This window comes from Lynx canadensis, chromosome B3 (assembly GCF_007474595.2).
Source record: "Lynx canadensis isolate LIC74 chromosome B3, mLynCan4.pri.v2, whole genome shotgun sequence".
NCBI classification, from domain to species: Eukaryota; Metazoa; Chordata; class Mammalia; order Carnivora; family Felidae; genus Lynx; species Lynx canadensis.
In genome coordinates, this window is record NC_044308.2 from 88,247,434 (window position 1) to 88,319,522 (window position 72,089).

Genomic DNA, 72,089 nt, shown 5'->3' on the forward strand with positions numbered 1-72,089 from the left:
TAGTTACAGTTTTTTGGGATTTAAAAATTTGTATGTCCACTTCTTTCCTCGGAATTGGGAAATTTTGGGTCATTATTTTTTCACATACACTATTTCTCTTTCTTTCTTTTTTCTCTTTCAGAGATTTCCATAATGTATATATTTATCTGCCTGTTAGTGTTCTATAAGTTTGTAAGGCTCTCTTCCCCCACCTCCTCCTTTTTTTAAGGCTCTCTTCACTTGTGTTTTCATTCTTTATTCTTTTTGTTTCTTGGAATTGATTTGAAATGGTTTCTTTGCTGTCTCTGATTCTTTTACCTGATCAAGTATGCTGTTGAAGTCCTCTAATGAAATTTTCAGTTCATTTATTGTATTTTTCAGCTCTAGAATTTGTGTTTGGTTCTTTTTTTAATAGTTTGTTTCTTTGTTTATATTCTTAATTTGTTCATGCATTATTTTCTTGATTTTATTTAGTTGTATGTGTTCTTTTTTAGTTGATTGAATATCTTTTTTGATATTTAAAATTCTGTCAGGCAACTCTTGATCTGCATTTCTTTAGGATTGGTTTCTGGCATATTATTTTGTACCTTTGATTGGGCTATGATTTTCTGTTTCTTTGTAGGCCTTGTAATTTCTTACTAGATTTGGGCATTTGAAAAAACAACCACCTCTCTCAGTCTTTATATGCTGGCTTTGTGCAGGGGAAGGCCTTTGCCAATCATCCTGGTTAGATGTTTTAGGATGTTTGAAACTTTTTCTGATCTCTTCCTCTCCCTGGCATATTCCTGTGGAACTGTAGCTTGAATATTTTCAGCAGCTTCTGAACTCTGGTCTTCTCCTTTCAGCACTCATAGTTAGCTAAGACAGACACCAGGACAGAAGCCTTTATACAAGACAGAATTTTGGATGTATAGTCTACTTCTTATTTCTATGCTGAGGAAGGAGCTCTGGTATGGAGTTTCCTCCTAAACGCTCTATGCTACATAGGGTGAGGGAATGGTGTGCCAAATGGTACAGGTTTTCCTGCTCCTTTCACTGGAATCTCTTCTTGGTTTTACAATGGCCTGGGTGCTTTATCTTTTCTCCTGGTCTCTAGAGTTCTTTGGTACATGTATTGTTAACTCAGTGTCTCTGTGAAAGAAGAAGAGCCAGTAGCTTTATAGTTCACCATATTTTTAGAAGTAACATTGTAAAGCAAAATAATTGCTTAGGATATAGGATTTATTATCTATAAATAATGATCTCTTATTCTATTGTACTATGAAATGACATGTTTTGAAATTTATTTATTTTCATGTTTAGTTTATCCTGACCTGCACTTTTGCTGTATCAGTTTATTTTAGGGGAAGACCAGTCAACTATTTCCCTATGCAGCACAAACATCATATTTTTTGTATACTTAAAATTTTTTTTAAAAAGAGATTATTTGTGTTCAGACAATAGGCTACCAAGATTTCTTGTGCATGTGTGTGTATGTATGCATGCATGTGTATATGGAAATAGAAGGCCAAGGAAGAGTAGGATCTTTCTTCCAGACTTATTAGAAGCAGGATACCTGTATTTGAGGCTAGGGAGAAACAGGATGTTTATGTTAGTGCCTCATTTATGGATACACTGAAAGCAGGGAAAAGTTCAGATTATAGAGAATGGTCTTTTGGAATTAGTAAACTAATGAGTAGTTATTGATTGCTACTGTTTCTCACTGTCAGAGTCATTGTATGGTTATGCTAATAAAGGTGTATTTATTACTTGCCTTAGGGTACTTTTATGGGTTGAATTGTGTCATTCCCAAAAAAGCTACATTGGAGTCCTAGCCCCAAGTACCTTTGACTGTGACCTTATGTGGAGATAGTGTATTTACAGAGGTAATTAAGTTAGAACGATGTTATTATGGTAGGTTTTAATCCAATATGACTGGTATCCTTATGAAAAGGGGAAATTTAGACATACAGATAGACATGCACACAGTGACATAATGTGAACATTAAGGCAGACATTGGAGTGATGTTGTACAAGCCAGCGGATACCAAAGATTGCCAGGAAATCACCAGAAGCTATGAGACAGGCATGAAACACATTCTTCCTTACAGGCTTCATATGGCAACAACCCTATTGATATCTTGAACTGAACTTCCAGCCACCAGACTTTGAGACCACAAATTTCTGTTGTTTAAGCCACTCAACTTGTGGTATTTCATTATAGGAGTCTCAGGAAACTAATACAGTAACCTCTTATGTTGCATAATTTAAAAACAAATCTTTATAAATGATTATCAAAGATGTGCTATATCCATCAGCGTAAACGCATCCTGGGGTAATGTAGGTGTATGTTATCACTTGTCAATGCTTGAGAGTCTTCCTTTCAATCCAAAAATTTTCTACTCTTACCTCACTCAAATGTTTTAATAGTCATACTGTTGGCATGCAGATACACAAGTTTCTTTTATGATCTTGGGGACAATATTTGGTAGAATAAATTGATAGTTTTGTGTGAAATCTTTTAGAGTCACCATCATCTCTGTCTTTCTTTCTCCTTTCTTTAAGGGATTAACACACCCTTGTAATATGTTTTTAAAGATTTTTAAGGTTTAAAAAGTGTTTAAACTTTATAATTTCTAATAGGAAAACATCATCTGAATGAAAACCCTAAGAGCAAACCACTGTAAAATGTCTCAGTTGCATGTGGGGCAGAGGGGTAGGGATTATCTTCACAGCACCCCAGCTTTCTCCATGAGGTCAGAGGTACAGTGGTTTGTATTATTGTGACATCCAATAGGTGATCGAAGTTGCTTTTCCTTCAGCAAGGGCTTTATTTGTCAGAAGGGCATTATGCCTGACCTCCAAATTTGGCTGACAATTTACTGATGAGATTCATAACCTTTGGGTTACTCTGATATTTTGACATATTTGCTGGGTTCTGGGCCACATCCTGGAAGGCCACCATAACTTCTGGATCCTGCATGGCTGCGAGAACCTCTGGGTCACTAAGAATTTCATTGAACCCAGGCATTCCTGCCATTCCAGGCATTCCCCCCCCCCCCCCCCCCCGCCATTCCAGGCATGCCTCCAGGAAAATTACCAGGCATTCCCCCAGGAAAGCCACCTGGAAAAGAGCCATACTGAGCTCCTGAGTGTCTCTGGCTCCTTCCTCCCTCTGGGCTCTCTCATGTTCTTCCCGAGCCTTCTCAACCCTTTCTATTCTTTCTTGATCTCTCGCTCTTCATGTTTTCGCTTATACTTTCTCCGATGTTCAGCAATTTTCTGGGTCCTCGGTTGAACTTCTTTCAACATTGCACTAGCATCTTCATCATAATCCAGTTTACAAGCAAAGTCAAGATCATGTGCTGCTTCTTCCCTATGGCCCAGAAGTCAGTGTGCTTTCCCTCGCCACTTGTAAGGCTGAACTGAATCAGGATTTATTTCAATAGCTCTGTCACAGCCTCGGATGGCAGCATTTAGCTTCTGTAATTTGATGAAGACACTGGCTCTCTTGGCATACAGAGTGGCCAAGTGAGCATTCAGCTTGATGGCATCCGTGAACAAGTCAATGGCTTTTTTGTAGTTCACCATCATTTAGGGCATCAATGGCAGACACTTTTTTTTTTTTTTTTTTTTCTCATTTGCCTGATCCATCATTTCCTCGGTTATCTCTACATTTCCATCTCCCATTTCTTGAGGGGCATCAGTATCTGGTTCAATCACACCTTCATTGTCAATTTCTAGATCACTTTCCTCACTTGATGGTTCGTCTATCTTTATGTTTTCCTCCGTCTTCTTACTATCTGTTTTTTCTTCCTTGATATCGTCTTCTGATTTAGTTTTATGAGTAGCAGGTGGTATTTTACACCCGCCCCCCCCCACCATGCTCTCCACCCACTCCCGTAGGAAGCGCATTTCCTCGGTGTGCAGAACGCTCGGATCCTGCTTACACATTTTCATGAAGGCCCGAAGCTTGCTCGCTTTGTGGGGGTCCGTGGTCCAGAGGCGGCGGCGGGCAGTGGACGCACCTAAGGTTGTGGCCCGGTTCCAGGCGCAGGTACTAGCTCAGTGTGACCGTGTGGAAGGGGCTCTGCTTTTTTCTTAAGAGATGTTTGGGTAGGACTCAGACGCTCTCATAATTTTGTAGAGGACAATTGTGGAAGGTGAATTGTTGAGGCCAAGGAAGAAAGACTAGCAATTTTGACGTGTCTAGTTCTATTTTTAGTTTTTTTCTTTCTTACAAGGATTTCACTGGTCAAATCAGACTTTTTCCTTTAGAAATTATTTTGCAGAATGGATTGCTGTCACTTTAACTCACTCTCCTTTGGGCCAAATCAGATTTGCTGAGCAAGATAATACAGTTATTTGTGCGTGCAATAGTAAGGGAAAGAAGAATGAATGGCTTGTAACAGATGCTGTGTTACAAATGTCAGAGCTTTCAATGAGCCCACGACTTTAAAAGGTCATACCATTTTATAGTTATACATTTTAAGCTCAGTAACAAATACAGGGTACGTGCTGTACTTCCTACTTTAAATGGATTGGTTTCCCAATTTTCTGTGTCAAACGATGGCTTTACCATCTGCTGCTGTTTTATTGCATTCCTTCAAACCCAAGCCTTTCCTCTTTCCTAATGTGCTTGTTAACTTGCAGGAGGTGCCATCATCAAGACCTCACACTGTGGAGCTTTATAATATTTGTCCAACAGTGATATGACTGATTGATCTGGAACAGCCCTCAATGCCAGAAATACACTGGGAGAAGAATTATATGAATTCTAAGATCATTGTTAAGATTCTGGTCAGCATGACTTGGTAAGCAGATCATGCTGTAGTCCTTTTCTGCATATCAATTTGTTCAAAACTTGTTTGTTCAAAACAAAGTTCTTTTATTCAAAATTTCTATATCCTTACTTATTTTTGTGTACTTTATTTGTCATGAATTGAGAGAGGAATGTTATAGTTTCCTACTGTGATTATAGATTTACTTTTGCATTTCTATCAGATTTTATATATTTTAAGACTTTACTTAATTTCATGATATATCTTGACTATGTGCTATATCACATGAAGCATCCTAAATACACTGCTCACTTGATATTTTGACCTTTAATTATAATATATCTGATTACTATTACTTTTTACTTTTGTTTTTAAATGTTTTAATTAATTTTTTAATTGAGGTATAATTGATATATTAGTTTTTGGGTACACTTTTTTTTTTGCCTTTGGAATCTTTTATTCAGATCTATTTTCACAATTACACAGCTGCAAGATTGCACTTGTTTTTCTTTTTCTTTTTTTTTTTAAATAAAATCCATTCTTATCCATAAAAATTTCCTGGCTTCCCCTTGTCAATGGTGGAGCCAGCTTAAGCTGGGAGGGAGGTGACGTTTGTGTTCAGAGCATCTGGCCACCTTTCTTTTCCCTTTGGGTAGTTATCCTTTCTGGTTCTAGGATATTTATGAATCCATAATCTCTTTTTAGAATTACACTTTAATTTTTTTTAAATATGCTTTTTTTTTTTTTAATTTTAACATTTATTTATTTTTGAGACAGAGAGACACAGAGCATGAACAGGGGAGGGGCAGAGAGACAGGGAGACACAGAATCTGAAACAGGCTCCAGGCTCTGAGCAGTCAGCACAGAGCCCGATGCGGGGCTCGAACTCACGGACTGTGAGATCATGACCTGAGCCGAAGTCGGATGATTAACCGACCGAGCCACCCAGGTGTCCCTACACTTTAATTTTTTTTTTTTTAATTTTTTTTCAACGTTTATTTATTTTTAAGACAGAGAGAGACAGCATGAACGGGAGAGGGGCAGAGAGAGAGGGAGACACAGAATCGGAAGCAGGCTCCAGGCTCTTGAGCCATCAGCCCAGAGCCCGACGCGGGGCTCGAACTCACGGACCGCGAGATCGTGACCTGGCTGAAGTCGGACGCTTAACCGACTGCGCCACCCAGGCGCCCCTACACTTTAATTTTTAAAAGCATTTAACATCTATGTATTTTTATTCGGAGTCATTTGGTTTGGCGTGTGTCTGGGACAGACAACTTATAGCTGGATTTAATAATGCAATATGACTTTCTACTTTTGATGTTTATTTATTTTTGAGAGAGAGACAGAGTGTGAGCAGGGGAGGGGCAGAGAGAGAGGGAGACAATGAATCCAAAGCAGGCTCCAGACTCTGAGCTATCAGCACAGAGCCCTGTACAGGACTTGAAACCACAAACCACAAGATCATGACCTGAGCCAGAGGTGGACAGTTAACCGACTGAGCCACCCAGGCGCCCTGACTTTCCACTTTTAATAGAGTAATTTACCTAGTTTGCCATGTATTGTCATTGTTGATATGTTTGGGATCATTTTTGCCATGTTACTTTGTAATGTATGTGTTTTATAGTCCAAATTATTTATTTTTTTTAATCTTCCCAATTTTCAGCTCTTGTTTTGATCAAGATATTTGTCTTCTGTTTTTCTCCTCTTATGGTTAGGAAATTATATTCTATTCCTCTGGACTCTAGAGGTTAATTTTTACTTTTTAAGGCATACACTTAAACATACATTTTTTTTATCAGCATATAAAATAAACCAGCAAATATATCCTTTCTGAAGAAAGCAGGGAATACTCTTTGTTTTATCTACCTCCTCCTCCTCCTGGTATCTCCCTCCCATGCTGAGATCATCTGAGATAATAGTTTCAGGCCATTTATTATTTAACATTAAAATTTATTTAGTTAATATTTTATTGATTTCATTGCTGATCTATTTTTTTTGCCATTTCTTAGATTCTTTTTGTTTTTCTGACATTCACATATTGACCCCCACCCCCAGCTTTACTAAGGTATAATTGATAAATAAAAGTTATGTATATTTATGTATTTATTTAATAGTTTAAACTTTTTATTTCAAATAGTTTTAAGTTTACAGAAGATTTCCAAAGAAAATACAAAGATGTCTTGTATTCCCATCACGCTGGTTCCTCTAATGTTCCCTTCATACATAACCCTGGTCCATTTATCAACAATCCACTTATAACGTTGTTACAGTAAAATATATCTATTTAAAGTGTACAATGTGTTGTTTTGCTATACCACATATGTTTATGGAGGGCTTATAGGAGATAACATTTCTTTATCCTTGATAATCTGAAAATAAATTTAACTTTGCCTTCATATTTGAATAATATTTTGCCTGAAGAAAATTTCAGTTTCAAAATAATTTTCACTTAGAACTTTGAAGATATTTATCTAGTATCTTGTTGAATCTAGAGTTGATGTGACATGTGATACCAGCCCGATTCTTTTTTTCAGTGAATAATCCCCCTGCCCTATCTTTCCTTTTACCTTTTTGACTTTATCCTTAAATTATACATAAATGTGGTTTAAACTTATATAAAAATGTATCCAGGTGTGAGACCTTTTTCATTCATCCTCTTTGGTCCTTCAGTTTTAAGGTCAGGATTTTTTTTTCAGCTATAAGAGTGTGTCTTCCATTATTTTCTTGATTTTTTTCTTGGTTCCTTTCTTTCTGGTCATTTCTTATGGAACTTTGGTACATGAAGGCTGGATCTTCTGGAGTTTTCCTCCATGTAGTTTACAATTTTTATATCATTTATTTGTAAATAATTTCAAACTTATAGGAACATTGTAAGAACAGTACAAGGAACTGCTGCATATCCTCCAACCAGATTTAGAAACTGCTAACCTCTCACCACATTTACTTTACCATTCTCTCTCTCTTTATATGTGTATGATTTTTGGTGGGGAACATTTGAGACTAAGTTAGAGTTGGTTCTGTATTACCCCTAAACACTTTAGAGTGAGTTTCCCAAGAGCGAGGATATTATCTTTTATAATCATGTTACAATGAATTAAAATAAGGGTTTTAACATTGATATACTAGTATTATCTAATTAAAAATTTTTATACATTTCATCTTTTTGTTCCTTTTGTGATATTTGGAATCATTAATTTTTAGTTGTGTTGATTCATTTTTTCCCAGCCCGTCTATTTTTTGTTTGTTTGTTTGTTTCTTTTGTTTTTGTTGAAGTATAGTTGACACACAATGTAACATTCGTTTCAGGTATACAACACAGTGATTTAACAGCTCTATACATTATGCTATGCTCACCACAAGTATAGCTACTGTCTGCAGCTCATCTATTGAGTTTTTATTTTGACAATCATTATTTTTCATTTGCAAGATCTGTAATTGGTTCTGTTTCATAGCCTGATCTTGTTTCATGGATAGTGTGTCTTTTCTTATTTCATTAAAATTATTAATTAAATTTCTTTTAAATTTACTTTATGTTCCCTCTAATATTTATTCTTACTGAGTTCATGTGCTCATATTTCTTCTGTTCTTTAGTGCTTCTCTTTTATTGTGTTGTTAATATTTTGAGGATTCTTGGTTGTGTGCTCATCTTTTTGTATTTAAGAGTCCTTGTGGACACCCAGTAAATGCTGCTTCTGTTTACCACAGCTTGCTTCATTTATTGTGGGGAAGGGTGAGCCAGTGGCCATTATTCTGACTGTAATATTCTGTTTCTCATTGATGTTACCAGCTGCCAGATACCTTGACTTTGTTTGGCAAGATTTGCATTCACATTAACTATTCTTGCCAGAGACAGATGATTTTGCTGTGTGTTGCATGGTGAAATAGTAGAAGGGGAGTTTGTGTCAGTTATCTATGGTTGTAGCAACACCAGAAACCTTTCTAAAATGTAGCAACTTGATATAATTGCACAGTTACTTAGTTGACCATTTTGTGGGTGGGCTAGGTAGCTCAACTGGGCTGGCTCTGTTTTTTTCTCTGCTGTTCTAGTTTGTGCATCTGTGGCCAGCAGATAGTTCTGTGATTCTGGTGTTCTGCTGTCAGTTGGTGGGTTGGTTGGAGGCTGGCTGGTCTCAGATGGTCTCACTTACATGTCTGGCAGTTGGTTGAACTCCTTGGTTCTCCTCCATGAAGCTACTTTTTATTTCTTTAGCAAGCCATGCTAAAGAAATATGGTTTTCTCAGTTCTAAGTACAATAAGAGAAAAAGACTTTCAAGCCTTGTCTCCATCATATTTGCTAATGTTCCATTGGCCAAAGCAAGTCAGATGGCCAGCCCAGATTCAAGGAGTGAAATAGAGTTCACTTCTTGATGGAAGGAGTTTGAATATCACATTGCAGGGGTGTGAATGCAGAGAAAGGAAAGATTTGTCACCGTGATAGAGCAACCTGCCCCAGAGTTGCTGACCTATGTGGGTACACTAAATGTGGTTCTTCTAAAGTAACTCGAGTAGTTTCCCAGACTGTCATCTGCCATCAGTGCTTGCCATTACAGAGTTTGGAGTACACTTGGCATCTTTTCATCTTGTTTCAGCTTCTGGTTGTGTGTGTGTGCGTGTGTGTGTGTTGGGACCATGCTTTTCTTCATACTTCCAACTCCACCTGCTTTCTGTCTTTTAGGGCTTCATTGTTATTTCTAATATACTGAGGGTACTTGTTCTTATTCTCTAGACCTCATATGGACTTTTAAAGTTTTTATATTTAATTTATTTTTTAAATTTACATCCAAGTTAGTATATAGTGCAACAATGATTTCAGGAGTAGATTCCTTAATGCCCCTTACTCATTTAGCCCATTCCTCCTCCCATAACCCCCAGTGGACCTTTTAATTTTTTAAAATAAAATATTTAAAAAATCTAGGTGTATTTTAGGCAGGAATAGCACTTGGTAATATTCTTGGTTTGATTTCTTATTTGTATTACTTTTATTAACAGATTAATAAATTCAAAGTATGGAACTGAGTGCTTTTACTGATATATCACCTATTTCTACTGTCTTCTCTGAGATGACCACTTAAAGGGGTTGCCTAAGATGACTGTATTCCACCATGAAAATTTTGTCTTAATTAAAAAATTTTATCTGAATCAGTAGAGTTTTCTTTGGAAGAATAAAAGAGCAAAAATTGACCACTTTGAAAATTACCATATTGGGGCACCTGGGTGGCTCAGTTGGTTAAGCGCCCGACTTCAGCTTAGGTCATGATCTCATGGTTTGTGAGTTTGAGCCCTGTGTTGGGCTTTATGCTGACAGCTCAGAGCCTGAAGCCTGCTTTGGATTCTCTCTCTCTCTCTCTCTCTCTCTCTCTCTCTCTCTCTCCCTCCCCCACTCATGTTCACTTGCTCTCTCTCTCTCTCAAAAATAAACATTAAAAAAATTTTTTTAAATGTCATATTGTGTGGAGTTGAAGAATGATTTGAAAATAATCAGCATTGAAAACCTTTTACATGTAGCAGCTTTTACCCTTGCTACCTAAAGTAAGTATTTTATAGAGGAAACATTTATTATTTTTATTTTTTATTCGTCATGTTAGCTATTGTAGTCTCCTCAGTTCTTAGGCTTAATATTAAAAGTCTCTCTCTTGAACATAGAGCCCTTTCAACATAAAATTGCTCTTTGAGAGTCAGCAAGGATTGAATTTGCCTGGAAAACTGCTATCCTATTGAAGGCTAATGACAAAAAAGTTCAGCTTGTTTATTCACTTCACTGCATTCAAAAAATGGTGCTGTCACATAAATATGTTGGTTATTGAAACTATTTCCCACAGCGTGCACTTTTCCTGAAGAGTGCATGCTGGTCATTTTATTAGTTTCACTTGGTTTCTTAAACCCAGGAGAATGAGTGAATGAATGGATAAGAACAACAGTAGAGAAGTGTCTGAATCTTGAATTCTTCCCCTTTCATCGATACTTAAATATCCTCATGTGCTCATCCTTAAAGAACCTCTCTATATCCACCTCACTCTTCCAGCAGTTCTCTGTCCACAATTATGCTTCTGGACACAACTACACTCTGTCCATTTTCTCACCTCCCATCCTCTGCAATTAGACTTCTTCATCAGAATTCTATTAAGATTGCTGAGGTCACTCATCACCTCTTTGTGACTAAACTCAGTGGGAAAATTTCCATCTTCATTTATTCACCAAACATTTGTAGAGCTCCTATTGTGTTGTGAGCACTGTTCTAGGTGCTGGGATACAGTGTTGAGCAAGACAGATAAAATTCCTGGTGTCATGGAGCTCATGAATAAGAATATCAAGTACTGGTATGTGTTACAATGAAAATAAAATGAAAGGAGGTGGGGAGAGACATAGGAGAGAGAGAATGCTTGGACACTTGAATGATGAAAAGAGCCAGCTTAGCTTCATCTAAACCTAGAAGCAGTGAAAGGAGCCATTGTAGCAACTGCTGTGGTATCTCGTAGGAAGGCCATATGGAAGCTTGCCTGGAGACAGACTGTAGTGTTAGGAGATGAGGAGACAGGGCTGGTGATGCGGCTAGATTCTCCTTGAACAAGATATCCAAGGCCTAGGAGATGGTGAGGCAGAACAAATTTGGAAAGGTACATAAACAGCCCAATTGGGTAGCCATCATAATAGTAACTTATTATGGGTCTAATGCAGCAAAACAACTTGTCTTTTTATTCAATTATACACATTCAATTTTTATTCAATTATAGATATATCATTATAGTGTATTTAATATATATATATTAGCCTTATCAATAGTGTATGAGCTATATTTGATCTGTGGTTTTCACCATCACACCAATAATACCCTTTGCTGGGGGGTTTGAAAGTCTTTGCCATAAAATTTCTAAGGGATTGTGACTGTTTATCAGACATTTAGTTTGTCATGGTGTTAGATTGACCAGGCAGTTGCTCATGTTGGAATTTGTAGGTTATGATTTGATAAATTAGTTGACTGCTGCTACAGAGGGAGCCATTTGTGTTTGCCTTTTCTTTGATAATTCACTGGAAAACTGTGAATAATAATATTGCATATAAAAGAGACAAGGATGGATAAAGGTGTAAGAGAATAAATTTTCTCTGTAAGTAGCAAACAGCCATGAATCTCTTATTAAATTTTCCAGGCAGGGAGCCTGTCACTCTAAGCATGAGTTCTTATTGTAAGGAAAATTTAGACCAGTTATGGACTTACTGTTCTAAAGCACTCAAACAGAGTTGAAATGTTTTATAGCCTAGTCATATTTTTGCGGGGAGGGGATCAAGGGTAAAATAAAAAGCCATTAGTGAAATTTCTAAGCATACTAGTTCCTAGCTATAAGCAAGAAACCAAATTTGGTTGATTTGTGAAGAAAATTATTTATTCAACGGACACTGAGCTAGAGAACCAGCCTTGGGACTATTCAGATAGGAACAACATTCCAAATCATGCCGTGGAACCAGCTCAGTGGAGACATTGCTGTCATTGCTGCTAAGAACTACAGCCTGCACTGTTGACATCCCTAGCAATGGAGTCTGGAAGCTGCCATCAGCTCTGCTATCCCTGCTACCTGAAGAACTTGATTTTTGTGACAGCCACCTCTATTACCATAGATAATTTATTCCTTCTGTGTCTCACCTGACAAAGAGAACGATGCTGCTTTGGTCAGCAAGGGCCTGTTATGGGATTTGGTGGGTTTGGGGTACTTATGACATCCAAATTCATCCATTTTCCTCCATTCCAAATCTCAGTTTTGTTCTATCCTGATCAATGCTTTTACTTACACATAAGTGATCTCAGTGGGCTGACATTATAATTTTAGAAAGCTACAGGATCAAAGTTCGAGTTTGATTTTTAGTTTTCTCAGCCCTGCGGCTGAAAGCGATAAGACATTCTTTAAGCAGTCAGAGAAACTTGGGATTTCACTTCATGCCTCTAGCCATGAATTTGCGATTTCAGCTTGTCATTCTTCCCCTTTAAGCACTGTAGCACTGTTAGAAACAATGTCCACGCCCCACAGTTCTTGAATGCGTCATGCCTGTCATATACTCTTGTGGCTGGGCTATATGGTCCTCATTAACCCTGTCTTCAATGAAGACTTCTTTGAGGTGATGATTTGATAATTTGTGCCATGGGCTTCCATTCACATCTCTTAATACTGACTGGATTTTCATTGTTATTATTTCCTTTTTAAAAATGCTTATTTATTTTGAAGGAGCAAGAGAGAACATATGTGTGACTGGAGGAGGGACAGAGAGGGAGACAGAGAATTCCCAAGCAGTCTCCATGCTGTCAGTGCAGAGCCCAACATGGGGTGTGATCTAAGGAACCGTGAGATCATGACCTGAGCCAATATAAAAAGTTGGATGCTTAAGTGACTGAGCCATCCAAGCACCCCATTTTTTACTAACTAGGCCAGATATCCCATTCCCATTTTTTTCTGAGGGACCATTGCCTACTACTGCAACTGGAAGCAATTTATGTCACTTAGTGTTCCCTTAAATCAACTCTATACATTGTAAGCATAAAACAAATTAATTATTAGGACATTCAGCTGTACAGAATCTTCAGGGCTGCAGAGCTAGGAACAATACTCCAGATCATGCCCCATAAGGACACCATTATTACTGCTGCTGAGACTGGGTACTGTAGTGTGCAAAGCTGACAGCAATAATAATGGACCTGGAATTAGGGTCACTAGAACTGCTGCCATTGCTACCCTAGAGATATTCTCATGCTCCATCTCTTGTCATTGCCAGACTGAATTGCTCACATTCTCCTTGTCTTTGCATTGCTGGTTCACAATTCAGAATTTACGGTGGATGCATCTGACTGGTAGAACTTAGGTCATGGGCTCATGTTTCAATTGTGAAGGCCACTAAGAAGGTGACTATCTGGCATTTTTCCCCCTATAGTTTGTGGCAGGCTCTACCACCTACCAGTACTCATAAGTTGCAAGACCTCTAAAATGTAGGGAGTAATTTTGCTAAATACTATAATAAATTGGCTCTTTCAACACCCATTCCAATCCTCTTCTAGGTAGTCTTTCTAGAAAGTGATGGGTTCCTAGTCTCTGTTGCCATTGTAGAGTACATATACAAGACTTGGATATAAATCCAACTCATGGCTGTGTGAGGGGAAATTGGACCTTCTGCAAGCATGGTTGTGAAGGTGTTTTGTTTTAGAATGGCTCTGGGGGACTTCTGGCATTCAGAACCAAGGGTGCTAATTTGTGATTGGGGTTGTTAATGAAGTTTCTTACAACAGACCCACAGTGGAGCTATGCCTTTTCTCTCACTGTGTTGTCCTTGGCTCACTAACTCTGCCTGTGAGCCCCCAGGTCTTATTCTTTGTCTGTCTCAGGGATTCTATGAGCTGGCTAATAATTCTTCTTACATCCTTTTCTGCTAAAACTAGCTTGATTCAGTGCTATGATTTGCAAGTTAAAGCCCTGAGTAGTAGAAAGTTTAAGGTGACAGGTGGCCCCAAAGAATGATAAATAACCCCTATGTTAAAATATACATGTAAAGATTGGAGGTGTTGATCTTCACTCACTATTTTTTAAAATTATTATTATAATTTTTTAAAAATGTTTATTCACTATTTATAGGAAAACTGACTAGGGTACCTGGATGGCTCAGTCAGTTGAGCATCTGACTTTCGCTTAGTCATGGTCTCACAGTTCATGGGTTCAAGCCCCATGTTGAGTTCTGTACCAACAACTTGGAGCCTGGAGCTTACTTCGGACTCTGTGTCTCCCTCTCTTTCTGCCCCTCCCTACTCATTTTCTGTCTCTCAAAAATAAATAATCATTAATTTTTTTTAAAAAAGTTATTAATATACTTGGATGTGTATGGTTGGTGATTTTGAGAGCAACGTGTTCTATTAGATTAAATCAATTTGTGAATTTCAGGTCTCAATCCATAGAGATTGAAGTATACATCAGAAGCACTGTAGATGCTGTGTCATTGTGATAATACTAATACATAGCATTTGTTGAGTGCTCACCAGGTAATGCTACATGGATTATTTTTGTAGTCTATAGAATAAACTTTTGAAATATTTGCTGTTTCCATCCATATCGTACAGATGAGGAAATTGAAGTTAGGATAGTTAAAATACTTTCCTAAGGTCACTCAGCTAGGTAGTGGATTCCTCATTTATGCCATTAAGTAAAAACTGCCTCTTATTATGAATTTAGATTTACCTGCTCTGCTCAGAATTGCATAGAATTTGATGAGGAAGTTAAGATGGAAGATGCATATTTAACAAAGAATGCCAGAGAAACAACATGAGTGCTCCGTAGGGGAGTTATGGGCTCGAAGCTAATGAGTCTCCTGGATGGATCTCTTCTGTATAGGAATTAGGAAAATTTTCCTTAGGCAGGTGAATTATGCTCATTATGCTTGAAAGCCTTGATACCCCAAGTATGGTCCATGGACCAGCCGCATTGGCATCACTTGGGAGCTGTTAGAAATGACTTTGTTTATGGAAGAATGAAATAGGAATAGCAAATGAAGGGAGTTGAGAGGCTTCCTGGATGAAGTCTTGTGTGTTATTGTATAGGAGAAGTTTTTATGTACTAATGGAGATATTTGTATGTCTAGGAAAGAGTGCAGTATAGACTTGATGTACAGTTAAGGTTTTTTTGTTTTTTTGTTTTTGTTTTTTTGTTTTTTTTTGGTTATTTACTTATTTTGAGAGAGACAGACACAGTGTGAGCAGGGGAGAGGCAGAGAGAGAGAGGGAGAGAGAATCCCAGGCAGGCTCCGTGCTGCCAGTGCAGAGCCTGATGCGGTGCTCAAACTCATGAACCATGAGATCATGTCCTGAGCTGAAATCAAGAGTCAGACACTTAACTGACTGAGCCACCCAGGCACCCCAAGTTTTTTCCTAATATATTTTCCTTTTGTTCTCTCTTTTTAATTATTTTATGTATAATATATGTATACCTATTTACTTAAGTGAAAAGTGAAAGATACTAACAGTTACCAAAGGACCTAGGTATGGGCCCAGGTTTCCTCACTGCTATCTTTTTAGCATTTACCATGCTCTTCCTTTATTCTTCCAAGCTTTGATAGTCCACATGGTATTATACAGCTTGCAAGGCACATGGTGCCTAAGAGATCGTTCAATCATAGGCATCACTGACTTGGAACGATATCTTACCTTCTTTGTTCCTCTTTGTCAAGACTCCAGGCATGGACTTTCCTCTCAAAGATTCCCCCAGATCCCTTAAATTTAGGAGGCACTTGCCTGTCACAGATGCAGTTGTGAGAAAAAACCCAGTAAGGTTTCCTCCTGGAACCAAAAAGCTTTCTGCAGTCCAGGGTTTTTATAGCCCTAACCAGATGTTTGTCCAGACCCATCAAGTCTTGGCACCCCTGTTCTTGGGAAAGGACTAAGGCTATTTCACCAATGAATAAGTTCTGAATGAGGGAAGTTTCCAGCTGTATTTCCAGAAAGAATGTTTAATGAAGACAACTGCTGTTTCTGAATGGCCTATTCTACTAATTGTTCTTAAGGCTATAGCTTCCTGATGTACACTTCTGAGGCACTAAGTATGCAAATAAAGCATTTAAAATGATAAAACCCTTATCATTTATGAGGATATATCCCAATTTCCATGTTTTAATTTATTTTATTAAATTTTTTGGAATGATTCATCAAGATTCATTATTTTAATTACTTTTATTTTCCTCTTTTTCCCAAATCCGTGGGGAAATCTACAGCCCTTTACTTGAGTAGACATGGTTGAGAAGGTTTCTCCAGTCTCATATCTGAAAAGCAAAACAAAATAAAATAAGTATAAAGTTGATGTTGAGCTTAATTGAACCATGTCGTATTGACCATTCCAGGATCTTGCTCCTGCCTCTCCCTCAGCCCCACCTCTCATCCCTTTCTTCCTCATGTCCCATTCTCAGCCCTACTGAAATAGATACCCCTAACATGCCAAATTGTTGTATAGCTCTTCCTCTCACTTCTTTTTCTTCGTAAAATGCCAGTCTTCCTATTGTCCCCATTTTGAATGCCTTCTCATTTTCAAAGATGCATCCCATTTTATTACTGAATATAGCCTTCCTAATTTCCCTATAGAAAACTGACTTTGGTGCCTACCCTGTACCCAAATGGCCCAGAAAACAATTTTTATGTGGATAATGAGTAAATAGTGTCAAAGAATGAAACAATGAAAAGCAAAGAACCAAGAAGATTTCTTAACTCTTAAACCAGTGAGTCAGGACTAGAAAATATGAGGCAAGGATTTTTTTTTCTCGCACATATTTATGTCCTATTTGTGTATTGAAGACTCTTTGGTATGGAATCCATGACTTACTCATGTTTGTATATCCGTTGTACTCTCCAGTGACAATTTTGGTCATCTGTTTGATGATGCTATTTTTAGATCAAATAATGATTTCATTGAAAAAATTTACTTCATTGGCTTAGGACATTCATCATGACCTTAGATTCCTGAACTGTACTGCTTTTATTGAGTGTCTGAGAAGATTTATTTTATATAAAGTTTCTTTATAAATTTTCTTCAAATGTCAGATTAAAAGTGCACATTTGCTCCTGAATGTTTATCTTGTTCTTCACTGATGATCAATTTAGAATGTGTCTGTTCAGGCAAGAATAAACAGAGCAAACGATCTCTTTTTCCCATATGAGCTCTTGAATTTCACTTTTCCCTAGAATGAAAATTGCTTCTTGCCATTAGAGGATTTTTTATACTGTCATCTTAAAAATGGATTTTCTTTTATCAAACCAATAACCTTTGTTTTCACTTATGCGAAACTTTGAGATCAGCTTCCACGGATTCTGTTTTGTGGTGAGTGCTATCAGTGGAAGGATGTAATTTGTCATGTCTTAGACTGAGGAGTACCTTTTCCTTCTTATAGCAAGTAAGAAAAATAAGCTCTTCTCTATCCAAATAAGACAGATATACTTGGGACACTTATTTTTGCCTGTGATTTTCTGATCTTGAATCACTGGTTTAAGAATTTAAGAATCTTCTTGGTTCTTTCCTTCTTATTATTTCACAGCTCTGTCACTGCTTACTCAATACCCATGTAAAGATTGTTTTATGGGCACTGTGAGAACTGAGTAAAATTGGAAAAGTCTGTCTGTAACGTTATCTTTTGTGTTTTCCTTTCTTCTGAGCTTGACCAAAGATTTAAACTCCTTATACCCTGATAACTCAGTTTTCTCCACATCCTGCCTGCCTTCTTGGGCCAGCATCCCAAAGACAAAACCATTCTTCTTTCTTCTGCAACTAAAATGCTCACAAGTTGGCTGTCAAACAGAAAATCTCTCTGATTAACTCCCTCTCTCCAGGGAGCTACTGGTCATTAATGGCCCAATGTCTTAATCTTCTAGAGTGAAAATGAATATGGTAGAACAGGTAAGAACTTCATGACAAATTCATTAATCAAGCAAGTGGCTCTGTAATTGTGGTATTTCAGCAGTCATGAGGTGGGACCCTGGGAAGTTGCATATCCAGGAGGGAAGTTGCATATCCAGGAAGGATGTGTGCACTGCTACCTACCCATCCTGTTCGTAAGACTGCCACTGGTAGTGGTGGAAGCAACCTAAGGATTTCCAGGTCTAAATTGTGCATTTCTGTTCTTCTCCCATGAAGGAATCTAAATGCCATTATGTCATGGTAACTGCATTGTGCTTCATATAATATCATAGAAATTAAAGGTAAAACCGTTTTATTTTTTTTTTTACAATATTACTGGTGGAACATAAGAGACAGCAGAAATATGACTATTAACCTGTCAATAGTTAGTGGATACCATTATTATACATTCTAAATTTGGGTGAAATCTCTGATCAGATTATTTAAACGTATGTGTATTAAAAGGTCTGTGACACAGATCATGTATTCAAAATAGTTTGCTTCAGATTCCCTGGAAACAAATCACTGGAGTAGACAGAATGTGCGTAGTCATCAAAGCATTTCTTATGTTGTGGATATGACTGGTAAATATAGAAGAAAATTGAAGATTTGAAGTGTAAAGGAAACTATAAAAACAGACAGCAGATGTCACTGTTGTTTTTCCATTACTTTACCTTAGCCTCATTTTTTTTTTTTTTGGTTTTGTTCCTAGTTAATGACATTTTTCATTTTATTCGAGAGCTCTAATAGGTAAAACAAGTTCACATATGCTAAACTTCTGTTTTGAATTTTATATTTGTTAAGGTTATGACTGTAAATCTTGCATGCATAGCTTATAAAGAAGATACTTACATTTTATATGCCTAGATTCATTAATTCAATATTATAAGTTGATAGAATAATAACTTCTATAATTATCTCTGGTTAAAAATGAGGTATTATCCATCTTGAATATAAACCTGTCCTGGTTTTATTTCAAATGACCGTTCATATCATTTGTTGTCTTCATGTACACAAGCAGAAATGCACCAAGAAGTAGTGACAGTACAATTAAAATCTCTGGAGATTTTTTTTTTCACAAAGTCTAATCTTATTGTCATCGGTTATTCAGAAAGCTGAAGCTTTACCATTATATTCTTAGGCATGTTGTGCATTGTTTTAAATTTCTAAAATAAGGAACTTGGATAAACTATTCCTAATATGCTTTCCATTGATAAAATTTCATGATTCAATAGGAAGCACTGAAGAAAAATACTTAGAGAATAGTGCTTTTTATTTCAAAAATCTTATTAGGAGGTAATTTTGGTAGCATTTATAGTTTGTATATATGTTTCATGTTTTCATTAAAATGCATCACATTGCTATATTCTGGAACTAAAATGAAAGTATATATTGAGCATGTATTGGGAAATTAAGACTTATAATCCTAGAACAGTAATGAAACTGCGATTCACATATAGAATCTGCTATAACTGATAAACAATTCAGGAATTTAATGACAATCTAAAAATTTCAGAAGCCTGCGAATGTGTATATGATTAGATAAGGACTGTTAGAATAAATGATAAAGAACAGTTTATATTTTGGAATTTATCTTGATTATTTATTGAAGATATGATTAAAGATAGTGTTAACACAAAAGCCTGGAAGAGTAGGAACACTGTTCTTAGTCATAATGTGTCAGCACTTCATACTGGTGCCATGGTCAGGTTAATTATAAGGCCTATATTCAGAACTTCTGAAATAAATAATTTTCATCATGGATAAAGTAGAATATGGTTTTTGGTGCCTGGTTCATGTATTATTTAGCTCAGAAAGCATTCTGAAGAAGAATTTAGAAATAGGGCATTTTATTCACTGGTAGGAACTTAGGTGATTAGAGATACATTATTTCTGTGGCCTGTTCCAGGATAGTATGTTTTGAACACATTGCATTTTCAGATTGGTTTGAAACTTGGCCTTGCTACTTTTAATCTGTGTTACTTTGGTCAAGAAATTTAGCATGTCATAAATATAGTTTCCTTACAAAGAAAGAATCTTGGGGCTTACATTTCTCAAGGTTGTTGTGAAGATTAGAGTGGATGCATTTGAAATACTCAGCACCAATATACGTGTAAAGTGTACATATATTATTCATACATATATATCATCAGAATCACTAATAGCAAATGTTTCTCAATGGCCTGTTGAGTACAGGCTTTATATGGGTTCTCTAAATATAAAAGGGTAGGATTTGTGGTATCCACACTCAGAAGCAATGCTGAAATAATGTATTTACTAATTGGCACAGTAATTCTTTACCTGACATCTTTAACAGTTGTTTTAAAAAATTGTATTAGACAACGTGGATGGAACTGGAGGGTATTATGCTAAGTAAAATAAGTCAGGCAGAGAAAGACAGATACCATATGTTTTCACTCATATGTGGATCCTGAGAAACTTAACAGAAGACCATGGGGGAGGGGAAGGGGAAAAAAAAGTCACAGAGAGGGAGGGAGGCAAACCATAAGAGACTCTTAAATACTGAGAACAAACTGAGAGTTGATGGGGGGTGGGGGGAGAGGGGAAAGTGGGTGATGGGCATCAAGGAGCGCACCTGTTGGGATGAGCACTAGGTGTTGTATGGAAACCAATTTGACAATAAATTATATTTAACATAAAAAGTAAAAAATAAAAAATAAAAAAATAAAAAATTGTATTAGATTTGAATTTCAAAGCCTTATTAGCTCTCCCTTAGTGGTAACTCCCTGGCTGTCCCTCCTCTTTTGCCAACAGGCTAGTGGAGTTGAACTACCAGTTTTACTGTTATATTCACTTTTCGTCTTTAGACCTAGATATTCAAATAATGGAAGATATGATGGGATTTTAGAGTCAACCTGATTGGGGCGTGATGTGAGTGGATTATGGGGGTTCCCCTCATGAAAACCAAGGTCAAAGGAGGACTGTATACTTGGTACCTCTTGGCATGACTTGCTTACAGTTTTTATTTGTTTAAAAAGGTAGATTGATGGCGTGGAAATCAGTAGTCATAAGTTGGGAATATGGATCTTGGCTATCAGACCTTACAATGAGAGTGGGTAGGTTCCTCATAAGTCCTGTGGCATCCCACCTTCTCTGTTCTCAGGCCCTAGTACTTCATAGAATTATAGATGATTTATTTTTGGTTGCTTTCTCTGCCTCCCGACTGCTTCATAGTTTTAACTAATATTCTCTGTTATCCTCATAGATAGACTTCAGAAATGGAGTTATCATGTATCCATATATGTGTACTTTGTTGTCTATAACACATTTTTACAAGTATGAATAACTTCTTGAACAAGAATCCATACTCTTAATATTTTTGTAGCAGTCTTGAACTGGAGTAATTATCAAGTAATATGTGTTTGTGAGACAGGGGACCACTGATGTATGTTAATATTCCCCCAAATCGCTCTCTACTCCCACAATATTCATATCTCCAGCACATTTATTGAGCAGTTACAATGTCCTAAACACTGACGTAAGTGATTTACATATAACAATGTATATGTTTATGACAATCTAGGTGTGTTCTATCATTATTCCTAATATTGAGGATGATAACACTAAAGTACAGAGAGTCCCTTAGCTAGTCCCACTTGTCCCAGGCCTCACAGCTAGGAAGTGGCAGAGTTGGGGCCACCCCCCAAGTCTTCTGAGTGCAGAGTCTATGCTCTTAGCACTTACACTGCCAATCTTCTAGGTTTGACTTTGTTATTTAAAATTGCTAGAAGAGGGGCACCTGGGTGGCTCAGTCAATTGACTGACCGACTTGGGCTCAGGTCATGACCTCACGGTTCATGAGTTTGAGCCCGCATTGGGCTCTGTGCTGACAGCTCAGAGCCTGGAGCTTTCTTCAGCTTCTGTAACTCCCTCTCTCTCTCTGCCCCTCCCCTGCTTGCGTTTTTTTTTCCCTCTCTCTCTCTCCCCAAAATAAATAAAAACATTAAAAATAATTTAAAACTGCTGGAAGAGAGTGGGATGGTAAAGATGATGTCTATGGGAGGCTTTCAGAGCCAGTGAATTCCGTCCCCCGCCCCGTGCATAGTTGTGAATGGGGCTTGTGGATCAGGAAGCACCTTTGGGCAACTTGTAGTGATACAGTAATCCCAGTATGATTCCATATTTTGGATTCATGCTTTTCTTACAATCTAGCTTCAGGTTGGAAAATGAATTGACACTGTCAAACAGTATAAAGTTCTACACTGAAGACAAGGAAACTAGAAGTCAGACCTAGAATTCTCTCTCTGGTTCAAATTTCTTACTCATGTAATTCAATTTACATATGTAATAAGTCCTGAGTGTAATCTCTACTATTATCTGCCTTTAAGTAAAGTCCTTAAAATATGGCCGTCTCCTGTTTTTCTGCAACACTTTGGGGTAATTCCCATCACCTCATTGAGTATTGTGCAATTATAAAATTAAAAAGTTCCCACTGTAGTATGAAAGTATTTTTAAGATGATGCTGCAGGTCTCATATAAAAATATGTAAATTCTCTAAGGACTAGAAATATTTTTCATTAATTTAAAATAATATTTGGATCATATGTCAGTTTGGAATAAATTGATTTATCAAGCATCTTGTTTTGGCACAGTGGTGACTACAAGTACATCAGTTATCTTTGGAAGAAAAATGGTTTCTATAGGTCATAAGTTAGGTCAGTTAGTCATCCTGGGTATATTGTGTCTCTGATGCTGTTTCCTTAGATTTGATCTTGCTTCTCTCTTATACATTTGAAGCTTATTTAGGAATGTGTCAGAACAAGCTGTCTCTCAAGCCTAAATTGTTAGCCTTGAGGGCAGGGACCACGTTGTTATATTATGTTTGGAGCAGAGCGCAAGAGAGCACTGCCCAGATAATAAAGGATGGTGATGAGCTCAAGTGGGTGACCTAGCTCATCAGTCTGGACACCATGGGCAGAGAGCACATGCCATTGTTCTCAGAGTTTTCTCCTTGATGACCTCTCTGAAGCTACTCTTCACCTTGCTGTGAAGTCTTATTTAATTTCTTTTTACTTTAAAAAGAAAGGTCTGTAACATAACTTGTCTACTTTTGTTTTGCAAGCATTCAGTTTTAAAACAATTGAAAGTCGTACCTGATCTTGTTTTTTTTTTTATACTTAATATTTAACAGTCTTGGCATATACAAGAGTTTGATAAATGAATGTTAAATCAAATTGAATTGGTACCTTTGACAGTGGGTAATCAGGCAGTTGAGAGCAAATTAAGATCTAGAATCCAGGTTTCCTGTCTACTCCCTCCCCGCCAAGAGGAACAATGGATTCCCAATGGCTCTCTGACCCTCACTCAGAATCCAGCCTGGTTTAGGGCTGCTGTAGATCTTAAGGCCAGGGGATTTATTAAAAAAAAAAAAAAAAAAAAAACAGACTTGAAAATGTAGTTAAGTTTGTAATTGAGTTTGATTTCAACTTGGGTTTGTAATATTAACACTCTGGGGAATTCCTGGTTTTCCTCCACTTGGAGAACTTTGTATCACTTCCCAGAGGAGCTGGGAACTGGAAACAGGACGACTTAAACTTCTTATTAAAAATGGACTTTCCTCTTGATGGCATGCTTAAGCCTTATAAAACGCTATTTTGGTGCTTTTACTGGACGTGTTTAAGCCTGTATTGCTCAATGCCAATATTACAGGAATAAGAAACTATGTTCTGACAGTAAAACATCCATTTGAGAAAGATGGTAAATTTATTGGGAACATTTCAGGGTTGAAGCATATTTGTAACTGTGAGATATGGCCTCAATTATTAATCATCATGAGAAACTGAATAGAACTGACTCTGATATGCTAGATTAATGGCATTTGATTTTAGTACCCCAAACTGAAATCATCATCTGTGAAAAGAGATTTGCAATCTTTGTAATTCAGCCCTGGCTATGTTATAGCCCCAGAACTCTGGCTTTAATTACTACTGATTTCATTTTACCTTCTCCTAGCGATTCCATTTTGAAATGTGGTGAGAGGATTCAAATCATTTCAAATTTGATACTTTGAACTAAAGTAAATCCAGAACTGTGGGGTTAAGAAGATTGTGAGCTTTTTAGGCCAGTAAGTAGGAAATGGAGGAGGGAAGATGTCATTTTTGAGCACTTACTCTGTTTTAGGAATGTTAGCCAAATGTAGGTATTATTCCCATTTTACAGATGAGAAATCTGAGACTTAGAGCAGTTTGATGTTTTGCCCACAGCTGCCCCACTTAAAGAAATAAGCCAGGATGCAAACCAGCTTGAATGACTTCCAAGTCTGTATGCTTCTGACTCTGCTGTAGAGATTCCCTCCTGAGTTTTGTACATATTTAAATCTCCATAGCAGTGCTTTCCTCATATTGCACTTACACTGGTATTATAGTTATGTCAAGTTTTGTTTTATCTCATTAGTCTATATTCTTATTAATGAATAAGGCTGTGTTTTCTATGCAACTGACATAATGCTTCTTCCACATAGTAGATGTTTTAAAAAACTTACCAAATAAAATTGTTTAGTAATCTGACATTGTTTCCTACTTGATGTAGATCTAGGGTTCAAAACTATTCTTTCCCAAAATAATGCTAGTGGTTGGTAGTTAAAATGTTAAATCTCATATACAATATTATAATTTTCTCTTCAATCAACACTTTCTTCTTTTCAAACAGGGAAAACAACAGTATATAAATAGTGATTTCTTCTTATTAAAGAATAGGAAAAAATATTCAGAGGGGATACAAATAAATAAACCAAAGTCCCACCCTTTGGGAGTTCATAGCCAAGTGACAGTGATGAGAGATGGTCATAATATTTATAATATAGGGTAGAATGTTCTAATGCCTGAAGAAAATTCAAGTAGAGTTGTAAAAGTTTAGAAGAGAGGTGATTTTTTAAAATCCCAGTTTAGTTAACATACAGTGTTATATTAATTTCAGGTATACAATATAGTGATTTAGCAATTCTATACATTATTCAGTGCTCATTATGATGAGTATATTCCTAATCCCCTTCACCTATTTCACCCATTCCCCCTACCCTCCCCACTGATAACCCATCTGTTTGTTCTCTATAGTTAAGAGTCTGTTTTTTGTTTTTTTCTCTTTGTTCATTTATTTTGTTTCTTAAATTCCACATATGAGTGAAATCATACGGTATTTGTCTTTCTCTGACTGACTTATTTCACTTAGCATTATACCCTCTAGATCCATCATGGTGTTGCAAATGACAAGATTTCATTCTTTTTTATGGTTGGGTAATATTCCATTGTGTATGTGTTTTTGTGTGTGTATTTTGCTATTTATGTGCCACATCTTTTTTAAAAAATTTATTTTTTGAGAGAGAGAATGCAAGTGGGAGAGGGGCAGAGAAAGAGGGGGACAGAGGATCCAAAGAGGGCTCTGCACTGAAAGTAGAGAGCCCAGTGAGGGGCTCGAACTCGTGAACTCGAGCCAAAATCAAGAGTCAAAAGCCTAACTGACTGAGCCACCCAGGTGCCCCAACCACCAGTTTATCCAGTCATATATCAATGGACACTGGGGCTGATTCCATAATTTGTAAATAATACTGCAGTAAACATAGGGGTGCATATATCTTTTTGAATTAGTGTTTTTGTTTTCTTTGGGAAAATATCCAGTGGTGAAATTACTGGATCATAAGGTAATTCTGTGTTAATCACAGTTTTCCTCAGTGGCTGCACCAGTTTGCATTGTAGCCAATGGTGCATGAGGGTTCCTTTTTCTCCACATTCTTGGGAACATTTATTGCTTCTTGTGGTTTTGATATGAATCATTCTGACAGGTGTGAGGTGATACCTCATTGTATTTTTTTAAAAAAAATTTAATGTTTATTTATTTTTCAGAGAGAGAGACAGAGTGTGAGTGAGGGAGGGGCAGAGAGAGAGGGAGACACAGAATCCAGGGGGGAGAGAGAGAGGAAGACTCAGGTTCCATCCAGCCTCTGAGCTGTCAACACAGAGAACTGTCAGAGCGAGAGCAGAGGGAAGGCAGAGAGAGAAGGAGGGAGAGAGAATCCCAAGTAGGTTCTGCATTGTCAATGCAGAGCCCTATGCAGGGCTCGAACTGACCAACTGTGAGATCATGACCTGAGCCAAAATCAAGAGTCAGATGCTTAAATGACTGAGCCGCCCAGGCACCCCCTCACTGTACTTTTGATTTGCATTTTCCTGATGATGAGTGATGTTGAGCATCTTTTCATGTGTCTGTTGGCCATATGTAAAGGAGAGATGATTTTTAATTTGCAAGGATCAGGGAAATGTTCATGAAAGAGGGGAAATTTGACCTGGAACTTAGAAAGATGAGAATATCTTGACACGTTTCAAGGGAAGGGACTCCAGGCAGAGGAAATAATTTGAGAATAGTTATGGAGACATAAATGTCAAATGAACAATACTCAGTTTAATCTGACTGGAGTATAAGTCATGTTAAACATACTGAAAAAGTGAGATAGGAGAGGGTACTGGGGAGAGGGCTTGGGGAGCTTTCTGTTATATGTTATTTAAATTCCATTTTAATAGTTTTATGAGATCATGACATGAGCCGAAATCGGATGCTTAACCAACTGAGCCACCTGGGTGCCCTAGAACTGCACTTTGTGAGCACAAATTTGAGAAGATTATTTTAACAGTAACATGTAGCTTTGAAGGAAGTGGAAAAGTTAGTATACTACCACTGCAGTAGTATAGATTAGAAACTGGCATAGAATATACTATTAGTGAATAGTACAGATAAGAATAGTATGGATGAGAAAAAATTGCGTATATTAGAAACAAAGATTTGAATGATGATGACATCAATGGAAATAAGAATGAGACAAATTTAAGATGAATTTTAGAATTACATATGATAGGACTGGGCAATTGGTTGAATGTACATGCTGCAAAGGGAGACTTGAAAGATAATTTTAGAATTAGGAGGATGGGGGAATTATAAGAAGGTTAAGAACATAATAGAACCAGAGGAATCAGTTGGCGAAGTCTACAAGAGGAGAAAGACAAGTGCTTTTTTTGTTGTGTTGAGTTACTGGCAAAGAATTCAGGGCAATTGAAAAGTCTGGTATTATTTCTACATGTGCAAAGCCTTGGTGAGGAAGGCATAGGACAAACTACAAAAGGGAACGTTATTTAATTTTCAATATCTATGAGTCATAGATCCTCAGTGACTCTATAATTAATAGACATTCTATAGTAATAAACAGACATGCAGAAACAGAAACATATATATTCATACAAATATTCCTGCAACGATACCTGATAATAGTTACCCCGATAAATTTAGAGTGTCCATCTGTGGTATTAGTACAGAATGAGAAAGATTAAACTTTAGAATTAATTTGGATAAAATACCCCTGGAAGTTCCAATATAGTGCTTCTATGAAGTCCAAGACTCCTCCTTAGACCCCTTTGGTTGCTTATTTTCTTATCATTAACAAATCTTTTATAAGGTGATGTGACTAGAACAGGATTTGTGCTATCCTGAGGCCATTTTTATCAAATAGTGCTTGAAGGGAGCAGATTGGTCTTATAGATGTTAGATTTCATTTTATTAATTGATGTCTAGCAGCTCCAGAATTTTCTTAAGTCAGATGGGGCACAGTTGTTTGGCCATTAACTCTCCAGCTATATTAGTCTTCCATTAATCAAACTGAAATTCAGTTTCTAAGATAGGTTTTCAAACTTACTTATCCCCTCCACCAACCCTTTCTCCCCTTTTATCCCCCTTTCTTTTTGAAAATATATTTATTAAATGCCTGTTCCATTCCAGACGTTATGTTGAATGCTAGGAGTGGATTGATGAATAAGTTCCTGTTTTTAGGGACCTCATAGTCTAGTAGGGTAGAATCTTAAGTGCTCTGATACAGGAGCACAGAAAAGGGAACTAAATCAGATCTGGAAGTGGAAGGGTAAATTAGAAATGATTTTCCAGAAATGGTGACATCCGAGCAGTGTTTTGAAGATAAGTAGGAAATAGCTGGAAAAAAAGTGTTGTGGGATGGGAGAGCCCATTCTTGGTAGAGACTTAAAGACACATTCAAAGATTTACAAATAGTCTGTACAGCTGGAAAGAGGAGGGTATTTGGGGAATTATAGGAGATGGAGTGAGAAAAATAGGCAGGAGTAAATAGTTATGAGTCTTGGGTTCAAAGGAATTTCAACCACCTCCTGAAAGCTTGGATTTCATTCAAGGGATTAACTTGTTAAAATTTGTACTTTAGGAAGATTATTTTGGTACAAAATGGATTTGAAGAAGGTAAGATTGGAGGCAAGGATGTCTATGAGAGGCCACTGCTAAAATCTGGGGAAGAAGATGAAAGCTTAAATTAAGGTAGCTGAGAAATTAAGGGAAAGGATAGATTTAGGAATAATTAAGAAGACCACTTGGGTCTTGGAGCCTGATTGATGAAGTAAGTGAAAGAAAGGGATAAACTCTCAAGTATTTGGTTTGGATATTTGAGTCCTTCATGGGATCATTCAGTGAAGATATAGAAGTGAGATCTGATTTTTGGAAAGAGTTAGATATTTCAGACTTTGGCATATGGAAGTTGAGATTCTCTTTGGTTATCCAGGAAGAAATGTCTATTAGGCAACTCAGCTGAATGTTTTGAAGTAAGAGATATGGACTAGAGTTATCCTGTAAGCCGATGTCATAGATATGGGTGCCAAACCCCAAGGGTCATGGGGTGAGAACTGAGGTTGGAGCTCTTGGGAAGACATTTAATTGAAAATCAGAGGAATACATAGACGAGAAAGATAAGCAGAAGAAGTAAAAGGGGAAAAAAGAGAGGAACAATGTAATGGAAATAGAGTTTAAAGAAGGAGGAAGTGTCATTAGTGTCAGTCTGCAAACAAGTAAACTAAGAACTACAGAAAAATTTTTATTATATTTGGCATAAAGGTGTAATCAGTGACCTTTGACCTGAGCAGTTTTAGTAAAGCAGTATGGGCAGGGCAGGAATTGAATCATGCACAATTATAAGGGGAACAGCTGAGTTAGGAATGAAAAATGAAATAGTAGGATGAGAACAGATCAAGTCCTGGGAGCAAAACCAAATTGGGGGCCAAAATGAGCAGGAATTGATGCTGGACAGGAGTAGGGAGAGGACAAACATGAGGCTCATATAGATTCTGTTGGAATATGATATAGTTTAGCTGGCATGATTGTAGTTAGGATACCCTAGAGGCATTATACAACTTCTGAACCACATTTCTGAGATGTATTTTCTCCTGACCAAACATTTCACATCCAGAGGGCAAATCAGAAATCCTGACCAGTTACATGCAACTACTCATCTAGCATTAAACAGCTGAGAACTGTTCCAACACAATGAGGCAAACTGTCTGTGGAAAGAGGAGTCTTTTATCATATACTGCATAGGCCCAGAAATCAATAAGTGCTTGACAGTCTGGAAAGCATCCTTTTGATGATGGATCCAATGTCATTGAAAGTACTTAAATGCCTCAGCAATGTTTGTCTTTTGTCAAAGAAAAATGTGGTTGTAAACTGGATGCACTGAGAAGGCTTGAAGCTCTTACTTTGTTTTCAGGGTAGGCCTGCCAAGGATATCATGTACTACATTTTTAGGGATAAATATCCAGCAGCATTGGTGAGGTAGCTAAGGAAGGTATCCCTGGAAATTCTGATCCCTGGGAAGGACAGGAGACAAGGGTGCTGTGTGTGGATGTCTAACTTGGCTGGATGTTTTCTGATCAGGTAGCTCTGGGGCAAAGGCAAGCAGGTTGACTCCATTCCTAGTTCATACTTGAGTCTGCTTCTCACCTACTTACTCCCCATAGTCATCCATTTTCTCTGGTTATTGATCTTCAGTTTTGCTCTAGGCTATAACTCTGGATCCTCTGATACCAGACTTACTATGTTTACCAGTGAATTACTAATAGCTGACTCTGGCTCACCTTCTTGGATCATATAATGTCTTATAAAGTGTACCCACTTGAGCAGAAATACACCTTGTTAAAATAGACTTGAGTAAAAGGTTTCACCCACTCTCATCACCAGAATGGTGACTGAAAAGATCTTGAAGCTTTTATCAATCCAATTGCCTATCTATAACAATATGATGAGATCTCTAATTCAGAACTTTCATAAGCAACAAAAGAATTTGTGGACAATGCCTGATTCCCCAGTCTGTAAGGATAACAGTTCATGTAGTTCAATGCCACAAAGTACAAAGTGGGACAATGGCTTTTGATAGAAATTTCCAATTTTTCGGTGAAACTCTTTGTAAAAGAAACAGTTTTTATTCTGGTCTGGTTTGAATTTTCTTCTGTTGGCCAAGTTTAGCTGACCCTACTCTGATCCTCTTCTGTGTGTTACATGGTATTTTTGCCTACTCTCTTCTGCCTGATGATATAACTTTTTTGCTTAGAGATATTTTTTAGAATGAATTTTTTCCCATTGAAACTGTGCAAAATGTTTAATTCATTTTGTTCTGCAAAATGTTGGTACCTGCTTTCTTCTTGCCTCTGAAAGGGCTGGTTGATGTTGCCCTGTGTCTGTCTCTGCATTATCCCATCCATCTCTGTCCTTGTGGCCCTTGCTCACTTTTACCATGTAGCACTCTCTGTCCTGATCTGTATGCTCTTCATTGTGGTGATGGTTAATAGCTCAGACTTCAGAATGAGGCTGCATTCTTACATCGAGATTCAAGTGGGAAAGAATTTGCTTCTATACTCATTCAAGTTGGCGGTATTCATTTCCTTAAGGATGTATTACTGAGGGCCCAGGCTTCTTACTGGCTGTTGTCTGGAGGCCTTCCATAGTTCTTGACACATGGCTTCCTTGGTATGCCTGCTTGCTTTATCAAGACAGCAAGGAGAATCTCTCACTTCAGTCTGCTAAGAGGCAATATTATATGATGTAATATAAAATGGGAATGACACACTTATATTATATGATGTAATATAAAATGGGAAAGAACACACTTTCGCTGTGTTCTATTTGTTAAAGCAAGTCTTAGGTCTCTTCTACACTGAAGAGGAGGGGATTACACAAAGGTGTAAACACTAGGCAGTGGACAGTGTTTGGAGGGTGCAGTCACCATAGGGTCTGCGTGCCATGCCCAGATGGTTGACAAATTGTAAGGTCATAGGAGGTACTGAACTATTCCATAGCCTTAATCCCATTTTTTTTCAACGTTTATTTATTTTTGGGGGGACAGAGAGAGACAGAGCATGAACGGGGGAGGGGCAGAGAGAGAGGGAGACACAGAATCGGAAACAGGCTCCAGGCTCTGAGCCATCAGCCCAGAGCCTGACGCGGGGCTCGAACTCACGGACCGCGAGATCGTGACCTGGCTGAAGTCGGACGCTCAACCGACTGCGCCACCCAGGCGCCCCAGCCTTAATCTTATTAATTCTATGAACAAGATATCAAAATATCATACTATAATAGAGCTTGGGAAGATAATGGAATAGGAGGACCCTGAACTTAGCCCTCCCATGTTTACAACTAGATATCATCCACATCCAAGTCAATAGGCCAGAGAATGATTGGGAGGCTGACAGAACAAACTCCGCAACTAAATATAGAGAAGAAGCTGCATCTGAAAGTTTAGGAAAGTCAGAAAGGCAGAGGGAGGATGCCTGTAGGAGGAGGGGAAACTGCACATGGAGAGGGCAGAGAATTGGGCCCTTGCACCATGGAGTGCACATGGGGAAAACTATTTCTTATAATATTTGGCTTTAAAACCTCTGGGTGGCAGGGTGGCACAGATACTTTTAGCTCAGGTACAGGGCTGGGGCAAATTTTGCCCAAATTTTGCTTGTGGCCCAGCTGCTGGGTGCATAGCTGCTGCCATCATGCACGCTGTGCCACACCTAACCACCACACAGCACCCAGCCAGGTTGCCCCCAGCCACCATTATGCCCTGGGCCCAGCTATGCTCAGCTACCAACAAGCACCACGCCTAGCCTCATGCCCCTGGTCACCTGACATGTAGGCCCCAGCTGCCCTAGCACTTCAGGGAATCCAGAATAGGAACTAGTGGCTCAATGAAAAATTTTCTAACACCACCACCCTGTTCTTAAATTCCCTGGCAGGCATGCCTGCTCAGAGCTGGCCTGCTGGGTCCCACTAACACCACAAAGAGCAAGGAGAACTAACAAAAGGCAGGGCGTCAGTGCAGACAATTGCGCTGAAAGGAAAAGTGACTCAGAAACAGTATCAGGGCATAAGCAACACACATAGGATACTCTCCTGAAGTGCCAGGTTCTGGTGAACAGGGAACATTGCCCTGCAAGGCACTTCAGGACCTCTTCTTCATAAAGTCACTGCTTTCAAGAGCAGAAGACATAGTTGCCTTTTTCTTTCTCTCTCTCTCTACCTTTCTTTCTTTCTTTCTTTCTTTCTCTCTCTCTCTCTCTCTCTCTCTTAGAAAAGGGTGGAATTTAATCTTTAGTTACAGGACACTGCAAGATATGGATTCCACAAAGAAGTAAGAAACCCATTTAGAGGAGAAGCTTCATAGAGTATGTACAATTTGGAACTGTTCAAGTATAGTTTCATTGTAAAAAGTGCTACAATAACAAAACACATTTAAAAGAGTTCTTAGTAGAGAAACAGTAAGATATACCAAACATAGTACACAACAAACAACTTAAAATTATTTTAAAAAACTTTATTTTGAGAAAGAGAGAGTGTGAGTGGGGGAGGGGCAGCGAGAAAGTGGGAAAGAATCCCAAGCAGACTCGGTGCCCTCTTCTCAGAGCCCAACTTGGGGCTTGATCCTGAACTTGGATTGTATAGCCTTCAGAGTTAGTTTCTGGAACAGCGTTTTGATCTTCCTCTTCCTCTACAAAGAAATACCTCTCAATCAAGTTTAATGAAGCTTTGTATACAGACTCATTTTAATGGTTTTGTAGAGTTTCAATTTTGTCCAAATCTCCACATTCTTTAATCATTATACTCAGTTTCTCAGCTTTACTTAGCTTCTCAGCAGGCCAAAAGATGTTTGAAATGCATCCATAATAACCAGAGTAATTTTTGTATCTTTTACAGTTAAGAGATTCATCATTTGTTCTATTATGCCACCATGAATGATGTATACAGTCTGTTCAACTGTTCTTCCACTTGTATAGTTGGTCACAACCCATACAGCATCCTTTTGTGTCTTAAAGTCTGTCTCAGAGAGAAAATCAGTGAGGGATGGTACTAATCCATGATTCACAACTTGCTGTATCTGGTCTTGGTGACCAGCTATGATGTTTGACACTGTCCACATAGCTTACTTCTGAATATTAGTTTTGAGGTTCATTAGCAGGCTTGGAAGGACAACATGTACTCCTACATCTAATTACAACCTGAGTCTGTTCATCTGCCCCAGTGACAATATTTACTGTGGCTTTTAGCACGGGAGTCACAATGAACAATTCACTAGCTCCTAGAAGCTTTACAAGTTGGAGCACAACTCCTATTTTCATGGCCATCTTAGTCCATTCATTTGGACCATCAGTAAGATAGGAGATGGCCCAGCAAGTATGTAATAATACTTCTGGATCATCATGATTCAGGAGATGAACTAAGGTAGGAAGAATCTTCTCAGTAGCATCTAACAGACATTCAGGATTCTTGTTGTGACAAAGGTTTGAAAGTGTCCAAGGAAGGTTATGTAAATAACCACATTCTAAAGATTACATATCAGAAACTAAGGAGAGCCAACAGCAGGTCAACTGTACCATATTTGATAAACAAGTCTTGAGGAACTGAACCATCATCTGCATTGCTTCCTAGCACCCCTACAGCTTGTTCACTGATGTGGGCATGGGAAGATGCCAACAGAGAAATGAATGCTGGGGTATCACCTCCATCTACCACAATTTTGGTCTGTTCTGATGTTCTGGAAACAATGTTAGTGAGGGCCCAAGCAAATTAAAACTGAATAGGACTACAATCAGTTCTACCCAAGAAGTATACAAATTTTGGAATCAAAACCAGCCCAGATTATGTTGTCTATGGGAGGCTGTGTTTCCCTGGAAAGCAGTTTCCTATCAGCTTTAGTAGCCTGGAGCTAGCTTTCCAAATGAATTGCTATTTATGCCTTGGACAATGTCATCAACAGACCAACTTACAGTGCCTTGGTTGTTGAAGTTCTCTTGCAGTAGAGAAGTAGCACCATCAGGAAATGAGCTTACATTTCTCCTTTTCAGCATCTGGTCATCCTTAGCTTTCCTCAGCTCCTCATTAACTTCTATTCAGTGCCACCTCATTTCTGTACTGTCTTTCCCCTTGTTCTTGAACCTGTTAAGGCAGGCAGCTGGCAAATTAGCATTTATATTGGTGGACATGGTTATGAGACAAAGGGAGAAAGCTATATAGCTGGCTCAGGCTTCCAGGAGATGGTGTGGGGGCATGTAGGTCAGCTTCCCTCAAAATGTCCACAATGGCTCAGCCCAAAGACAGTGTTATAGCTAACTTTATTAACACAGAGAAACAGACAAAGAGGCAGACAAAATGAGGAGACAGAGAAATTTATCACAAATGAAAGGACAGGATAACACCACAGCCAGAGATCTAAGAGAAACAGATATAAGTAACATGCCTGAAAGAGAACTTAAAGCAATTATCATAAGGATACTCACTTGACTTGAGAAAAGAATAGAAGACATAAGTGAGACTTACACAGAGGTAAGGAGTAACATAGCAGAGATAAAGGACTCAATGAATGAAATGAGAAACACACTTGACAGAACGAATAGCAGGATGCAAGAAGCATAAGAATGAATTAGTAACCTAGAAGAAAGAATAATGTTTACTAATCAAGCTGGCCAAAAGAGAGAAAAAAGAATTACACAAAACGAGAATAGACTTAGGGAACTCAATGACTCCATCAAACATAGTAACATTTGTATTATAAGAATTCCAGAAGAAGAGAGAGAAAGGGGGGCAGAACATTTATTTGAAGAAATAATAGCTGAAAACTTCCCTAATCTGAGGGAGGACACAGATATCCAGATCCAGGAGGCACAGAGAACTCCCATCAAAATAAACAAAAGCAGACCTACACCAAGACATATTGTAATTAATAGAAAGATAAAGAAAAAATATTAAAGCTGTAAGATGAAAGAAGTCAGTAATTTACAAGGGAAAATCCATAAAGGTGGCAGGAAATTTTCAACAGAAACTTTGCAAGCGAGAATGGAATGACATGATATATTCAAAGTGCTGAATGGGAAAAATCTGCAGCCAAGAATACTTTATCCAGCAAGGCTACCATTCAGAATAGAAGGAGAGATAAAGCATTTACCAGACAAAAACGAAAGAAGTTCGTGACTAGTAAACCAGCCCTGCCAGAAATATTAAAGGGGACTCTTTGAGTGGAAAGGAGAGATCAAAAGTGACAATATAAAGGTAGGAAACGCAAAAGCAGTGAAGATGAATATTTTTGTAACAAATCAGTTAAGGAACTCACAAAAAAGAATATAAAATATAATAACATATACCTAAAATGTGGGGAGTAGAGAGTTCAAACTTAAATGACTATTAACTTAATATATACTGCTGTATGCAGAAGAGGTTATGTCCAAACCTAGTGGTAACCATATATCAAAGACCACTAATAAACATGCAAGGAATAAAGAGAAAGAAATACAATATATCACTAAATAAAATCAGCAAAACATGAGAGAAAGACAAAGGCTCAGAGAAAGTCTTCAGAAAGATTACTTAGCCACAAACTAAGTAATAATTTGGTAATAAATACATATCTATCACTAATTACTTTGAATGTAAATGGATTAATGTTCCAATCAAAAGACATAGAGTGACAGAATGGATAAAAAAGCAAGACCCATTCATATGCTGCTATAAGACCCTCATTTTAGACCAAAAGACACCTACATATTGTTACTAACAAACATAAAGAAACTCATTGATAACAGAATACTAATAGTAGGGGACTTTAATATTCCACTTACAACAATGGACAGGTCATCTAAGCCGAAAATCAACAAGGAAACAATGGCTTTGAATGACACACTGGACCAGATGGACTTAATATTCAGAACATTTCATCCTAAAGCAGCAGAATACACATTCTTTTCGAGTGCACATAGGACTTTTTCCAGAATAGATCACATACTGGTTCACAAATCAGGCCGCAAGTGTGAAAAGATTGAGGTCATACCATGCTTATTTTCAGACCACAGTACTGTGAAATTTGAAGTCACCCACAAGAAAAAAATTGAAAGACCCTAAATACATGGAGGTTAAAGAACATCCTACTAAAGAATGAATGGGTTAAGCAGGAAGTTAAAGAAGAAATAAAAAAATATATGGAAGCAAATGAAAATGAAAACATGACAGTCTAAAACCTCTTGGGTGCAGCAAAGGTGGTCCTAAGAGGGAAGTGTATTGCAACACAGGCCTACATCAAGAAGCAAGAAAATTCTCAAAAACACAACCTAACCTTACACCTAAATGAGCTAGAAGAAGAAGAGCAAATAAAACCTAAAGCCAGCAGAAGAGGGGAAATAATAAGATTAGAGCAGAAATAAATGATATGGAAACAAACAAGAAAAGGGACACCTGGGTGGCTCAGTTAGTTAAGTGCCTAACTCTTGGTTTCAGCTCAGGTCATGATCTCATGGCTTTGTGGGTTCAAGTCTGCATTGGGCTGCAAGTGCTGGCAGGGCAGAGACTGCTTGGGATTTTCTCTCTACCCTTCCCTCACTTGTGCTGTCTCTGCCTCTAAGTAAATAAATAAACTTAAAAAAAGTATGAATTAAAAAAAAACAGTAGAGACTAAGAGCTGGTTCTTTGAGAGAATTAATAAAATTGATAAACTAGCTAGGCTTTTCAAAAAGAAACAAGGACCCCAATAAATAAAATCATGAATAAAAGAGGAGAGATCACAACCATTACCACAAAAATATAAATAATTGTATGAGAATATTTTGAAAAACTATATACGAACAAATGAGGCAATCTGGAAGAAATGTATAAATGCTTAGAAGCATACAAACTACCAAAACTGAAACAGGAAGAAATAGAAAATTTGAACAGACCCATAATCAGCAAAGAAATGGAATCAGTAATCAAAAATCTTTCAACAAACGAAAGGGCCAGATGGCTTCACAGGGGAATTCTATTATACATTTAAAGAAGAGTTAATACCTATTTTTCCTCAAATTGTTGCAAAAAAATAGAAATGGAAGGAAAGTAAACTTCCAGACTCATTCATTCCATGAGGCCAGCATTACCTTGATTCTAACACTAAAGACTGCACTAAAAAGAATTACAGGCCAATATCCCTGATTAACATGGATGTAAAAATTCTCAACAAGATACTAGCAAATTGAATTAAATAGTACATTGAAAGAATTATTCACCACTGTCAAGTGGGGTTTGAATCATCACTGCAGGAGGGTTCAATATTGAAATATTTGCAATATTGATTTGCAAATCAATCAATGTGATATACCACATTAATAACAGAAAGGATAAGAACCATATGATCTTCTCAATAGGTGCAGAAAAAGCATTTCAGAAAATACAAGACATATTCTTTTTTTAAAAAATATGATTTATTGTCAAGTGAGCTAACATACAGTGTATTACAGTGTGCTCTTGGCTTCGGGGGTAGATTCCTGTGATTTATTGCTTACATACAATACCCAGTGCTCATCCCAACAAGTGCCCTCCTGAATGCCCATCACCCATTTCCTCCTCTCCCCCACTCTACCCACCCCATCAACCCTCAGTTTGTTCTCTGTGTTTAAGAGTCTCTTATGGTTTGCCTCCCTCTCTGTTTGAAACTATTTTTTCCCCTTCCCTTCCCTCATGGTCTTCTGTTAAGTTTCTCAAGTTCCACATATGAGTGAAAACAAATGATATCTGTCTTTCTCTGTCTGACTTATTTCACTTACCATAATACTCTCTAGTTCTATCCACGTTGTTGCAAATGGCAGGATTTCATTCTTTCTCATTGCCAAGTAGTATTCCATTGTATATATAAACCACATCTTCTGTATCCATTCATCAGTTGGTGGACATTTGGTCTCTTTCCATAATTTGGCTATTTTTGAAAGCACTGCTGTAAATATTGGGGTACATGTGCCCCTGTGAATCAGCACTCCTGTATCCTTTGGATAAAATCCTAGTAGTGCTATTGCTGGGTCATAGGGTAATTCTATTTTTAATTTTTTGAGGAACCTCCACACTATTTTCCAGAGTGGCTGCACCAGTTTCCATTCCCACCAACAGTGCAAGAGGGTTCCCGTTTTTCCACATCCTTGCCAACATCAGTTGTTTCCTGAGTTGTTCATTTTAGACACTCTGACCTGTGTGAGGTGGTACCTCAGTGTGGTTTTGATTTGTATTTGCCTGATGATGAGTGATGTTGAGCATATTATCATGTGTCTGGCCATCTGGATGTCTTCTTTGGAAAAGTGTTTATTTATGGCTTCTGCCCATTTCTTCACTGGATTATTTGTTTTTCAGATGTGGAGTTTGGTAAATTCTTTATAGATTTTGGATACTAACCCTTTATCTGATATGTCATTTGCAAATATCTTCTCCCATTCTGTTGGTTGCCTTTTGGTTTTGTTGATTGTTTCCTTTGCTTTTTATTTTGATGAGGTCCCAATGGTTCATTTTTGCTTTTATTTCTCTTGCCTTTGGAGATGTGTCAAGTAAGAAGTTGCTGTTGCTGAGGTCAAAGAGGTTGTTGCCTGTTTTCTCCTCTAGGGTTTTGGTGGTTTCAATACAGGAAGTATTCTTGATAAAAACTCTCAAGAAAGTAGGGATAGAGGGAATATACCTCAACATTATAAAGGCTGTATTTGAAAGACCCACAGCTAATATCATCCTCAATGGAGAAAGACAGAGCTTTTCCTCTATGGTAAGGAACAAGATAGAGATATCCACTCTCAAAATTGTTATTTAACATAGTACTGGAAGTCATAGCTTCAGCAATCAGACAACAGAAATAAATAAAAGGCAAATAAGTCTGTAAGGAAAAAGTCAAACTTTCACTATTTTCAGAGGACATGATATTCTATGTAGAAAACCTGAAAGACTAAACCAAAATATTGCTAGTTCTTATCCTTTAATTTAGAAAAATTGCAGGATATAAAATCAATGTACAGAAATCTGTTGCATTTATATACACCAATAATGAAGCAACAGACAGCGAAATCAAGGAATCAATCCCATTTACAATTGCACCAGAAGCCTAGGGATAAACCTAACCAAAGAGGTAAAAGATCTGTACTCTGAAAACTATAGAACACTTATGAAAGAAATTGAAGATGATGCAAAGAAATGGAAAAACATTCCAGGCTCATGTACTGGAAGAACAAATATTGTTAAAATGTCTATACTACCCAAAGCAATCTAGACATTTGATGCAAACTCTATCAAAATTCCACCAGCATTTTTCACAGAGCTAGAACAAACTATCCTAAACTTTGTATGGAACCACAAAAGACCCTGAGAGCCAAAGCAATCTTGAGAAAGCAAAGCAAAGCTGGAGGCATCACAATTCCAGATTTTAAGTTATATTACAAAGGTGTAGTCATCAAGACAGTATGGTACTGGAACAAAAACAGACACATAGATAAATGGAACATAATAGAAAACCCAGTAATGGACCTGCAAATATATGGTCAATTAATCTTTGACAAAGTGGGAAAGAATATCTAGTGGGAAAAGAACAGTATCTTCAAAAATGGTTTTGGAAAAAATGGACATCAACATAGGAAAGAGTGAAAATGGACCACTTTCTTATATCATACACAAAAATAAATTCAAAATGGATTGAAGACCTACATGTGAGACCTGAAACCATAAAAATTCTAGAAGAGAACAGGGTCAGTAACCTCTCTGACATCAGCCATAGCAACTTTTTTCTAGCTATGTCTCTTGAGGTAAGGGAAATAAAAGCAAACAAAACAAAACAAAACAAAACAAAACAAAACAAAACAAAAACCCTGTTGGAGCTTTTGGGACTACATCAAAATAAAGAGCTTCTGCACAGGGAAAGAAACAATCAACAAAACTAAAAGACTTTGTATGGAATGGGTGAAGATATTTTCAAATGCCATATCTGATAAAGGATTAGTATCCAAATTATATAAAGAATGTGAAATACTCAATACCCCCCAAAACAAATAATCCAATTTAAAAAATGTTCAGAAGACATGAACAGACATTTCTCCAAAGCAGATATCCAGATGGCCAATAGACACATGAAAAAATGCTCATCGTCATTTACCATCAGGAAATGCAAATCAAAACTCCAACGAGATATAGCCTCTCACCTGTCAGAATAGCTTAAATCAACAACATAAGAAACAATAGGTGTTGGTGAAGATGTGGAGAAAAAGGAACCCTTGTGCACTGTTGGTGGGAATGGAAACTGATGCAACCACTGTGAAAAACACCGTGGAGATTCTGTTCAATTAGAATAAGTGTGTGTTGAGGTCTGAGCAAAATAGAGAGGTCTTGTGATAGTCCAAGTGGGTAATACGGTAATGGTAGATTAAAGTAGAGGGATAAACAAATTGTTAAGTAACAGTATCTTAGATTGGTTGGAGTGAATTTGTAAGGCAACCACTAGTTGCATGGCATTGTGCAGTAATACTGGGTAGTCTGGGAGCAGGACTAGGAAATAAAAAGTTTAATTAGGGAGAGGGATTGGCAAAGCAAGAACAGTGGCTGTTTAGAGAGTGAGGAATTCTAAATCTTATTACTATTGCTATTTGTCTTGTCTAGCTGAAGGTAGATAATATTTTGGTCAAACTCATCATGGGTTATTTCAAATATACAGAAAAAACATGCAAAATACTTAATTTCTCTTCATATTTAATAACTTTAAATTTCACATATTTCCTTTAAATATTATTTTCTCATTTTTAAAATAGCTAAAACCATACCTCCTATACCATCTCTCCCCTTTTTTCTCAATAAAGTTTTGACGTTTGTAGTTGTTATCAAACCTGTTCAACTGGGTCACTATGTATAATCTCAGAATGCCATTTTAAAGAAGGAAATTCATTCACTCATTCATTAGCAAGTAGTAGACATAAAGAAATGAGAAAAGAATTGGAACAGTCTTTGAGGACAGCAACTAAGGCCCAGATGTTTTGTTGTAACATAACATACTTGATTTTAGAGCGAGCATTAAAATACTTTAATATCCATTTGGCTTAAAAGATTAAGGGCAGAAAAACAAATGTACTCTTCTGTGGAGGAGTTACACTGGAAGGCAAAGGGAGTTCTTGTCTAGCATGAACTATAAGAGATAATTGTTCATTAGAGAGTGTGAAGTCTGTTGTAAGCACAACCACATTCATTAGCCAGCTCCCTGCTTCCTGTCTGTAATGGGCATTAAGTTTCTCTCTGTTCAATTAGAATAAATTCTGGTTTTGGCACTACAGATCCTTTTCTGGGTTTTTAATATTCTGGCTTTTGGTCTTTTTTTCTTTTTGCATTTTCTCTGAATAGGTGCAACCTCATGGTCAAATACAAATTATTTCTTAAGTACTATGCTCCAAATGTATGACAAGTTCTCATAGAATATAGAGTGTATATAGAAACCAAGCAAAAACACATTAAACATGAAACATTTATATAAAACCATACCTAAAGTATATTTATGCTAACAAATATCACATTGTGTTAATAATCATAAATAAAAGCTAAACATTTGGGTCATCAATAAAATTCTAAGTTTATGACGTTTTGGAGACATGTCTATCAACTTAACTCATGTAAATGTTACAATATTTAGGGTGCCTGGGTAGTTCAGTCAGTGAAGCATCTGACTCTTGATTTTGGCGCAGGTCATGATCTCATATTTCACTAGTTTGAGCTCCAAGTCAGGCTATGTGCTGGGTGATAGACTAGATATTTTAGGGTATTATGTCTTTGGGAGACCCAAAGAGCTTTTTGATTGATTAGATAGAGAGGGTATAAGAAACTTACTTGAAATATTTGAGGAGTCAGTGATTTTCCTGGAGGTCAACCCTGTGTAGGCTACATAGCATTGAAGAGCAAATGCCACAGTCAGGGAAATTTCCATGAGGTTGGCCTTCTGTCAGGGAAATTCTGACAGAAGCAGATATCTCCGGCAACAGCAGAATCTAATATACTAACATTGTGATATTATCTGTTCAACAAGCAGGGAAGGAAAATGCTCTCAACTTGGTTTTTCCCTGGAATCTATAAGATTCAACTTCGATAGTGTCCTTGAGCATATGATATGTGATTAGCTGAATGAAGAGGACACTGGACTTTCTAGAATTTCTCATTCCTCCAAAATATTCCTGAAACAACCATAAGTGAGGGGAGGAAAATCAGTAAAGTCAGGAGCACTAGGTTTTATTTCCATTTAGGATTAAAATGGGGATTTCTGATGTAAAACCATGCATAAATACATAGGCATATTTTTTGAAAGGTAGAGAATTATATGACCCTTGCATCATTCTATTCTCAAAGTATTTATTAAGCTCTTACTATGTGAGAGGCATAGTTCTGAGCATTGGGAATATAAAGATGAACAGAAGAAGCCATTATTCCTGCCCTCCACTATAAGAACAGTTACAACAAAGTGATTAATGCTACAGTAGAGGAATAAACAAGATGCTGAGAAGGCACAAGAGAGGAGGCACTTAACTTTTCCTGGAGAGACTAGAAAAGGCTTCTCAAAGAGGGTGGATTCTTGAAGAATGAATTAGTGTTCCAGTCTTCTCTTACAGGCTAGAGAGGTAGCATATAAGAAAATGCATAAAGTTCTGAAGCAACCAGGAGACCAGGATGTGTTGCAGATATAACTTTTAATTTAATTTAATTTAATTTAATTTAAAACTTAATTTATTCTAATTTTAACTTTATTTGAGTATAATTGACACATAATGTTACATTAGTATACAACATAGTGTTTCAACAACTCTATACATTATGTTATGCTCACCACAAGTGTGGGCTACCATCTGATGCCATACAACATGATTAAAATACCACTGACTATATTTTCTATACTGTGCTTTTTATTCTTGTGACTTATTCATTCTATAACTGGAGTATATATCACTCTCTTACCCATTTTTCCTATTCCCTGACCCTGTTCCCTTTGGCAACCATCACTATATTCTCTATACTTATAGGTCTCATTCTGCTTTTTGTTTGTTTATTCATTTGTTTTGCTTTTTAGATACCACACACAAGTGAAATCATATGTTATTTGTCTTTCTCTGTTTGACTTATTTGAAAAAAGAATGAAAAAACCCTCATGCACTGTTGGTATGAATGTAAATTGATATAGCCACTGTGGAAAACAGTATGCGGGTTCCTCAAAAAATTAAAAATAGAAGTACCATATGATCCAATAATTCCACTACTGGATATTTACCCAAAGAATACAAAAACACTAATTTGAAAATATATATGTACTCCCGTGTTTATTGCAGAATTATTTACAATAGTGAAATTATGGAAATAACCCAAGTGTCCATCTATAGATGAATGGATAAAGAAGATAAAGAAGATGTGGTGTACACACACACACACACACACACACACACACTACACTGAGGAATGTTATGTAGCCATAAAAAGGATGAAATCTTGCCATTTCTGACAACATGAATGGACCTAGAGGGTATTATGCTTATGCAGGTATAACTTTTAAAGGTAGACAAGAACACAAATCCCAAAAAGACTTGTATGCTCTATTCTGGAGTTTGGACTTCAACCTGCAGACAATGGAGGCCTTTGAAGGGTTTGACTTCAAAAATATGGAGAGTGGAGGGTGGAGGCAGTGGGTGATGCCAGATTCTGGATGACCAGTTAGAAAGTTAACATCTTTTGATGAGAAATTATGGAGATTTGGGACTAAGGTAAAGGAACAACAAGGGGTTCATCTCAACTTTCTGACTTTGTGGATCATTGTTTTATTAATCAAAAGAGAAGAGCCACTTTTGGGAAGGGGAAGGGTGAATTAAGTTTTGGACATTTAGAATTTGAGACTCTTTAGAACATCTGGGTGGAGATGATCATGAAGCAGTTGGTAAAGTAAGCATGAGGTTCAAGAGAGAGATCTAGTTTGGATATAATAGAGTTCTCAATGTATAGAAGTTTTCGGAGACTTGAATGTGAATAAGATTTCTCAGGACAAGTGTGTCAAATCCAGAGGAGAGGAACAAATGTCCACCTAAGGACTACTACCAATTAAGGAGAGGAGTTAGTGGACAGAACTGAGAAGGAATTATGGGAGAAATAAAAGAAAATTTAGGAGGAAGTGGCACCAGTAAAAAAGGAGTGGATCATTCAAAGAAGGAGGTATTGGCTAACAGTATCCAATACTGTTGAGTGACAAAGCTTGAAAATGACACTAGGTTAGGCCATCATAGACCAAGAGAAGAACAAGAATAGCTTTATTGAAATGGTAAAAGAATAAGGTAATAGTGGGTCAAGGATTGAATAGGAGGGGAGAAAGTAATACCTTCAAAGGCTTATGATTTTAACCTCCTGAAGGCAAGAAAAAAAAGATATATTTATAGCTTGAGGGTATTGAAGGTCTTGGAATTATACTTCTAAAAATAATAGAAGAAAATTGATATTTAGGAGAGTTCAAGAACCTAGTGTGGTGGCTAATGGACTAGGTTAAAAAAAACAGCTTTTTTGCTTTTATTTGGGTGTTGATTTAAGGGTGTTTTAAAACTAGCTGTGACTTTGATAGAGTGCCTGGGTGGCTCAGTCAGTTAAGTGTCCAACTTCAGCTCAGGTCATGATCTCAGTTTGTGTGTTCGAGCCCTGCATCAGGCTGTTTGCTGACAGCTCAGGGCCTGGAGCCTGCTTTGGATTCTGTGTCTCCCTCTCTCTCGGCCCCTTCCCCGCTCATGCTTTGTCTTTTTCTCTTGCTCTCTCAAAAATAAATAAACATTAAAAAAAAACAAAAAATAAAAAAAACAAAAAACTAGCTGTGACTTTGAAATGTCTATACCTGCCTAGAAGTGCCTTGAGAAACACTTGAGACAAAGGACAATTTAGGAAAGAATCCCTACTGCTGTGGCATGCAGAGTATGACTAGATGTCTAAGATGATGAAGTTTAAATAATGGCAAAGAAAGTTGAAAATCTTTTAGCATCTTTGCTGACTCCAAGAAGCAAAAATAACCTGCCCTCTGGCAAACACATTTTCCCTTCTGAAATTCTGTCAAATAAGTTCAGAGGGACATGAAAAAAAAAGGAATATATCTTATAACGTATGCTGATATGGTTGCACATCCCTTATTTCATAGATTGTACTGATGAATTTCAACATTATATCTGATTTCTCTGGCATGTACATTGTGTAAAAGAGCTTGTAGAGGTACAACTTTATATTCATTCTAGAGAACTTGAGAAGGCATTGCACCAAAATGAGACTATAGATACTGTATAAGCAAGAGGAGATCTTTCCTTCAAAAATGATGGCAGTTCGTAATAACATTCAAGGAAAATTGCATCCTCTGAGGCACTTTATACATTCATTCTTGCCGACGACAAGAAATGCAGCCTAGATTTAGCATTTCATTTGGGGTATCACAGCCTTAGCTAGCTTTGAATGGGCTTATTTTTCAGGAACTGAAGTAGTAGCTCATCAGATATTTCTCAGCTTCTGAAATGATTGGTATTCCTCTCCTATCTAGCAGCTATTGGAGGTTTTTTTTATTTAACCAGTGAAGAGTTCCAAAATAGAAGTGTTGTCTTGGATGTATTTTAAAAACACACATTTCAGGCCTTTCCTTCTTAACCTGAAGTAGTAGATAAAAATCCCAAAGTGAAAGTGACAAGATAACATTGTGGCATTGACTCACAAAGGCATAAGGAATCTATAGATGCCCCTATCTGTCAGCTCTCAAGGCAAACACTGTAACTGTCATACCTAACATCCAAGAGCTAAGTAAATTTGGTTAAAACCTTGATTCACTCTAGTGCTTATGGAATCAAGTGTTCTGGGTTTATTTATGAGAGAGAGGGACAGAGCGTGAGCAGGAAGGGGCAGGGAGAGAGGGAGACACAGATTGGAAGCAGACTCCAGGCTCGGAGCTGCCAGCATAGAGCCCAATGATGGGCTCGAAATCATGAACCACAAAATAATGACCTGAGCCAGAGTTGGACGCTTAACTGACTGAGCTATCCAGGTGCCCTCGGTAACTAAATTCTTTAGCTATTAGATGGCTAAATAGCATACCTCATTTATTTGAATTTTTGCTGCCACAGAGTTTTAGAAACGTGTTGCCATATTATATTAATTAAGTGGTTTTCCTATTGTTATAAAAGTTGAGTTTAGTTGTGTATTCTACTCCTATTGAAGGTGGGGAGGTGGTTGTTTTCTTGATATTTTTCTTGAGGTCTGTGCATAGGAGTGACTGTAGTTGGTGGTTGCAGTCTATTTCCTATTATAGATCTTGTGTTTAGTCTGTTTAATATGTTCTCAGACATCTTTCCTTCAGCATCCTGTCAAGTTTATATGTTTTTTTATTCTCAATCTTTTTTTAAAGATAATTTACTATTGATATAGTTTCTTCCTTCAGTAGACATTTTTAAAAAAGTTTTATTTATTTTGAGAGGCAGAGAGAGAGAGAAAGAGAAGAGAGAGACTGAGCAAGAGAGGGGCAGAGAGAGGGAGAGAGAAAGAATCCCAAGCAGGCTCTGTACTGTCAGTGCAAAGCCCGATTAAGGGCTTGAACTCACAAACCATGAAATCATGACCTGAGCCAAAATCAGGAGTCAGACACTTAACTGACTGAACCACCCAGGTGCCCCTCTCAATCTATTTTTAATCCTCAGGTATTTGATATGGGTTGAATACTGAAGCTGCCAAAATGATATCAAATTTGTAGGTAATTTATAATTTAATGAGAAAAAATAAATTTGCACTGCTGAAAAGCTAACTGCCTGGGTGAATCTGGGCTCTGCTACTTGCTAGCTGTATGACCTAAATGTATTTTATCTTAATTTCATCCCCTGTAAAATGAAGATAGCATTAATACCTGTCTCATAGGGTTGCTCTTCGTATCCCTTTAGTTCTTAGATCAAGGCCATGCATGTGTTAGTTGTGATTGTTACTGCCCTTTACTGTTCTTATTCATGGGTAGGCTCCAGAGTGCACCTGTAACCCCTGTGCATTTGAGATGTCTTAGTCAATTTGGTCTGCTGTAAAAGAATACCACAGACTGGTTGGCTTTTTTTTTAAATACAATTTATTGTCAGGATAGCTAACATATAGTGTATACAGTGTGCTCTTGGCTTCAGGAGTAGAGTCCTGTGATTCATTGCTTACATACAACACCCAGTGCTCATCCCAACAAGTGCCCTCCCCAATGCCCATCACCCATTTTACCCTCTCCCCATGTCTTCCCCACCATCAACCCTCTGTTTGTTCTCTGTTTAAGAGTCTCTTATGGTTTGCCTCCCTCTCTGTTTGAAACTATTTTTTTCCCCTTCCTTTCCCTCATGGTCTTCTGTTAAGTTTCTCAAATTCTGCATAAGATCCCAAATGTCCATCAACAGATGAATAGATACAGAAGATGTGTTTTATATATATATATATATATATATATATATATATATATATATATATATAATGGGTTACTACTTGACAATGAGAAAGAATGAAATCTTACCAGGTTCAACAACATGGATAGAACTGGAGGGTATTATGCTAAGAGAAATAAGTCAGTCAGAGAAAGACACATATCATATGTTTTCCATTCATATGTGGAATTTGAGAAACTTAACAGACTGCTTGGCTTTAAAAACAGAAATTTTGAGGTGCCTAGGTGGCTCAGTTGGTTGAGCATCTGACTCTTGATTTTGGCTCAGGTCATGATCCCAGGATCATGAGATTGAGCCCTGTGTTGGGCTCCGTGCTGAGTGTGGAACCTGCTGAAGATTCTCCCTCTCTCTTCCTTTGCCCTACTCCCCTACTTGTGTGCTCTCTCTCTCTCAATTTAAAAACAAAACAAAACCAAAAATATAAATTTATTTCTCAACATGGAGGCTGGAAGTCCAAGATCAGGGTGTTAGCATGGTCTGGTAAAGATTCTCTTCTTGGTTTCCCTCTTTCTTTTTTTTTTTTTCCTTAAAATTTTGTTTTTCTATTTTTAATTTAATTTTTAATTTTTTAAAATTTACATCCAAATTAGTTAGCATATAGTGAAACAATGATTTCAGGAGTAGATTCCTTAATGCCCCCTTACCCATTTAGCCCATCCCCCCTCCCACAACCCCTCTACCAACCCTCAGTTTGTTCTCCATATTTATGAGTCTCTTCTGTTTTGTCCCCCTCCCTGTTTTTGTATTATTTTTTGTTTCCCTTCCCTTATGTTCATCTGTTTTGTCTCTTAAAGTCCTCATATGAGTGAAGTCATATGATATTTGTCTTTCACTGACTAATTTCACTTAACATAAAACCCTCCAGTTCCATCCACGTAGTTGCAAATGGGAAGATTTCATTCTTTTTGATTGCCGAGTAATACTCCATTGTGTGTGTGCGTGTGTGTGTGTGTGTGTGTGTGTGTGTGTGTGTGTGTATACACATACCACATCTTTATCCATTCATCCATTGATGGACATTTGGGCTCTTTCCATACTTTGGCTATTGTTGATAGTGCTGCTATAAACATGGGGGTGCATGTGTCCCTTCGAAACAGCACACCTGTATCCCGTGGATAAATGCCTAGTAGTGCAGTTGTTGGGTAATAGAGTAGTTCTATTTTTAATTTTTTGAGGAACCTCCATACTGTTTTCCAGAGTGGCTGCACCAGCTTGCATTCCCACCAACAATGCAAAAGAGATCCTCTTTCTCTGCATCCTCGCCAACATCTGTTGTTGCCTGTGTTGTTAGTGTTAGCCATCCTGACAGGTGTGAGGTGGTATCTCACTGTGGTTTTGATTTGTATTTCCCTGATGATGAGTGATGTTGAGCATTTTTTCATGTGTCGGTTAGCCATCTGGATGTCTCCCTTGGCGAAGTGTCTATTCATGTCTTTTGCCCGTTTCTTCACTGGATTATTTGTTTTTTGGGTGTTGAGTTTGGAAAGTTCTTTACAGATTTTGGATAATAACCCTTTATCTGATACATCGTTTGCAAATATCTTCTCTAATTCCATTGGTTGCCTTTTAGTTTTGCTGATTGTTTCCTTCACTGTGCAGAAGCTTTTTATTTTGATGAAGTCCCAGTAGTTCATTTTTGCTTTTGTTTCCCTTGCCTCCGGAGACGTGTTGAGTAAGAAGTTGCTGCGGACAAGATCAAAGAAGTTTTTGCCTACTTTCTCCTCGAGGTTTTTGATAGCTTCCTGTCTTACATTGAGGTCTTTCATCCATTTTGAGTTTATTTTTGTGTATGGTGCAAGATAGTGGTCCAGGTTCATTCTTGTGCACGTCGCTGTCCAGTTTTCCCAGCACCACTTGCTGAAGAGACTGTCTTTATTCCATTGAATATTCTTTCCTGCTTTGTCAAAGATTAGTTGGCCATATGTTTGTGGGTCCATTTCTGGGTTCTCTATTCTGTTCCACTGATCTGAGTGTCTGTTCTTATGCCAGTACCATACTGTCTTGATGATTACAACTTTGTAGTATAGCTTGAAGTCTGGGATTGTGATGCCTCCTGCTTTGGTTTTCTTTTTCAAGATTGCTTTTGGCTATTTGTTCCATACAAATGTTAGGATTATTTGTTCTAGCTCTGTGAATAATACTTTGATAGGGATTGCATTGAATATGTAGATTGCTTTGGGTAGTATTGACATTTTAACAATATTTGTTCTTCCTATCCATGAGCATGGAATCTTTTTTGCATTTTTTTGTGTTTTCTTCAATTTCTTTCATAAGCTTTCTATAGTTTTCAGCATATAGATTTTTCACCTCTTTAGTTAGATTTATTCCTAGGTATTTTATGGTCTTTTATGAAACTGTAAATGGGATCGATTCCTTGATTTCTCTTTCTGTTGTTTCATTGTTGGTGTATAGGAATGCAACTGATTTCTGTGCATTGATTTTATATTGCCACTTTGCTGAATTCATGAATCAATTCTAGCAGTTTTTTGGTGGAATCTTTTGGGTTTTCCGTATAGAGTATCATGTCATCTGCTAAGAGCGAAAGTTTGACCTCCTCCGGGCCGATTTGGATGCCTTTTATTTCTTTGTGTTGTGTGATTGCAGAGCCTAAGACTTCCAATACCATGTTGAATAACAGTGGTGAGAGTGGACATCCCTGTCTTGTTCCTGACCTTAGGGGGAAAGCTCTCAGTTTTTCCCCAATGAGGATGATATTAGCGTTGGGTCATTCATATAAGGCTTTTATGATCTTGAGGTATGCTCCTTCTATTCCTACTTTCTTGAAGGTTTTTATTAAGAAAGGATGCTGTATTTTGTCAAATGCTTTCTCTGCATCTGTTGAGAGGATCATATGTTTCTTGTCCTTTCTTTTATTGATGTGATGAATCATGTTAATTGTTTTGCGGATATTGAACCAGCCCTGCATCCCAGGTATAAATCCTGCTTGGTCGTGGTGAATAATTTTTTTAATGTATTGTTGGATCTGGTTGGCTAATATCTTGTTGAGGATTTTTGCATCCATGTTCATCAGGGAAATTGGTCTACAGTTCTCCTTTTTAGTGGGGTCTCTGTCTGGTTTTGGAATCAAGTTAATGCTGGCTTCATAGAAAGAGTTTGGAAGTTTTCCTTCCATTTCTATTTTTTGGAATGGATTCAAGTGAATAGGTGTTAACTCTTCTTTAAATGTTTTGTAGGATTCCCCTGGAATGCCATATGGCCCTGGACTTTTGTTTGTTGGCAGATTTTTGATTACTAATCGATTTCCTTACTGCTTATGGGTCTGTTCAAATTTTATATTTCTTCCTGTTTCAGTTTTGGTAGTGTATATGTTTCTAGGAACTTGTCCATTTCTTCCAGGTTACCCATTTTATTGGCATATAATTGATCATAATATTCTCTTATTATTGTTTTTATTTCTGTTGTGTTGGTTGTGATCTCTCCTGTTTCATTCTGGATTTTATGTGGGTCCTTTCCTTTTTCTTCTTGATCAAACTGGCTAGTGATTTATCAATTTTGTTAATTCTTTCAGAGAACCAACTTCTGGTTTCATTGATATGTTCTACTGTTTTTTTTGGTTTCAATAGCATTAATTTCTGCTCTAATCTTTATTATTTCCTGTCTTCTGCTGGTTTTGGGTTTTATTTGCTGTTCTTTTTCCAGTTCCTTGAGGCGTAAGGTTAGGTTGTGTATCTGAGATCTTTCTTCCTTTTTAGGAAGGCCTGGATTGCTATATACTTTACTCTTATGACTGCCTTTGCTGTGTCCCAGAGGTTTTAGGTTGTGGTGTTATCATTTTCATTGACTTCCATATACTTTTTAATTTCCTCTTTAACTGCTTGGTTAGCCCATTCATTCTTTAGTAGGATGTTCTTCAGTCTCCAAGTATTTGTTACCTTTCCAAATTTTTTCTTGTGGTTGATTTTGAGTTTCATAGTGTTGTGGTCTGAAAATATGCATGATATGATCTCGACCGTTTTGTACTTACTTAGGGCTGATTTGTGTCCCAGTACATGGTCTATTCTTGAGAACATTCCATGTGCACTCAAGAAGAATGTATATTCTGCTGTTTTAGGATGAAATGTTCTGAATATATCTGTTAAGTCCATCTGGTCCAGTGTGTCATTCAAAGCCATTGTTTCCTTGTTGATTTTTTGATTAGATGATCTGTCCATTGCTGTGAGTGGGGTGTTGAAGTCTCCTACTATTAAGGTATTACTGTCGATGAGTTTCTTTATGTTTGTGATTAATTGATGTATACATTTTGGTGCTTCCACATTTGGCACATAAATGTTTACAATTGTTAGGTATTCTTGGTCTATAGACCCTTTGATTATGATATAATGCCCTTCTGCATCTCTTGATACAGTCTTTATTTTAAAGTCTACTTTAGAAGGTGTCTTTAGGTATACAGAGGGTCTCTTGTAAACATCATATAAATGGATCTTGTTTTCTTATCCATTCTGTTACCCTATGTCTTTTGATTGGAGCATTGAGTCCATTGATGTATAGAGTAAGTACTGAAAGATATGAATTTCTTGCCATTATGATGCTTGTAGAGTTGGAGTTTCTGGTCGTGTTCTCTGGTCCTTCTAGTCTTTGTTGCTTTTGGTCTTTTTTCCCCCCTTTTTTTCTCCCCTCAGAGAGTCCGCCATAAATTTCTTGGAGGGCTGGTTTAGTGGTCACAAACTCCTTTAATTTTTGTTTGTCTCGGAAACTTTTTATCTTTTCTTCTATTTTTTTTAAATATGAAATTTATTGTCAAATTGGTTTGCATACAACACCCAGTGCTCATGCCAACAGGTTCCCTCCTCAATACCCATCACTCACCCTCGCCTCCTCCCACCCCCCAGCAACCCTCAGTTTGTTCTCAGTTTTTAAGAGTCTCAAGTTTGGCTCCCTCCCTCTCTAACCTTTTTTTTCCCTCCCCCATGGGTTTCTGTTAAGTTTCTCAGGATCCACATAAGAGTGAAAACATATGGTATCTGTCTTTCTCTGTATGACTTATTTCACTTAGCATAACACTCTCCAATTCCATCCACGTTGCTACAAAAGGCCATATTTCATTCTTTCTCATTGCCACATAGTATCCCATTGTGTATACAAACCACGATTTCTTTTCTTTTTTTTTTAATATATGAAATTTATTGTCAAATTGGTTTCCATACAACACCCAGTGCTCATCCCAAAAGGTGCCCTCCTCAATACCCATCACCCACCCTCCCCTCCCTCCCACCCCCCATCAACCCTCAGTTTGTTCTCAGTTTTTAACAGTCTCTTATGCTTTGGCTCTCTCCCACTCTAACCTCTTTTTTTTTTCCTTCCCCTCCCACATGGGTTTCTGTGAAGTTTCTCAGGATCCACATAAGAGTGAAACCATATGGTATCTGTCTTTCTCTGTATGGCTTATTTCACTTAGCATCACACTCTCCAGTTCCATCCACGTTGCTACCAAAGACCATATTTCATTTTTTTTTCTCATTGACACGTAGTATTCCATTGTGTATATAAACCACAATTTCTTTATCCATTCATCAGTTGATGGACATTTAGGCTCTTTCCATAATTTGGCTATTGTTGAGAGTGCTGCTATAAACATTGGGGTACAAGTGCCCCTATGCATCAGTACTCCTGTATCCCTTGGATAAATTCCTAGCAGTGCTATTGCTGGGTCATAGGGTAGGTCTATTTTTAATTTTCTGAGGAACCTCCACACTGCTTTCCAGAGCGGCTGCACCAGTTTGCATTCCCACCAACAGTGCAAGAGGGTTGCCGTTTCTCCACATCCTCGCCAGCATCTATAGTCTCCTGACTTGTTCATTTTGGCCACTCTGACTGGCGTGAGGTGACATCTGAGTGTGGTTTTGATTTGTATTTCCCTGATAAGGAGCAACGTTGAACATCTTTTCATGTGCCTGTTGGCCATCCAGATGTCTTCTTTAGAGAAGTGTCTATTCATGTTTTCTGCCCATTTCTTCACTGGGTTATTTGTTTTTTGGGTGTGGAGTTTGGTGAGCTCTTTATCGATTTTGGATACTAGCCCTTTGTCCGATATGTCATTTGCAAATATCTTTTCCCATTCCGTTGGTTGCCTTTTAGTTTTGTTGGTTGTTTCCTTTGCTGTGCAGAAGCTTTTTATCTTCATAAGGTCCCAGTAATTCACTTTTGCTTTTAATTCCCTTGCCTTTGGGGATGTGTCAAGTAAGAGATTGCTACGGCTGAAGTCAGAGAGGTCTTTTCCTGCTTTCTCCTCTAAGGTTTTGATGGTTTCCTGTCTCACATTTAGGTCTTTTATCCATTTTGAGTTTATTTTTGTGAATGGTGTGAGAAAGTGGTCTAGTTTCAACCTTCTGCATGTTGCTGTCCAGTTCTCCCAGCACCATTTGTTAAAGAGACTGTCTTTTTTCCATTGGATGTTCTTTCCTGCTTTGTCAAAGATGAGTTGGCCATACGTTTGTGGGTCTAGTTCTGGGGTTTCTATTCTATTCCATTGGTCTATGTGTCTGTTTTTGTGCCAATACCATGCTGTCTTGATGATGACAGCTTTGTAGTAGAGGCTAAAGTCTGGGATTGTGATGCCTCCTGCTTTGGTCTTCTTCTTCAAAATTCCTTTGGCTATTCGGGGCCTTTTGTGGTTCCATATGAATTTTAGGATTGCTTGTTCTAGTTTCGAGAAGAATGCTGGTGCAATTTTGATTGGGATTGCATTGAATGTGTAGATAGCTTTGGGTAGTATTGACATTTTGACAATATTTATTCTTCCAATCCATGAGCAGGGAATGTCTCTCCATTTCTTTAAATCTTCTTCAATTACCTTCATAAGTTTTCTATAGTTTTCAGCATACAGATCTTTTACATCTTTGGTTAGATTTATTCCTAGGTATTTTATGCTTCTTGGTGCAATTGTGAATGGGATCAGTTTCTTTATTTGTCTTTCTGTTGTTTCATTGTTAGTGTATAAGAATGCAACTGATTTCTGTACATTGATTTTGTATCCTGCAACTTTGCTGAATTCATGTATCAGTTCTAGCAGACTTTTGGTGGAGTCTATCGGATTTTCCATGTATAATATCATGTCATCTGCAAAAAGCGAAAGCTTGACTTCATCTTTGCCAATTTTGATGCCTTTGATTTCCTTTTGTTGTCTGATTGCTGATGCTAGAACTTCCAGCACTATGTTAAACAACAGCGGTGAGAGTGGGCATCCCTGTCGTGTTCCTGATCTCAGGGAAAAAGCTCTCAGTTTTTCCCTGTTGAGGATGATGTTAGCTGTGGGCTTTTCATAAATGGCTTTTATGATCTTTAAGTATGTTCCTTCTATCCCGACTTTCTCAAGAGTTTTTATTAAGAAAGGGTGCTGGATTTTGTCAAAGGCCTTTTCTGCATCGATTGACAGGATCATATGGTTCTTCTCTTTTTTTTTGTTAATGTGATGTATCACGTTGATTGATTTGCGAATATTGAACCAGCCCTGCATTCCAGGAATGAATCCCACTTGGTCATGGTGAATAATTCTTTTTATATGCCGTTGAATTCGATTTGCTAGTATCTTATTGAGAATTTTTGCATCCATATTCATCAGGGATATTGGCCTGTAGTTCTCTTTTTTTACTGGGTCTCTGTCTGGTTTAGGAATCAAAGTAATACTGGCTTCATAGAATGAGTCTGGAAGTTTTCCTTCCCTTTCTATTTCTTGGAATAGCTTGAGAAGGATAGGTATTATCTCTGCTTTAAACGTCTGGTAGAACTCCCCTGGGAAGCCATCTGGTCCTGGACTCTTATTTGTTGGGAGATTTTTGATAACCGATTCAATTTCTTCGCTGGTTATGGGTCTGTTCAAGCTTTCTATTTCCTCCTGATTGAGTTTTGGAAGAGTGTGGGTGTTCAGGAATTTGTCCATTTCTTCCAGGTTGTCCAATTTGCTGGCATATAATTTTTCATAGTATTCCCTGATAATTGTTTGTATCTCTGAGGGATTGGTTGTAATAATTCCATTTTCATTCATGATTTTATCTATTTGGGTCATCTCCCTTTTCTTTTTGAGAAGCCTGGCTAGAGGTTTGTCAATTTTGTTTATTTTTTCAAAAAACCAACTCTTGGTTTCATTGATCTGCTCTACAGTTTTTTTTTAGATTCTATATTGTTTATTTCTGCTCTGATCTTTATTATTTCTCTTCTTCTGCTGGGTTTAGGCTGCCTTTGCTGTTCTGCTTCTAGTTCCTTTAGGTGTGCTGTTAGATTTTGTATTTGGGATTTTTCTTGTTTCTTGAGATAGGCCTGGATTGCAATGTATTTTCCTCTCAGGACTGCCTTTGCTGCGTCCCAAAGCGTTTGGATTGTTGTATTTTCATTTTCGTTTGTTTCCATATATTTTTAAATTTCTTCTCTAATTGCCTGGTTGACCCACTCATTCGTTAGTAGGGTGTTCTTTAACCTCCATGCTTTTGGAGGTTTTCCAGACTTTTTCCTGTGGTTGATTTCAAGCTTCATAGCATTGTGGTCTGAAAGTATGCATGGTATAATTTCAATTCTTGTAAACTTATGAAGGGCTGTTTTGTGACCCAGTATATGATCTATCTTGGAGAATGTTCCATGTGCACTGGAGAAGAAAGTATATTCTGTTGCTTTGGGATGCAGAGTTCTAAATATATCTGTCAAGTCCATCTGATCCAATGTCTCATTCAGGGCCCTTGTTTCTTTATTGACCGTGTGTCTAGATGATCTGTCCATTTCTGTAAGTGGAGTGTTAAAGTCCCCTGCAATTACCACATTCTTATCAATAAGGTTGCTTATGTTTATGAGTAATTGTTTTATATATTTGGGGGCTCTGGTATTCGGCACATAGACATTTATAATTGTTAGCTCTTCCTGATGGATAGACCCTGTAATTATTATATAATGCCCTTCTTCATCTCTTGTTACAGCCTTTAATTTAAAGTCTAGTTTGTCTGATATAAGTATGGCTACTCCAGCTTTCTTTTGGCTTCCAGTAGCATGATAAATAGTTCTCCATCCCCTCACTCTCAATCTAAAGGTGTCCTCAGGTCTAAAATGAGTCTCTTGTAGACAGCAAATAGATGGGTCTTGTTTTTTTATCCATTCTGATACCCTATGTCTTTTGGTTGGCGCATTTAATCCATTTACATTCAGTGTTATTATAGAAAGATACGGGTTTAGAGTCATTGTGATGTCTGTATGTTTTATGCTTGTAGTGATGTCTCTGGTGCTTTGTCTCACAGGGTCCCCCTTAGGATCTCTTGTAGGGCTGGTTTAGTGGTGACAAATTCCTTCAGTTTTTGTTTGTTTGGGAAGACCTTTATCTCTCCTATTCTAAATGACAGACTTGCTGGATAAAGGATTCTCGGCTGCATATTTTTGCTGTTTAGCACACTGAAGATCTCGTGCCAATTCTTTCTGGCCTGCCAAGTTTCAAAAGAGAGATCAGTCACGAGTCTTATAGGTCTCCCTTTATATGTGAGGGCACGTTTATCCCTAGCTGCTTTCAGAATTTTCTCTTTATCCTTGTATTTTGCCAGTTTCACTATGATATGTTGTGCAGAAGATCGATTCAAGTTACGTCTGAAGGGAGTTCTCTGTGCCTCTTGGATTTCAATGCCTTTTTCCTTCCCCAGTTCAGCGAAGTTCTCAGCTACAATTTCTTCAAGTACCCCTTCAGCACCTTTCCCTCTCTCTTCCTCCTCTGGGATACCAATTATGCGTATATTATTTCTTTTTAGTGTATCACTTAGTTCTCTGATTTTTCCCTCATACTCCTGGATTTTCTTATCTCTCTTTCTCTCAGCTTCCTCTTTTTCCATAACTTTATCTTCTAGTTCACCTATTCTCTCCTCTGCCTCTTCAATCCGAGCTGTCGTCGTTTCCATTTTGTTTTACATTTCGTTTAAAGCACTTTTCAGCTCCTCGTGACTGTTCCTTAGTCCCTTGATCTCTGTAGCAAGAGATTCTCTGCTGTCCTCTATACTGTTTTCAAGCCCAGCGATTAATTTATGACTATTATTCTAAATTCACTTTCTGTTATATTATTTAAATCCTTTTTGATCAGTTCATTAGCTGTTGTTATTTCCTGGAGATTCTTCTGAGGGGAATTCTTCCGCTTGGTCATTTTGGATAGTCCGTGGAGTGGTGAGGACCTGCCGGGCACTTCCCCTGTGCTGTGGTGTATACCTGGAGTTGGTGGGCGTGGCTGCAGTCCGACCTGATGTCTGGCCCCAGCCCACCGCTGGGGCCACATTCAGACTGGTGTTTGCCTTCTCCTCCCCTCTCCTAGGGGTGGGATTCACTCTGGGGTGGCGTGGCCCATCTGGGCTACTTGCATACTGCCAGGCTTGTGATGCTGGGGATCTGGCGTATTAGCTGGGGTGGGTAGGCAAGGTGCACGGGGGCAGGAGGGGCAGGCTTAGCTCACTTCTCCTTAGGTGATCCACTTCAGGAGGGGCCCTGTGGCAGCGGGAGGGCAAACCACGATTTCTTTATGCATTCATCAGTTGATGGACATTTAGGCTCTTTCTATAATTTGGCTATTGTGGAAAGTGCTGCTCTAAACATTGGGGTACAAGTGCCCCTGTGTATCAGCACTCCTGTATCCCTTGGGTAAATTCCTAGCAGTGCTATTGGTGGGTCATAGGGTAGATCTATTTTCAATTTTTTGAGGAACGTCCATACAGTTTTCCAGAGCGGCTGCACCAGTTTGCATTCCCACCAACAGTGCAAGAGGGTTCCCATTTCTCCACATCCTCGCCAGCATCTATAGTCTCCTGATTGTTCGTTTTAGCGACTCTGACCAGTGTGAGGTCGTATCTGAGTGTGGTTGCGATATGTATTTCCCTGATGAGGAGCGACGTTGAGCATCTTTTCATGTGCCTGTTGGCCATCTGGATGTCTTATTTAGACAAGTGTCTGTTCATGTCTTCTGCCCATTTCTTCACTATTCATAATTATTTGTTTTTCAGGTGTGGAGTTGGTGAGCTCTTTACAGATTTTGGATACTAGTCCTTTGATATGTCATTTGCAAATATCTTTTCCCATTCCGTTGGTTGCCTTTTAGTTTTGTTGATTGTTTCCTTTCCAGTGCAGAAGCTTTTATCTTCATGAGATCCCAATACTTCATTTTTGCTTCTAATTCCCTTGCCTTTGGGGATGTGTCAAGTAAGAGATTGCTGCAGCTGAGGTCAGAGAGGTTTTTTCCTGCTTTCTCCTCTAGGGTTTTGATGGTTTCCTGTCTCACATTTAGGTCTTTTATCCATTTTGAGTTTATTTTTGTGAATGGTGTAAGAAAGTGGTCTAGTTTCAACCTTCTGCATGTTGCTGTCCAGTTCTCCCAGCACCATTTGTTAAAGAGACTGTCTTTTTTCCATTGGATGTTCTTTCCTGCTTTGTCAAAGATTAGTTGACCATACTTTTGTGGGTCTAATTCTGGGGTTTCCATTCTATTCCATTGGTCTATGTGTCTGTTTTTGTGCCAGTACCATGCTGTCTTGATGATTACAGCTTTGTAGTAGAGGCTAAAGTCTGGGATTGTGATGCCTCCTGCTTTGGTATTCTTTTTCAAAATTACTTTGGCTATTCAGGGTCTTTTGTGGTTCCATATGAATTTTAGGATTGCTTGTTCTAGTTTCGAGAAGAATGCTGGTGCAATTTTGATTGGGATTGCATTGAATGTGTAGATAGCTTTGGGTAGTATTGACATTTTAACAGTACTTATTCTTCCAATCTACGAACACAAATGTTTCTCCATTTCTTTATATCTTCTTCAATTTCCTTCATAAGCTTTCTATAGTTTTCAGCATACAGATCTTTTATGACTTTGGTTAGATTTATTCCTAGGTATTTTATGCTTCTTGGTATAATTGTGAATGGGATCAGCTTCTTTATTTGTCTTTCTGTTGCTTCATTGTTAGTGTATAAGAATGCAACTGATTTCTGTACATTGATTTTGTATCCTGTGACTTTGCTGAATACATGTATCAGTTCTATGAGACTTTTGGTGCAGTTTATCAGGTTTCCATGTATAATACTATGTCATCTGCAAAAAGTGAAAATTGACTTAATCATTGCCAATTTTGTTGCCTTTGATTTCCTTTTGTTGTCTGATTGCTGATGCTAACACTTCCAACACTATGTAAAACAACAGCGGTGAGAGTGGGCATCCCTGTCGTGTTCCTGATCTCAGGGGGAAAGCTCTCAGTTTTTCCCCATTGGGGATGATATTAGCTGTGGGCTTTTCATAAATGGCTTTTATGATGTTTAAGTATGTTCCTTCTATCCCGACTTTCTCAAGGGTTTTTATTAAGAAAGGATGCTGAATTTTGTCAAATGCTTTTTCTGCATCGATTGACAGGATAATATGGTTCTTATCTTCTCTTTTGTTAATGTGATATATCACATTGATTGATTTGTGAATGTTGACCCAGCCCTGCAGCCCAGGAATGAATCCCACTTGATCATGGTGAATAATTCTTTTTATATGCTGTTGAATTCAATTTGCTGTATCTTGTTGAGAATTTTTGCATCTGTGTTCATCAGGAATATTGGCCTGTAGTTCTCTTTTTTTCCTGGGTCTCTGTTTGGTTTGGGAATCAAAGTAATGCTGGCCTCATAGAATGAGTCTGGAAGTTTCCTTCCATTTTTATTTTTTGGAACAGCTTGAGAAGGATAGGTATTATCTGTGCTTTAATTGTCTGGTCGAATTTCCCAGGGAAGCCATCTGGTCCTGGACTCTTATTTGTTGGGAAATTTTTGATAACTGATTCAAAGTTTTCACTGGTTATGGGTCTGTTCAAGTTTTCTATTTCTTCCTGTTTGAGTTTTGGAAGCGTGTGGGTGCTTAGGAATTTGTCCATTTCTTCCAGGTTGTTCAGTATATTGGTATATAATTTTTCATAGTATTCCCTGATAATTGCTTGTATTTCTGAAGGATTGGTTGTAATAATTCCATTTTCATTCATGATGTTATCTATTTGGGTCATCTCCCTTTTCTTTTTGAGAAGCCTGGCTAGAGGTTTATCCATTTTGTTTATTTTTTCAAAAAACCAACTCTTGGTTTCATTGATCTGCTCTACAGTTTTTTTAGATTCTATATTGTTTATTTCTGCTCTGATCTTTATTATTTCTCTTCTTCTGCTGGGCTTGGGGTGTCTTTGCTGTTCTGCTTCTATTTCCTTTAGGTGTGCTGTTAGATTTTGTATTTGGGATTTTTCTTGTTTCTTGAGATAGGCCTGGATTGCAATGTATTTTCCTCTCAGGACTGCCTTCACTGTGTCCCAAAGCATTTGGATTGTTATATTTTCATTTTCATTTGTTTCCATATATTTTTAAATTTCTTCTCTAATTGCCTGGTTGATCCATTCATTCGTTAGTAGGGTGTTCTTTAACCTCCATGCTTTTGGAGGTTTTCCAGACTTTTTCCTGTAGTTGATTTCATGCTTCATACCATTGTGGTCTGAAAGTATGCGTGATATGATTTCACTTCTTGTATACTTACTTATGTGATCTATCTTGGAGACTGTTCCATGTGCACTGGAGAAAAAAGTATATTCTGTTGCTTTGGGATGCAGTGTTCTAAATGTATCTGTCAAGTCCATCTGTTCTAATGTATCATTCATGGCCCTTGTTTCTTTATTGATCCTGTGTCTGGATGATCTATCCATTACTGTAAGTAGAGTATTAAAGTCTCCTGCAATTACCACATTCTTATGAATAAGGTTGCTTATGTTTGTGAGTAATTGTTGTATATATTTGGGGGCTCCCCTATTCAGCACATAGAAATTTATAATTGTTAGCTCTTCCTGATGGACAGACCCTGTAATTATTATATAATGCCCCTCTTCATCTCTTATTACAGCCTTTAATTTAAAGTCTAGTTTGTCTGATATAAGTATGGCTACTCCAGCTTTCTTTTGAGTCCCAGTAGCATGATAGATATTTCTCCATTCTCTCACTTTCAATCTGAAGGTGTCCTCAGGTCTAAAATGAGTCTCTTGTAGACAGCAAATAGATGGGTCTTGTTTTTTTATCCATTCTGATACCCTATGTCTTTTGGTTGGCACATTTAATGCATTTACATTCAGTGTTATTATAGAAAGATACGGGTTTAGAGTCATTGTGATGTCTGTATGTTTTATGCTTGTAGTGATGTCTCTGGTACTTTGTCTCACAGGGTCCCCCTTAGGATCTCTTGTAGGGCTGGTTTAATGGTGATGAATTCCTTCAGTTTTTGTTTGTTTGGGAAGACCTTTATGTGTACTTCTATTCTGAATGACAGACTTGCTGGATAAAGGATTCTGGGCTGCATATTTTTTCTGTTCATCACATTGAAGATTTCCTTCCATTCCTTTCTGGCCTGCGAAGTTTCAGTAGATAGGTCTGTCACTAGTCTTATCGGTCTCCTTTTATATGTTAGAGCATGTTTATCCCTAGGTGCTTTCAGAATTCTCTTTATCCTTGTATTTTTCCAGTTTCACTATGACATGTTGTGCAGAAGAGCGATTCAAGTTACATCTGAAGGGAGTTCTCTGTGCCTCTTGGATTTCAATGCCTTTTTCCTTCCCCAGATAAGGGAAGTTCTCAGCTATGATTTGTTCAAGTACACCCTCAGCCCCTTTCTCTCTTCCCCTTCTGGAATTCCTATTATACAGATATTGTTGCATTTGATTGCATCACTTAGTTCTCTAATTCTCCTCTCATACTCCTGGATTTTTTTTATCTCTTTCTCAGTTTGCTCTTTTCCCATAATTTTATCTTCTAATTCATCTATTCTGTCCTCTGCCTCTTCAGTCCGAGCTGTGGTCACCACCATTTTAGTTTGCACCTTATTTATAGCATGTTTTAGCTCCTCATGACTATTTCTTAGTCCCTTGATCTCTGTAGCAATAGATTTTCTTCTGTCCTCTATACTTTTTCAAGCCCAGCGATTAATTTTATGACTATTATTCTAAATTCATGTTCAGTTTTATTGCTTAAGTCGCTTTTGATCAATTCGTTAGCTGTCTCTACTTCCTGGAGTTTCTTTTGAGGAGAATTCTTCTGTTTCGTCATTTTGGATAGTCCCTGGTGTGGCGTGGAACTGCAGGGCACTTCCCCTGTGCTGTTTGGTGTAACTTATGTTGGTGGGTGGGGCCTCAGTCCGACCTGATGTCTGTCCTCAGCCCGCCACTGGGGCCACAGTCAGACTGGTGTGTACCTTATCTTCCCCTCTCCCAGGGACATGACTTACTCTGGAGTGGTGTGGTTCCTGTCTGGGCTACTTGCACACTGCCAGAGTTGTGGTGCTGCTTTGATGGGATCTGGTGTATTAGCCGGGGTGGATCTGCAAGGTGCACAGGGATGGGAGGGGCTGGCTCAGCTCGCTTTGCTGTTGGTGGTCCCCTGTGGGAGCGGCCCTGAAGCACCAGGAATGAGGCAGGCCTGTCGGATGGATGGATCCACAGAAGCACAGCGTTGGGTGTTTGTGCGGTGCAAGCAAGTTCGGTGAACTGGTTCCCTTTGGGATTATGGCTGGGGGATGGGAGAGGGAAATGGCACTGGCCAGTGCCTTTGTTCCCAGCTGAGCTCTGTCTTCCAGGCCTCAACACCTCTCCCTCCTGGTGTCCTCTCACCCTCCTGCTCTCTGAGCAGAGCTGTTGACTTATAACATTCCAGATGTTAAGTCCTGCTGGATGTCAGAACTCACGCAGTGTGGCCCCTCTGCCTTTGCAAGCCAGACTCAGGCATTTTGCCTTGCTGGGCGGGCTGCTCCTCCACCACCCCGGCTCCCCCTGCCAGTCCGTGTAGCATGCACCACCTCTCTGTCCTTCCTACCCTCTTCTGTGGGCCTCTTGCCTACACTTTGCTCCAGAGAGTCTGTTCTGCTAGTCTTCTGGCAGTTTTCTGGGTTATTTAGGCATTTTCAGTGGAATCTAAGTGATCAGCAGGACAAGGTGAGCCCAGCATCCTCCTACGCTGCCATCTTCTCCAGTAATCTCTCTCCTTCTATTTTGAATGACAGCCTTGCTGGATAAAGAATTCTTGGCTGCATATTTTTTGATTCAGCACACTGAATGTATCCTGCCACTCCTTTCTGGCCTGCAAAGTTTCTGTGGATAGGTCTGCTGCAAACCTGATCTGTCTTCCCTTGTAGGTTAGGGACTTTTTTTTCCCTTGCTGCTTTCATGATTCTCTCCTTGCCTGAGTGTTTTGTGAATTTGACTATGATATGTCTTGATGGTTGTTTTTTGTTGAATCTAATGGGGGTCCTCTGTGCTTCCTGGATTTTGATGTGTGCCTTTCCCCACGTTAAGGAAGTTTTCTGCTATGATTTGCTCACATAACCCTTCTACTCCTATTTCTCTCTCTTCCTCTTCTGGGAACCCTATGATTCTGATGTTGTTCCTTTTTAATGAGCCACTGATTTCTTTAATTCTTAAATCGGGATCTTTTGCCTTAATCTCCCTCTTTTTTTTCTGGTTTGTTATTCTCTCTAAGTTTGTCCTCTATATCACTGATTCTCTGTTCTGCCTCATCCATCCTTGCCGCCGCTGCATGCATTCATGATTGCAGCTCAGTTATACTATTTTTAATTTCATTCTGGCTATTTTTTACTTCTTTTATCTCTGCAGAAAGGGATTCTAATTTATTTTTTACTCCAGCTGGTATTCTATTATCGTAATTCTAAATTCTGGTTCAGACATCTTGCTTGTGTCTGTGTTGGTTAAGATCCTGGCTGTTGTTTCTTCCTGCTCTTTCTTTTGGGGTGAATTCCTTCATTTTGTCATTTTCAAGGGAGAAAAGGAATTAATGAGGTAGAAAAATTGAAATTAAAAAAATTAAAATAAAAAAATATTAAAATTAAAAATTAAACACACACACACAAATCGAATAGATGATGCTAGATCCTAGGTGTGTTTTGGTCTGGGTGTTGAAAGTGGTTTGACAGATTAGAGGAAAAAAAGGGAGGGATGAAAAAAAGGAAATCGTTTGAGAATTTGAAAAAATGAATTCACTGAAGTAGACTAAAATGAGATGATGGGGGCAAAATAGAATTTGAAAAAATATGCACAAAAGTAAAGAATATAGTAGAAAAAAATTAAATAAAAAAATTTAATAGAAATTAAAAATAAATATGAATTTTTTCATTTTCTGTATTTATGAAAAAAAAAGAAATGAAAAAGAGAAAAAAGATAAAGAAGAAAAAAGGGAAAGAAAACAAAAGAAATCATTTGAAAATTTGAAAAAGGGAATACACTGTGGTAGACTAAAATGAAATTACGGAAGTAAAATAGAATTTGAAAAAATTTACATAAAACCAAAAAATATAGTAATGAAAACTAAATAAGAATATTTTTAATAGAAATTGGAAGGAAAATGAAGTTTTTCTCTTTCTTCATTGAAGAAAATAAATGAAAAAGTAAAGAAAGAAAAAGAAAGAAAAATAAAAAGAAAAAAGAAAAAAGGAAATTGTTTGAAAATTTGAAAAGGTGATTACACTGAAGTAGACTAAAATAAAATGATGGAAGTAAAGTAGAATTTGAAGAAATTTACACAAAAGTAAAAAATATAGTAATAAAAATTAAAGAAAGATATTTTTAATGAAAATAAAAATGATTTTTTTTCTTTTTGTATTCAAGGAAAAGAAAGGATTTGTAAAAGAGAAAATGAAAAAAGAAAAAAAAAAAGAAAATTGAATAGATGAACCTACTAACAGATTGAAGTAGGACTAAAATTTCTTCATTTTCCTGTAGAAGTCAGTCTGTGTAGTTCTTTATAGTCCATAAATTAAGCTGGCGGTGAGACTTGTGTTCTGGAAGAGTGAAGTTGGCCCAGTTGGGCAAGGCTCAGTGTATCAGCTCTGCTCTCCACTAGATGGTGCTACTAGCCTACTGGGGTTGATTGTTGCACAGCTTGTAGGTGCATATGCGCATGCGCAGGAGCGGTGAAAATGGCAGCAGCCAGCTACCCAGTCTGCTCTCCTGGATCAGCAATCGTGCACCCATCCTCTGTCTTCAACTCTCATCCAGTCCCTGCTTTTTCAGTCTCCGTGACCAGACCTCAGGCAGTAACTCTCTCCCAAGCTTTGTCTCAGATGCGGCTGTTTTCCCCGGCCCCTTATTTCCAAAGGACTGCGGCTTTGACCTGTTCCGCCCCTCTGCAGGAGGGTCTCACTGAGCAATGGCTGAATGAGCAATTGCCGAATATTGGCTGCAACCAGGTACGCCTGCTGGACCCTGTTGTTGCCGGTGCACTGAGACTGCGACCAGGTGCCAGCCTGTCCCAGAAAAAGTTTGTGAGACAGTGTAGCAGCAGTATTTAAGGGATTATGGAAAATCAAAACACACATCTGGCACCAGGCTTCACCCTTAACGACTTTGTTCCAGCACCAGCTAATGTATCCACCTTCCGGGGTCTGCTGGGACCAGGTGGCTTCAACAGTCTCTACCAAATGTCCTTCCAGCAGTGGAACTGCTTTTCCCTGTGTAGCCTGAGAACCTCATGGACCCCACTGTGTTCCTGGGTATTCACCCTTCCCACCAGAACACCACCAGTTATTGAGCTGCAGAGTTGCAGCCTTTGCGCTCCACTTGTTTACAGTCTTAATGGAATTTAAACCCTCTCCTTTCTCCTTTCTCCCTTTTTAGTTTAGTCCCTGTGGCTGTTTTCAATTTTCCACTTTCTCTCCGGCTGCTTTTGGGGGAGAGGGGTGCTTTTCCCATATTGTCCCTCGCTCCCCAGTCTCCGTCCTCTCTCCGCCCGCAAAAGCGGTTCCCTACCTTTTGTGCCTTCTTGCTCCCCGAGTTTAGCTCTCCGCGCTGCATACCTGCTGAATTCTGTGGTTCAGGTTGTGCAGATTGTTGTGTTAATCCTCCAATCAGTTTTCTAGGTGTGTAGGATGGTTTAGTTTTGGTCTGGCTGTATTTCATGAATGTGAGACACACAAAAAGCTTCCCTGCTGTTCCGCCATCTTGGCTCCTCTCCTCCCTGTTTCTTTCTGTGCCCTCACATGGTGGAGACCATTAAAGGGCTCTAGCTTCTTCTATTAGGACACTAATCTCTTCTTGGTGCTCTACCCTTATGATCTCTTCTAAACCTTATTACCTCCCAAAGACCAAATCTCCTAACACTATCACATGAGGGTTGGGGTTTCCACATATAGTATTTGGGTTCATAGCAAGAGAGGATGGAGACTTCCTTTGGAGAGCATAATCCTCAGTCCCCAGAATTTGGAAAGAGCTATCTTGTAAATATTTGGTGAGGCCTGACCTTTTATGTATGAATGTTCTTAGATTGGGTTTTTATGTTCTATTGTAAGAGATGGTGTGCTTCAAATAAATAAATAAAAGGAGAAAAAGAAAAAAACCCACAAAAACGTCCTGATAGAGGTTGTTATGTTGTCATTTGCTTCTCTATAGCCTCAACATTTAGAAAACAATTTCTGGTTACTAAATTATGGTAAATTGAGGGTTTCAATGGATTAATCAAGGTTTTCTATTATATACTTCAATAGAAGACAATGAGTAATTACATGAATTACAAAACATAAAAGTAAAGCAAAATATAATGAGAAAAGGCAATTTATTAGTGTTTTCACCATGTTTCTGTGTATAGCTTGATGTATGCAGAGAATAGCAATTCGATTAGCTTCCCCCTCCTCCAGGGGTAGGCAGTAACTGGAGGATTTTTTTGATCATTTTATTCATTTCGTGTTAAAACTATAGCACTTCTAATTTACAGACATATTGTGAATGTCAAGGAAATATCACCCAAATCATTGAAATACAGTGAAATTCATACGTTATATTTAAGTAACAGGTTGCCCTGGGCTCCAAGGGATGCACTCTTAAATAGAACTGGGATTTTGACTGTTCAATTTCAGCACTTTAAAGGCACAGAGTAATCAAGGTGAATTTCTTAAAGGAAGAGACTCTGAGGATAGAAAGGTAACTGTGAAGTATTTCTGGAGAAGCCATTAAGTGGCAGATTGGCATACGGCTACATTTCAGATCCTGATTTGTTTGGTTTAATGTGAATCACTTTTTTTCCCCTTAAATTGAAGCCCAAATCCTATAATGGAGATACTTAAATGAACCCTCTGGGTCACTTAGGCATCTTTTTCAACATCCCTCTGAGAAATTCAACAGTCTGTTAAAAAATTGAGTTTTATATGTTTCTGTCGATGCCTGAGGAAAATTTGATTATCCTCCAGATTTTTTCCCAATCCTTTAACTAAATTGGATTATTTGCTGATTTACCCTTTAGTTCCCAGTGCCATAATAGTGTTTCAGTTTAAAACTTTATGGTATAAGCTGACAAGATTATAAGATGTTTATCTTCCTAGGGAACGCAGCATGGGAAGTTTTGCCTTTGGCTTTATATGGATCCATTTTGGAATCCTGCTTTGATTGCCTGTGAATTGGGTGACCTTATGCAAATGACATGATTTCTGTTGGTTTCAGTCCCTTTATAAGTACAGCAGGGATACTAATAATAACCTTGCATGGGATTTGGTCAAAATGAGTAGAGACACTGCATGTGGAAATACTGGGTTCTGAGTAGGCTCTCAATAAATGTAAATTACCTTCCATCTCCCCACCTCCCAAACCATGTTTTATTTATTGAGGGAACATATAACCAAGGATGTGTTTAGATCCAGGATCTTTTATGATGGGAGTCCAAAATAACGCATCTTAAATCAATCTGTATCAAGAAGTAGAATAGTAGGAGTTATACATCAAAGACATTTATCACAAGGAATTGGCTTGTGCAGTGTGTGAGCGGGCATAGCCAAGCCTGCAATTAATAGGGCAGGCTGTCAGGAAGGGCAGAGGCTGAAGCTGCTGTCCGTAAGTAAAATTTATTCTTCTTAAGAGAAGCCTCAGCTCAACTTTGAAGGCCTTTAAACTGATTCAGTCAGGCCCACTCAGAATATCTACAATAATCTCTCTTAGGTAAAGCCAACTGCTTATGGACTTTAATCACATCTATAAAATACTTTTACAGAAACACCTAGGTTAATGTTTGGTTGAATAACTGGAGACTATAGCTTAGTCAGACTGACAAGCCAGGAAGACTGTCACACCATCCATCTGGCCTCTTTGGATTCTTTTGTTCATAGAAACTAGGCTACTTTCATTATAGTAAAATATGAGACTCAGTGTTTTTTAAACCAAATGGCAGAAGAAACATAAGGAAAAATTTGTGGTTTCATTTGAAGTCAAATGTGAAGGTTGAGCATAAAATAAGTATTTTCTACATACTAACAGAAATTACCTAATTTAGGGGCACCTGGGTGGCTCAGTCAGTTGAGCTTCTGACTTTGGCTCAGGTCATGATCCTGTGGTCCGTGAGTTTGAGCCCTGAGTTAGGCTCTGTGCTGATCATCAGAGCCTGGAGCCTGCTTCAGATTCAGTGCCTGCCTCTCTCTCTGCCCGTCCCCTGCTCACGCTCTTTCAAAAATAAATAAACAGTATAAAAAATAAAAAATCATCCAATTTTTTCTTGTTTATAGATTTACAGTTGGTCTCTTTTGCTGGGATGTAAGCTCCCTGAGAATAGGAGTTTGTTGTGTTAACTTCTAAATGTCCAACATCTTAAATAGCACTTGGTGTAAGACAGATACTCAATAAATATTAATGGCATAAGTCAATAAATGATTTCTTCCAGAGAAGAGTTGTTTCATTTCTTTGTCTGAATAAAGAGTTTTCTGTTATGTTTACATGATTCACTTTTGGCTTCAGCTGTGTATCGCACCAAGGTTTGTGGCTAAGTGTAGACTGAGGAATGAATTCTGACCTGCCCTTTGCTCACCAAGCCAGGTGCCTCAGTTTGGGCTGTTTCAGGAGGAAGATGTGCTTTTTCTTCCATGAAAGGGGCCCAAATGCACACACCCAACTGTGTTCTTGGGGTGGAGGATGGAGAGTGTGCCATCCTGCAGTTATCACACAGGTTAGTGGTAACCCTGGCATTCTTCCATTATAACTTCCTATTACATGGCAGAGATCTGTGAGGATAACAAGCAAAAGGACTAAAATACCCCACCTGCTCTTCTTGGGGGCAAGAAGATCAGAATAATAATTTTTTGGTGACTTTAAGATTTAGTACTTAGACTTTATTTCCAACATTTTCTGAGAAAAATATGCATACTCTATAAATGCATGAATTATTTGGTACATAAAAGATTATGTATGAGGGTGCCTATGTGGCTCAGTTGGTTGATCATGACTTTTGATTTTGGCTCAGGTCATGATCCCAGGGTCATGGGATTGAGCCCTGCATTCAAGCTCCAAGCTCAGCCCTCCAGCTGAGTGTGGAGCCTGCTTAAGATTCTCTCTCTGTCTCTCTCTCTCTCTCTTTCTGCCCCTCTCCCTGCTCATGTTCTTTCTCTCTCTCTCAAATAAAAAAAAGAAAAAAAAGATTATGTATGGCATGTGAGTTATAAAGTATAACAACCATGCAAATACTCATGAATTCACAAACTTAGGAAATAAAAATCAGTAATACTATTGAAAATTCTGTTCTATTCCATATCCTCCCTTATCACCCTGCCTCCTCCAGAAATCACCAGTGTCCTGAATTTTGTATTTATCATTCAGTTGGTATTCTTTACAGTTCTACCAGATATGTATGAATCCCTAAACAATATATTTTTTCATTTGCTTCCTTTTAACTTTACATCAATGGTGTTATAGTGTATATAATTTTTCACTAATCTGCTTTCCTTATTTAATATGCTTTTAAGAGTCATCCAGTGTGTATGTATTACCATAATTCATATACTTTATTCCCATGGAATATTGCATTGTATGAATTATACCATAGTTTATTTGTCCATTCTCCTGTCAGCAGACTTTTCTACCCTTCTTTTTTTCTTGTATGAGCAGTGTTACTATGAATATTCTTGTAAACATATCCTGAAGCAGATATATGGGAAAATGGACTCTAGCGGTTTTCTAGTTGAAACCCTTCTTTTATGGACAAATAAACTGAGGCCCAGAGGCTCCAGTCAGTTGGTAGTAAGACTACAGATAAGATCCCCTGACTTTCATGTTTTATTCATTCTGTGCCACCTCCATATGAATATGCTGAAACTTATTTTCAAGAAAAAAGTTTACTCTTATAATGGTTTGTATTTGGCTAATGTAGTCGCTAAAGGATTTTTTGTTTTTGTTTTGTTTTTTATAACTTTAGGAGGAAAGGAAGCCAACTTATCTCCTGCACCTGTGAGAAAGAAGAAAGGCATAATCAGGGAGTTGACCTGGGCTAAGGAGCAACTCTGGGACTCTTGGTAAGGTCAATCATCCTCCTTCTCCATTTACCAACTTTTTCTTTAAGTATAATGTGCATACAGAAAAGTGTATGCACAACGCGTATATAGCTTGATGAACTTGTACAAAGCGAACACACTCATGTCACCAGCACACAGGTCTAGGCAGAGAATATAATCAATATTCCAGGTGTACACCTCTGCCCCTGTTTCCCTCCCAGTCACTATACAGGCACTGCTCTTCTCCCTCCACCCCTGCCCTCCTCTCTTCCATCCCCTGGGGAAGGCTCTTCGAATTTTCTGACATTTTGAAATGATGGCACTTGTCGTACTGTGGATATAATATAGCTCATGGAGGTATAAAAGCAGAGTTAAATTTTAGCTATAATATTTCCTCACCATGTGACTTTGGGTCCCTGTAATTCTCTGGTTCTCAATTGCCGTCTCTGTAACATAGAGATAATAAAGAATTTTTGGTTTGACAAGCAATTTAAATGAGCTAAGAGAAGCAGACTTTTCTAATAAAGATCCTGGAACAGAGTAGGTACTCAGTAAATGTTGAACCCTGAATGCTGAGTGTCTCTTTATGAGTTGGAGGCTATGAACTCAATAAGACATAATTTCTAGATTGTACAATCTTTTGACATTAACCCATGTACATGTTCTCCTGTCTCTAGTGCCACAGTCTGTTTTCTTAGGCATTTTTCTATTCTAGGGACAAGCTTTCCTGAAACATTCTTCATCCTGAATGACGTGAAACTAGAGTTCCAATATGTAGTCTAGGCTCACCTTACAAGTCCTGGTTTGCTGGCCTCATTATTTGTTGGATATGAGCTTTGATAAAATTCTTATTATGGAGTGGAAGAAAGCAGCAGTGTAGATCAATGGCTTCTCTCATATTTATGGTCTAGACTTGAAACTTGTTTTAATTTACACTTGACAACTTTGGAATGCAATGCCACTCTCTGAATAACTCCAATTTTAGGCTCTGCTTTCAGTACTGAATGAAGGGCAATATTTCTATCTTTATTAAGTGCTAATGGTAGATGTCACTGGGGAATAAATATAATATCCTTAACTTTTGGAATTGGATATAAGTGGTAAAGTCTACCTATTTTCTATTTCATT

General features: G+C 38.0%; 2 pseudogenes; both read right to left on the reverse strand.

The window, feature by feature from the left end:
- Positions 1-2,718: 2,718 nt before the first annotated feature.
- LOC115517062 lies at positions 2,719-32,034 on the reverse strand (annotated as a pseudogene).
- A 142-nt stretch (positions 32,035-32,176) lies between these two features.
- On the reverse strand, positions 32,177-34,456 carry LOC115517063 (annotated as a pseudogene).
- Positions 34,457-72,089: the final 37,633 nt, after the last annotated feature.